At 42.7% G+C, this 72089-nt stretch overlaps 1 protein-coding gene across 3 annotated transcripts; it reads right to left on the bottom strand.

The window, feature by feature from the left end:
* Positions 1-10813: 10813 nt before the first annotated feature.
* Positions 10814-52169, bottom strand: ODAM (odontogenic, ameloblast associated). 3 transcript variants are annotated; one of them, XM_085635308.1, is made up of 12 exons: positions 52074-52169; positions 41612-41684; positions 41461-41502; positions 37759-37812; positions 32323-32562; positions 29497-29541; positions 28093-28188; positions 24775-24825; positions 20741-20827; positions 18961-19113; positions 16152-16218; positions 10814-11216 (listed from the first exon to the last, which is right to left on the bottom strand). In XM_085635308.1, the coding sequence occupies exons 2-11, from the start codon at positions 41663-41665 to the stop codon at positions 16189-16191; spliced, it is 852 nt and encodes a 283-aa protein (XP_085491434.1). In that variant the 5' UTR covers positions 41666-41684; positions 52074-52169; the 3' UTR covers positions 10814-11216; positions 16152-16188. The 3 variants fall into 3 exon arrangements, with proteins under 3 accessions (XP_085491434.1, XP_085491442.1, XP_085491450.1); XM_085635316.1 differs by lacking the exon at positions 28093-28188; XM_085635324.1 differs by lacking the exons at positions 24775-24825; positions 28093-28188.
* Positions 52170-72089: the final 19920 nt, after the last annotated feature.

A 72089-nucleotide genomic window follows, 5' to 3' on the forward strand; every position in this document is an offset into this window, starting at 1 on the left:
CGCTGGGTAAGTCCATCAGACCTTGCTGGTCTGCACCATCTTCAATCTTCACTCCACACGAGACTTGCAGTTGCCAAGGCTTGTTGGCTCTAATCTGGTTGCCAACACCGTCATCAGCTGCAGACGTCGTGGGACCTCCCGAATCCAGCTGCTGGTCATCATCGATCTCTCCTGGACCTCGTGAGTGAAGAGACAAATCACCATCGACGGCCTGAAGCGACGCGACATCAGTGGTCATCCATCCTGCTGGCCACCGGTCACTGGCAAGTGACTTTGAACTCTGTCACCTCAATTTTCAGGTCCTCTTCAACTTCAATCCATCGTCGGATTCCAGCGGACACCTCTCCAGTCGTCACAAGCAGCAAGTCTTCAGTGTTCCCCATTGAAAACAGCATCGCGACCTGACACCAAAAGACACCTATGCACCCGGCTTCTGTGGGTGAGGTAACTCGTGCATTCCGGTGCCCAAGTGTGTGTTGGCCCTCGAAATACTTACCCTGTAAGTGGCTTGCTTGTTGACTTTTCCGAAGTGCCCAAAAACTTTAAATTACAAACCGCGACTTGTGCCATTGAAACCTATAGGAAACCCCCGGCTGTGTTTAGACACTGCACGCGTCTCCCGTGGGCTGATTACTTACCTGCTAACACTGCAGAAGTGAAGCCCCAGCGATTCCCAAGGCCCTAGGCCTTTTCATTTTGCAAGTCGAGTTTGTTAAACCATTTTTTTAGTATATGGTCTGGTACGCCCCTAGGGCTACAGCCATATTTGTGCTTAATTTATTGAGAAGTGTTGACATTTGAATTTGTATCTGGGTTCTAATCTCATAAAGAGATTAGTAGAGTGTATCTTAGAATAAATACATATATATTTGATATATATACCTGTGTGGTGTCCTTTTCATTTGGTAATTCAAGAGATTATAAGGTAAAACAAGCTGCTTTACATTCCTCAGAGACTTAGCCTGAAGGCTGCTCTCCACAGCTACCACTAGGATAGTTTTCTTTAAAAGGTTGTCTTAAACCTATCTACCAAGAGTCGAATTGGACTGGTGCAAGGTGGCCACTATAACTAGTGACCAGCATATGCCAGGCCAACTTCTCACACCAGGTCAGCAGAGCTGCTCTAGAGCCAGAGAACCATGTCAGCAAAACTGCTTTAGAGCCATAGAACCGGGTCAGCAGAGCTGCTTTAGAGCCAGAGAACCAGGTCAGCAGAGCTCCTCTGTAGCCTAAGAACTAGGTCAGCAGAGCTGCTCTAGAGCCAGAGACCCAGGTCAGCAGACCTGCTGTAGAGCCAGAGAAACCAGGTCAGCAGAGCTGCTTTAGAGGGAGAGAACCAGGTCAGCAGAGCTGCTTTAGAGCCAGAGAACCAGGTCAGCAGACATTGACTGACTGACACTGACTGATTGACACTGACTGACGCTGATTGACTGACACTGACACTGACACTGACTGACACTGACTGACACTGATTGACTGAAACTGACTGACTGACAATGACTGACACTGATTGACTGACACCGACTGACTGACACTGACTGACTGACTGACTGACACTGATTGACTGACACTGACTGACTGACACTGACTGACACTGACTGACACTGATTGACTGACACTGACTGACACTGATTGACTGACACTGACTGACTGACTGACACTGACTGAGTGACACTGACTGACACTGACTGACTACTCTCTACTACTCACTCTCTACTATGCTCTACTACTCTCTCTCTACTACTCACTCTACTACTCAATCTCTACTGCTCTCTACTACTCACTCTCTACTACTCTTCTACCGACTCTCTACTACTCTCTCTCTACTACTCTACTACTCTCTACTACTCACTCTACTACTTACTCTCTATTACTCTCTATTACTCTCTATTACTCACTACTACTCTCTCTCTGCTACTTACTCTCTACTACTCACCCTCTACTACTCACCCTCTACTACTCTCTACTACTCACTCTCTACTACTCACTCTCTACTACTCTCCACTACTCACTCTCTACTACTCACTCTACTATTCACTCTCTACTACTCTCTACTACTCACTCTCTACTACTCACTCTACTACTCACTCTCTATTACTCTCTACTACTCTCTACTACTCACTCTCTATTACCCACTCTCTACTACTCTCTACTACTCACTCTCTACTACTCACTCTCTACTACTCACTCCACTACTCTCTACTACTCACTCTCTGCTACTCTCTCTACTACTCTCTACTAGTCACTCTCTACTCTCTATTACTCATCCTCTACTCTCTACCTCTCTACCTCTCTCTCTACTACTCTCTACCTCTCTACCTCTACCTCTACCTCTCTACCTCTACACCTCTCTCTACCTCTCTCTACATGCACACATATGCACATATATATATGAATATATATGCATATGCATTTATATATATGTATGTGTGTGTGTGTATATATATATATTCACTTAAAAAACCATAAGTTTCACACACGTTATAGTTAGGAATTAGCATTTAAAAAATCTTGCAAATTCACTTAAAAAAACCATAGGTTTCACACATGTTATAGTTAGCTGGACATTTCACTCGTAAAAAACCATTGAAATTTCCCCGTTATAGTTAGTTCAGATAACTATAACTCGCGCGCCCGCAATCCACTACTGATGACGTCACATATTACATCACTCATGACATGGTCAGTGACATCACTCATGACATCACTGATGACATCATCCTTGTGATAGAGTGGCGGTCGCGTGAGTTATAGTTATCTGAACTAACTATAACGGGGAATTTCAATGGTTTTTTACGAGTGAAATGTCCAGCTAACTATAACATGTGTGAAACCTATGGTTTTTTAAGTGAATTTGCAAGGTTTTTTAAATGCTAATTCCTAACTGTAACGTGTGTGAAACCTATGGTTTTTTAAGTGAATTTGTAAGGTTTTTTAAATGCTAATTTATGTATGTATTATTATATTTTTTATATATTTCTTTTACAATAAACTACCTATGTATATAGTTATAGATTGAATGTATCCTGTAAAATGGAATGGCTCGTTTAAAATGTTTTGTTTTTTTTAAGGATTTTTCACCGTGCGCGCACCCCGCGATTTTTTGAAAAAAAAAAAAATGTTTTTTTCACCCTTCGGGGTCCTTCAGGGACCCCCCTGACAAAGGCTAGGGGTCAGGAACTCTCTACCCTGCCCCCTTTTCACGTTCTCCACCTTTCTTTTTCACTGTCACACACAAAATGGCGGCCGACACTTCCTGATTTTGACCGATTCGAATGTTGACTGACATGTAACCACGAATCAGAATTACGCTTGCGCACGTTATGGTGTGCGCTTATCGATATTTATGTACTTTTAACTGCAATTTTCTCAGGAACTACTGAACAGATTGACACCATATATGCAAAAGGCACATTCCTAACCTGAGGACTACCTCTTTGCCAAATTTCAAGTAATTCTGTTCAGCCGTTCGGACTGTACCTTCGACTAAAGGTCCTATGGGAAAATGCATTGGGAAAACGCGTTTTGGGACCCCCCTTTTTTCTCAGCCCCCGCTTGACGAATCACCCTGAGACTTTCAGAGTAGGAGCTGAGCGGAACGCCCAATTAGTTTTGAAAATTTCGCGAGGATTCGTCAACCGGCGCCATAGTTATTCAAAATAGAATTTTCAGATTTCCTATGGGAACTCGGTCCTAACTATAACTATCTACTGGCGACCGCCAGTAGATAATGTACATACATATATAAACATATATATAATCTGCATATCTATATAAATACAAATATAAATGCATGCATACATATACATATACATATATGCATGCATATGCATGTTATGTACATAAAAGTTTGAAAAACACTAATAAAAGCAAAGCTAAAAAGCCACCTAATTACAAACAGAATTGCTTTAACTTAAACGAGGGCGAGACCTATTGCATTTTCAATGCTTGTTTACTTTGGTTCCATCAAGAAGGCATTCAGGTGTGTCACACATTTGCCATAAATTCTGAATGGTAGCACTCTAGTTGCTCATTAGATCACTGTAGTAAAGCTATTGTTCACCAGGGAAGTCTGCTGCTGGTATTCAAAGTGCATGTTTCAATCTGCATGCCAGAATTTTTTAATGAAATAGAAGAGGATTTGAGAAGTCAAAATGTGCCCTAATTCTTCTTTCTGCAGCACTAATCATAATTTCTATGGCAAAATGACCCCCCTCATTTTGTTCCTTTGCAAATTAAATGTTTTAAGTGTTACCACTTTATTACAATCAAGATGGCTTCAGGTGTGCCATACTTTTGTCATAAGTAAGACTGTTAGCACTCTAGTTGTTCTTTAGAACACTCTGGGACATTCTGTCATTGGGCTATACTTGGGCTACATCTGGGTGATATTTGTGCTACATTTGTGCTCTTTTGTCTCTGGTGGCCATCTTGGCAGACTTATTTGTTATGAAGTTTCCTAAGTTCCTCATTGGTAGCACTCTAGTTGCTCATTAGATCACTGTAGTAAAGCTACTGCTCACCAGAGAAGTCTGCTGCTGGTATTCAAAGTGCATGTTTCAGTCTGCATGTCAGAATTTTTCAGTGAAAAAGAAGAGGATTTGAGAAGTCTCTCAAAATGTGCCCTAATTTTTCTTTCTGCAGCACTAATCATACTTTCTATGGCAAAATGAACCCCCTCATTCTGTCCCTTTTTAAATTAAATGTTTTAAGGGTTACCACTTTATTCCAATCAAGATCGCTTCAGGTGTGCCATACGTTTGTCATAAGTAGGACTGTTAGCGCTCTAGTTGTTCTTTGGAACACCCTGGGAAGCTGCAGTAGAACACAAAGGAATCAACTGACAGTCTCTGCCCTTGTTGGATGTACATGTTTTACTGAGAATGTCAGACTTCATTCTCACATGACTGAGAAAGATAATGTGAATTTACAGAAAATATGCTCTAAGTTTAGCTTATAGATCACCTTCCAAACCTCCGTGCTAAAGGCATGAGAAAATATTTTTCTCTCAAACATGATTCATGATATCCCAGCAGAAGGCTTTTTCACATGGTAAAAGCCCCTTAGAACATACCACAATTCCTAAAGTGAGTATGGTACCATCAACAAATGATTTGTAATGTAACTAAAGTCTTAAAAACTTATATTAACTGCAATGCTGTTTAATGAGGTGCTATCATGTATGTTGGTCCCAAGATAACTGCCAACACTTCTTGGATGAAGTGCTGACAGCCAATCAGATATCACGATGAGATGTGTGGTTAGGCTCCGCCCAGATATATACGTGATTTTACTTTTGATTTTCTCAGGAACTACTGAACGGATTTACACCATTTAAACAAAAGGCACAACTCTGAACCAAGGTCTAACTTTCTGCCAAATTTGGTGTAATTCTGTTCAGCAGTTCGGGCTGTAGCTGCGACTAAATGTCCCTATAGAAAATTGCATGGGGAAAAAACGTTTTGGGACCCCCTTTTTTCTCGGCCCCTGATTGACGAATCACCCCGAGACTTTCAGGATAGAAGCGGACTGGAGCGGGCCACGAGTTTTGAAAATTTCGCAAAGATTCGTCAACCGGCGCCAAAGTTATTCTAAATAGAATGTTGCGGATTTCCTATGGAAAATCGGTCCTAACTATAACTACCTACTGGCGACTGCCAGTAGGTAATATGTGTATATATGGGTATGGGGCCACAGAGGTTTGAACATTCATGACCTTTAGGCGCAGCTGAGTTATGGAAAAAGAAAACTGGGGATTTCATTCCGAAACCCACTGTGGCATTTTATTTGTTTAAAAGAAAGGATACTGTTACCTAAACTGAACCCACATGGGGAACACTTTGCTTGGACTCAAAATTACAGGTACCATCATGCTGCAATCGTGACTCACATGAGAAGCCCACGTGGGCTGTATATATAATGCATGCAGTTAATGGCGCCTACCTTGCATTTCAGTTTGGCAGTATCATCCCCTGAAGAAAGAGCCTGGGGGCTCTGAAACGCGTCAGGAACTTGTAAATGTTTGGAGCTGAAAATGCCGGTTTTCAACAATAAAGGCTTTTGAAAAGCAACTCAGCTGGGAAGTTGCGTCCTTGCTTTTTTGTGGATATGGGTATACATATATACATATTTATATAAAATATGTTATTATTCAAACAAAAAAGCTTCTTTTGTCCACATTTAAATACTTTATACCAAAAGAATTAGTGAAAACAAGCATTTTTCATTCACATCTGCATATGTTAAATTACAAAACTAGATTAAAACATATTGCTTAAAAGAGTATTTGTGTGCCTCTTCACCCATGCCATAACAGTATTCGTGAGGCCTGGGCAGGAACAGCTACGGTGCTTTAGGGGAGGCATAGACAGAGGGGCAGGCGCCAACATACAGGTAACAGCTGTGTGTCTAAGCTTCCCTCTAAGATAGGGGAGGCACAAACCGACGGGAAAGCAGAAATAGTTAAAACACCAGCCAGAAGCAGCGTTAAAATAAAAGACTTCCTAGAATCACTTCAAGTGCCACGTGTCTGCAGTTCCAAATGTTATTTGTTAGATTTCTCTAGGTCCTATGCAAAAAAAAATCTCAATTGGACTGATTCCTTGCATCATGTTATGTTTTTCAGCTATTTGCTATCCATTTAATTTTTTGTACTCCCCTTTTCACATGGCAAGGGTAGTCTGCAAGCAACGTCAGGGTGCTAAATAGGGTTGTGTCCATAAAAAGGTCCTTTTTATGGACATATTAGGTGCGGGAGATTCATAATAAATCCCCCTACGCACAGAACTATTTTTAGACTATCTTGAATCCAGATTTATTAAAAAACTTTATCCGGCTGTACGAGCATTTTAACTATTCCCTTTTTTTTCTCACTGTATATACCCAACCATCACTGAACACTACTGCACTAACCAGTGGTACACCTTCCGGTGGAGGAAGCATAAAAACTAACCCAATGATGATGCTGTCACGTTTTTAAAGAGAAAGGCGGAGAACCAAGATATACCGCCACCGCTACCTCTGTACGTGAATGAGGGTTTTTTATCAGTATAGCATACGAAAATTTAAAAAAACCCTGGTTACTCAGGACAAGTGATCCATTCCCCACTTGATTTTTTGATATAGAATAAGGAAGCTGAATGGATCGCAGTTCCTTCTTTCTCCCCTCTTCTTGATTCGTTATATTATATTTAAAAAGTAAGACATGCTTTTTTACGTCTTACATCCCCTGGTAGTGAGAAACTCTTAAATTCGTTTTTCACTACTGAAGGGCCTATCTCTCTCATAGGAGATCATTGGGATTACCTTATTACATTTTATAAGTGTGATCTCTAATTAAGAAGGTATTGGACCCCCAGGTTTGGTGTCTCTGGAATCACAATTTAAAATCACAATGTATGGTGAAGTCAGATTTTAAATTGCAATTCTGAAAGTCTCACTTTTAGAAAGTTGGCATTTTATTACTTTAGCCTCTTGGTGCCTGCTGCCTGCCTCTGATCACTCGTCTAGAGTGGGTGACAGCTGGGCTTTGTGTATTCCCCCTTGAGAGCCACACACAATGGGAGCTTAGATGTGACGTGATGGGCCATCCTAGGAGGATCAGTGGGAGGAGCTGGAACCACTTATGCCTAAATAGGCTGTGTCCTTTGCCCTCACAAAGGGCTTCATATCACCCTGTAGTGACTCTGGAGCCAGGACAGGAAGGGCAGGGCCTCTGTGCACTTCAAGGATCTATTTGAAGACTCCCCACTTCAAAGACACCACTGGGTATAAGAACTGGACCTCAGACACCATCACTACAATACCATTCTGGACCTGTGGATACTCTGTCAAGAAGAAGGACAACTGTGCTGCTGAAAGGATTGCCATTCTGCAGGACTGCTACTCTGGAAGAGCTGATGCCTTGTTGTGCTGATATGCTGCACTCTTGCCTGGGGAAAGAAGAACTGTACCTGGAACCCATCTTGAAACCAGAACCCCAGAGTGACTCAAAGGGTTAGTCTGCTGGCTTCCTGATCTGAGCCTCAGGGACATAATAGGCTCCCCACAGCTCCTGGACCTGTCTTCAATGAGCTCCTGACCCCCAAGAGGTGCCCCTAAGGTCCCGGATCCTTGGAAGTTTTTTTTGGCTCCTTAAATCAAGCTTTTGGGTTCTTGACAAATGGGCCTGTTCACTCCGGGACCGTACTGCTCGCACAAAGAATCAGAGCGAGCTGCCACACATTCATCTCTTTGCACAGCAAGCATCTTTCGCCAGCGTGGATCGCCACTGTGAGGCACCAGCCCTAACATCTTCCATGCCCAGCCTGTTCATTGCACCACACTGACCACAGGCAACAACACTCTTCTTGCTCAGGGTGACCTGCTTCCCCGTGAATGGGACTCTTGCCACAAATCTTGGGAAGACAAACCTTAAGGGGCACTGATCTGGAACTGTATTTGACCTGCTCCATTGCAGTCGGCCTTAACTTTTGAATGTTACCCTGTCTAGCTCGACCAAATATCCCCGGTTAGTGCTTTCTGCTTTTAAGCACTATTTTACAATGTATTCTTCAAAAATTCATAACTCCGATTCTACTAATTGGAGTTGTGTTGTTTTGGTCTTGTTTTGTTCATTAAATCAAGCTCTATGTTTCTAACCTGGTGGAGGATCTTTTTGTGTGGTGTTTTAACTGTTTTAAGTGTTGCACAAATACTTCACATTGCCTGTGAATTAAGCCTGGCTGCTCTGTGTTAAGCTATCAGAGGGTGAGCACAGGTTAATTTCTGGTGTGTTTGTGGCTTACCCTGGCTAGAATTTTCATTAATAATTGATCAGGGCTTGTACCCCAGTCAACCAGGAACCCAATTTCTAACACATACATTTTAAGTTATCCTCTTACAACACACACTTCATCCTCTGACAACTTTTCATAACTCTCATCTTTAAGGGTACTTCTTAAATCTGCTTACTCAAAGCAGTCTTTTCTGCAAAGGGGAACAGCTCCCAGTTTCCATATTGTTGTGGCCCAAGATTTTGCCTCATTATCGACTTTTTATTCTATGACAAATGGCTCAACACACAAATAGCTTCCCAACTTTTTCCAAACCCTTTCTCTAACAAAAATCCAGTTCTATTGGCGTTGCCAATGTTTGTTTTGCATTGTTCTTACAAACACACTTTTCCTATCATAGGTATGTTTTTTCCAGATCTTTTATGTCATGAATAGTGATACTACTTTCATGAATGATAGAATATTAATTAATTTTGACTTTCGAACTGTAATTTTGTCTTTGCTCTTATGTTAGATTACTGCAACACTTTGAGTAAGGAAAAAAACAGAAACGCGTTGAGATACTCATATAATATTGTGGCAATCATATGAATTGCAATTTGAAAAATAAGCATTTAAATGAATCAAAACTATTTTTGTGAAAATAAAAAACATTGAGTTTATATCCTTAAAATGTGTGCTTTCCACAGCTTTTAATTTGCACAAAATATAATTGCCAGGGCTCAAGGTATTCCACCGAGGGTCACTAAACATCTAAATTAAACAAGTGTGACATTTTGGACTATTCCAGGTTACCTCAGGCTGTAGGGGTGGCATGAAAGTGCTAGTTTTAATATTTTCCTTTCAGTGTTTTGAAATGTTAAGCACTCTACTAAGATGCTGTGCTCCAAAATAAGAAAAGAGTGCCACCATGTGGCGTATTCTCATTAAAAGGTGGCAGTGTTTTGAAATCTTTGCCGGTGCTAGGCACCAACAAAAGCCAGCAAGCGTAACTTAAGCACTGACTATACATTGCTTGAAGTTTTTGTAAGGGCAGCACAAAAATAGCAGTAAACTGGAGTGGCTGACTGTATTTGTGACCAGCACCCTCAGATATTGGAAAATGGACGCTAGACTGAGGGGCTTATTTACAAGCCCTCTGTGACGCCGAAACATAACTTTTTGTGACATTCCGGTGGCGCACAAGGCTTAGCCATATCTACAAGGCCACGTAAAGCCATCCTACTTGGCTTTTAATGGCCTTGTAGAAATGAAGTGAGGCAATGTAGCACAAGTCCCTGCGTTTCCTCACACTATGATGGAGAGTTTTGCCATGGGCGTTACTGTTGGTGTTCCCATGTAACACCCATGTCATTTGACACATTCACAGATTTACAACAGGTTGTAAACCTGGCAATGCTTTAAAAGCCGACGCCTCCCCACGGGAAGTGTAGTGGAGGCCCAGCGAGAAGAAATACCATTATTTCTCCTAGTTATCTCCTCTTTCTATGTCTGCTGTATTCTGCGGCAGACATAGAAAGAGGAAATCGCCTCCATAGATTATTTTTACACTGAAACGTTGACCCTTCCTGCACAAAAACAATCATCTCTTCAATGCGGACACCCTTGCACCATGGTGCAAGGATGCCTGCTTTGGCGCATGGCAGCTAATTGAGCACCAGCGTAGAGAACAAGGACAGGAATGCTCTAAATCTTATAGATATGACACACTGCCGCTGTTTTCCTTTGCCGCAGGGCAGGCTTGCTGCGCTGCCCTATGTCAAACGTTTGTAAATGAGGCCCTTGGTGTGGAGGTGACTACGATTATTTATAATTATTCACAAACCCTACCATTGCCCTTTCTCATTCTCCTTGCACTGCTAACTTATGGCTACTTAATCAAAAATGGTGCAATGTATGTAAAAAAGGGCATTATAGTAGATAATTAGGAAGCCAATTATGAAGCCCTCTTATCTGAATCTTTATGCAGACACCTTTTGCAATAACAGACCATTTACTCTGCTTTCACAGCATGGAAAATAATCACATGAACACAATCATTATTTTTGTCACAAACATGTATTTAATCAGACATGGACAGGAACCAAAAAAATAAATCTGGCTCTTCAACAAAACTTATTTAAAGGGGTATCTCAATGCTGTCATGTTAAACGTAACAAGATTCACTATACAACGTGTGACAAACGTATATATTTATGTAGGTTAGTTCCACCAAGACAAACATTGATGAAGCTTTCTACATATAATTAGTCTTATAATATTAGTCCAATCAGCACAAACACTGCTGTTGAAATGTTTATAAAATAAACCGAGAAATGTAAATACACAGTGTAAATGAGATTGGTACTTAGCATGCCTGCTGAAGAAAAACATTAAGTTGTAAAAGAATAAATAGGTGATCAAATTGAAATAGGTGTCTTTGGCTTTTCAGCATAATTCTCCCTGTAGAAAAGATAAATAAAACATAATATCAAACACTGCTTTATATAGTATATGGAATATTGACATCATCGTCACTGTTTCACTAAATTATAAGCAATAACTAACATTAATTATACAAACGTCAGCTAAATCTGTAAATTTGTTAACTATTCACAAAAAAAGTTGTAAACTATAATGTGCATAGTTTAGCGTCCTCGTGTGCATAGTTTAAGAGGAGTTTATAGATATGTCCTTTTGATCTATGTATTTGTAATAATGTATGTCATAGAGTGAAAATGTAGCTTCATGAATTGACAATAGTGAATGGTTTGATTATGTTTTTCTAACCAAAGGTATTGGTGGTGTAAATACTTTTATACAATTCTTTTTTAAATTAAATAAAAATTCATTAAATTAGGTGTTAGTGTATATGACAACTTCTTAGACATGAAGCAAAGCCAGCAGAGAATAGGGCAATTTATTTAAACTTTCGCACAATTACAGCCTTTCAGCAGGTGTCATTTAGATGCTAAGGTAAGGGTAGTGAATACAATCAAGACATTTATGAATACTCGCCAAATTATTGCTTGTTGAGTATAAACTCATTTTGCGATGAACATCCCTAGCCACTCTCGTGAACTATTATCAGAACATCCATTTCTACAAATCCACGTGGAACGTACAAATATATAATTTACAAACACTGGGGCTTATTTATGAGAGTCTAGCATCACTTTTGCACCACATAAAGTGGTACATGCATGACTCAGGGCTCTCAAATTGATTCATGAAGCGACGCAAACCCACCCTGCATGGCTTTGAGTGGTCTCTTTGAGTGGTCTAATAAATCATGAGTAAGACGACACAGTGCAAATTGCTGTGCTGCCTTACTTTGTGCCCCGGAAGGTGTTCCATGGCATTGCGGTGAGATTTCCCATCCAACACCCATGGATTTTGACACTGCCCCAGATTTACAAAATCACGTAAGCCTGGGGAAGCGCCAAATGTGTACACCTCACGAGGTGAGGCGTAACAAGGACAAATATGTTTATTTCTCCTTGTTTCGTCCTCTTTCTGTGTGTGCAACATTCTGCATCACACATAGAAGGAGGAAAGTGCTTCAATGGATTCTTTTTGTGCAGGAAGGTGTCCCTTCCTGCACAAAAACAATCCTGCATGCAAAGGAGGCCCCTTTGTTGGCACTAGGCTGCCGAAATGGTTCCAGGGCAGAGAGAAAGGACAGGAATGCCATATTGCTTAAATACGGTGCTTGCCCGCCTTCTCACTTTGGCGTTGGGCAGCGCAGCAAGGCGCCTTGCTGCACTGCCCTACACCAAAATCCCATAAATAAGGCCCACTGTGCATAAGGTAAGTACACGTACATAACAACTTTACATGTACATTGTAGATTTAGGAATTTCAGACAGGTTTTACTGTTTCTGGACATGTCAGAATTGTAGAAACTGATTCCCCATATTCAAAATGTCCACATTTTTACCAGTCTTTTTTATAATTCTTCCACGTGCCTGTGATATAATAATTCGTCACAGCTGCTTCATTGACACAAAAACACACTCACTCCATGAACTGTTACTGTTTCAAAGATACAAATATTGCCTGAATTTAAATAAAGCTCGTCACACAATACTCTCAATAAACTCTGATTCAGATAGAAGGCACAAACCACAAGAAGGCGCCAAATGCGTTATTCAGAGCGAGGGTAGCAATTGTTTTACTCTCAAACTGACTCATTTTTAAAGGCAAAGTTCTGGGAGTACAATTTTTAAATCGGTGCATTAAGTCATGCATGTGACTTAGTAGTTTTAGTTTCTTACAACAATGTTGGTGGCAGGACCCTTTACGTGAATGAAGGCCTGGGCCCTACCTAGACATTACCTCAGATGCTACGTCTTTTCTTTCCAGAAATAAAATAACTAGTGTCTGCGTGGCCAGTAGCAACTAAGGAAGATCTCGTAAGTAACTGCAGCCATGAAAATTACACGTTGCACCAATAATTACATATTTTGTGAACACAGGATTTCTGGCTGTTACAAGGTGATGTTTAAACCATCGAGCTGAGCAAATTTAAATCTTCACCTATTACAGAGCGTCGCACTCACAATGCCCCGAGGTGGAAGAAAGAATGATCAAATCTAAGGAATAAAAGCTCACGGTGCACTGTATAAAAAACAAGTAGCTATATAATAGTGTATAATTGCAGTCCTAACACTTGAACAAATTATGAAAGATGATGTGCTTGTGATATTGGAGGCAATGAGATGTGCGACCAGCAAATATGGTCAAGGACAGGTCAAACGGGCGGAGAGCTCGAACATGCATCTTGACATGGAAGTAAGGCGCCCTTCCAGAGACAAGAGGACAAATGTCCCATCTTATCTCCAAGCTCAAGCATCTCTCCTTTCTACCAAGCTCTATATTTCTTTGGTACATCTCATGCAGGGACATTCTATGGTGGTATAGCTATAACAATGTCCCCGCAATACAGCGCCTCCCTAAACATTCAGGGCCTTATTTCTGTGGCCCCTTACGCCGCCTGAAGGTTACTTTTTGTGATGCTCCGGTGGCGCAGAAGTCTGCTCCATATTTACGAGGCAACATTAAGCCACGTTTTTTGGCTTAATGCTGCCTTGTAAATATCGTTCCCTTTAACGCAGTTTTCTGGGTGTTACTGGGGGTGTTACCAGCCACATCCATGGCTTTTTGACACTGACCCAGATTTACGAGTAATCGCTTTCTGCAGCACACATAGAAAGAGGAAAAAGCCTCTTGTGATTGTTTTTGTGCAGGAAGGTTTCCCTTCCTGCACAAAAATAATCATCTCCGCAATACCGGCACTCTTGTACCATGGTGCAAAGGTGCCTGTATTGGCGCGCAACAGTCCATTGTGCACCAGCACAGGGGACAAGGACAGAAGCGCCGTATCTGATATGGCACATTCCTCCCCTTTTCTTTTGCCATAGGGCAGCGCTGCAGGAAGGCCTGAGGTGCTTCCCTATGGCAAAACCTCATAAATAAGGCCTACAGTGTCACTTTATGTATGGAAAAAAGTGATGCAGTGGCGGCGCAAGGGGCTTGTAAATAAGCCCCTCATGTTTTCTGTCCACACTCATACCAAACACCATGGAGCACAAAAAAAAGAAGATGCAGTGAAATACTCCATTCTAAATTATGCACAGGTACCCTCTTGTGCTCCTACTCAAACTTCCTTCTGACTTCCTGCATATATGCGTTCTCATGACAACATTTCTTCAACCTTGAGTATTGCTTGAAAATCTTCCACGTGGGGGATGCTGTCCTGACTCCCAACCCTATCATCAAATTGCCTCATCAATTTTTTCATACAGTGCTTCACTTCAAAGGGTTCAGAAATCAATGGACACTTCGGGCCTAATTATGAGCGTGAGTGTTATTTAACGCACCTGATAAATAACGATGCCAGAGGGTATGTTATTTATCAGGTGTGATAAATAACACCTGTGGGGAACAACGTGTAGATTTTGGTGTTTAACACAACAAAATCCGCATGATACAGTAAAAACTGAATGCTTTCCCCTAGTTACATTTCGGCAGGTTTGACCTGACGAAATTTAACAGCGGTTGAGTTTTTTAACATATTGGATAATTATTTGATGTGTTAAATACCTTCAAACTCGTAATTCCGACCCATGCATAAACATGGGCTTACTCAGGAGTCAGAATTACCACTCGTCATCAGACACTCATGATAATACAACATTGAACCACTGGCCCACTCTGGTATCCAATTATCATGCTGTTGTAAGTCTACCATAATCTTCAGTTATGGTTGATCATTCCTGCACCATTTCATACTGCAAAATTTATACACTTCACACACACCTCTATTCATTTTTGAAATACATAAAAAAATCTCAGTCAACTCCGCCCTCTTCTGTGGACAGTCTCCAGTATTCACTGAGCATTCTTTTTTTGGATAATGTCACCTCTAGATCACTTGCATGTGAGATCATCTTAGTCTTTCCCCTCTCAGCATCTGGTGTGATTTGTCTCTTGTCTCTGAACAGATGTCCGTTTCATGTACAAATCCTTTCTCAAAGACCAAATCTTCATTTCCTCTTGGCCCAATTACGTCTTCGTTGATCACCCAGCTCCGCATAGTTGATAGTCTGCCCTACTTTTCATCTTTCTCCTTTCTCCTTTCCCTCATCCCATTTCTTTTTTATCTACAGTCATGCTACATACCTAAAGAACCTCCCTCATACTCATCCCTTTGACCTTTTGCATTATCCTCCATCTGCAATTGGTAGTCTCAATAGTGTGCTGTAAATTTCTAAGTCATTGCCAGTATCCCATATCAAGTACTTGAACCTGTAAGTCTTTAATGCATCTGAAGACACAAGTGCAAACAATGTGAAACTTAACAATGATAAAATTGGCATGATGTTGCGTGTAGGTTGGGTGGACCACTTTGTACTCCATTAAGCCTGGCCATCACTACCTGTGGCAGAACACACTACAACATAAAGCCACACACAACAGCCATGCAAACTCAACACGGGCAGACCTGCAATAGCCTGCTTTACGGTTACAAATTCTTCCTGTCCCTCCTGCAAGTTCAAAATACATATTACTGCCATCACTAGTAGCTTTAATCCCACTGTCATCACTGCAGAGGTCTATACAAAATGTTCAATAATGTCAACAAAGGGAAACTACAAAATCATCTGAGTTTTGCATCATTACAACACTCTTAGCTACCCAACCAATAGATTCCAGTTTAGAGCAACCATAATATTCCAGTCCCATGCAACTGCTGAAACACACTTCTCCTCACAGCTGTCACACAATCTACATTCACTAAGGTTGATTGCAAGGTAAGACAGGCAGAACACTGTTAAATTTCAGTTGCAAGTGCGAAAAAGATAATGGGGAATCATGTTGAGAAAACATACTTACATATGCATTACTGACACCATTCATCTATGTCAGTCACTTATGGCTCCATGAATGGATTAAAGCTGGCCTGGAAGGCAAATGTATTGGTGTCATTACCAGCCTTTTCGTACCTCACAAAGGAGTTGCTTTTAGTTTTCATTAAGCTTTTCATTAAACACAAATGTTATATATTAAGTTACACAAATTTTGTTGTTCGTGAACACCTATTTCCTGAATATCTATTCTTGAGATGATTCTTTTGCTCTACAATCGGCAATAATAATCAATTAAATATATGTAACAAATCCTTCTGTTAGAAGAAGCATTGGATAGAAAGAGGTATGTATACTAGATTAATCAAAGCGGACTGCCTGATGCGCACTTATGTCAGATGACATGGGGATGTCCTGTGCTCCAGGTGTTTTGGACCGCAGTTCACCTCCGACTGCATACCGCGCTGGGGCGCTGTCTTCCCTGAACGGTGTAAACTTGCCTGTTAGGCGGATTCTCCAATTCCAAAACCCGTTAAGTGGGCACTAGGTTACTAGATCTGGCCCTCACGTTGGCCACCGCAGAATAGCAATGGGATGGAAACCAAGTGCGGGACATATGCTTGAAACGTGGGTATGGGACTTCACAACCTGGGCTAGGGCTGAGGATAGGGCCCTTCATCGAGAGGAGGTCAGGGAAGTCAGGAGGTGCCCTATAGTAGAATTATGGACAGAAGTACTGGATATCTGGGAGCACCCGGGAAGGGATGTGGATCTTGAGTGGGATGCCTCAGATGACCATTAAAGTGGAGAGGAAGTAGGGGACCCAGGAGAGAGGAGTGCCGTAGGGTCTCTAGAGGGGGGAGTAGGTGAATAGATGAATGGGATAATACTCCTTCCTCCATGTACTTTGACTGTGTCAATGATATAACGTTACATGAGTTGTTCGCCTGACCACCTTCCCTGCCTACCGATTGGACCCTGTCTTCCTGACTGCCACAAAGCATGTGCAATTTGCTGTCCTATACCAGACAACCCCCCAAAAAAATATCCCTTATCACATGACACATGCAGTCCCAGAGCAATGTTTTTTGCAGTATGGCTATGCACATCCTACGATACGGGGTATTGTTATTATTTTATTTTTTATATTTTTCTCCCAGTCACCCCCTATATTTTGGAATTCCTATGGAGTCAAGTAGGACTTGTGCACACTACCCATTCACTGACCACCATGTAATTGGCCTCAGCCTCCCCAGACATACCGTAAATGGGATGTCATGGATTGATAGCATTCCCACACGCACTAATACTGGCCAGCACATAACGATGTGGAAGTGTATCTTGTTTAACTGTTTACTAAAATGCTTGGAGACAAGTGCCACATGATGGTACTCCATGTTTGTAATCTCAGCATGCTGATCTGGTAGATAAATTATCTGGTCTATGATGTGAAGTGTATGAGAGAATTCTTTAAATGGCAATAAAAATATGTCTACAAAATATACTGTGCTAATCAGCTTTGGGATAAATCCTCTATAATATCTTTTGGAATGTTACAACCCTTTTATTCACTATCCAGTACATTTCTTAAGAACCATGTGTTACTGCATATCTCCCTTTCTACTTTTTATCTAGGTTCTCACATTTATTTTCACTTAATCATATTGATACTTCACCAGCTTTCTTGTACAATTTGATTTGGAATGTTACTAGACGGAGAGCTGCCATTATTTGTAGATCAATCCATCTACCAGCAGTTATCATGACTAAATCGTCAATTGAACTCTTGTGGAAATATGACATTCGGCATATGTTTGAGTTAAAAAGTTGGAACAAAATTTGGCTGAAGATATTTAAAACTTCCATATCAGCCTGTATTACTCAATGACACGGAGGGCACGCACCACGTTAACACATAATACGCATATCTGCGGCCATAGTTCCTGGGAGATGAGATATTAGCGGGAGAGACTTACCACCGGTTGGGGGCTGTATCAAAGCAGTCCTCAGGTGTGGTGGACCACATACTTGGACATTTATATTAGTAGAATGCATGTTACGCAGATTTTTTGGCTTTTAGAGTGGGTCTGCCAAACCTTGTTTTGTGGCTCCATGCACATATTGGGGAAGTGAGTTTAGCTTATGAATTCTTGTAGAAAGTCTTAAGGGAAAACTAGAAGAGGAGAGCGATAGAGAGTCCTTATACTTTTGGTTTTAATTAAACTTATGACCAAAACTTCAGTTTAACTGAGACAAAAGTCTAGCTTTATTACTCGTAAATGCCCTTTGTGGATACCGAGAAGTCGTAAAGTTAGACTTTCGTCTCAGTTTACCTTTGTGAATCGGGCTCCTAAAGAGATAGGCAATAAGAGAGCTACTGGTGGAAGAAAGTGATAAATATGAGATTTTGAAAGAGACAAGATGTTGGTAGAGATGAAAATAAAGCAAACTAGACGAAGGGGGAGGGCGAGCAAGAAAGACAAAGAAACAAAGGAGATGGTTATTCATCCTGATCTGAAGCTGAATCTATGTTAGTGTTCTATTTACTGATCCATGGAAATCGATAATCTCAAATGCATGGCATATTTAATGCTGTAAGTGATGATCATACTGCACACTAAAGGATTTATGAGAAGAATTTATGAACCAACAACAATCAAACAGTAAAACCTACCATGCCACTACAACATCTAATTCTCTTGGTAAAAATCTTTTTGTACTCATGTGATCAAAAAGCTAGGTTATCATCTGCCTTAGCTCTGCAAATCAAATTTACCTATGCATTTATCCCAAAACAAATCACAAACACATCGCATTACAGACCCTGACAGTAGTACCTTGTCTTTCATGTAGTTGGCATCACCAGTTGGCTCTGGAGAGGAAGCCAAAGCATCAGCACCAGGGGTAGCTGTAGTGGTGGGGAGCATCAGACCTCCATTGGCAAAGTGCATCCTGTCTCCATGGAACTGTGGCATCACACCTCCAAAGGGCTGCAGTCACAATGAAAGACAGACAAGACAATTAAAGGAAGTGTATATCCTAGATACACTCCTGCCTCACTGAATGTGGTAACAGCCATTAAATGTGCTGTATTTACACTATCCGCAAGAGCATGAGCCCATGTTCCTCTGCAATTGCTTTTCACAGATCAGACCACATTGGTCTGCACACAATGTTAACCCACAGCCTTCTCCCTCTATGTGGTCACAACATTTACTTTCACTATATGAGGTACAATTGTAGGTGATTTATGCATCATTATATCTATAATATAAATATGTTAGTTTGTTTCTCAAGTAAGTGGGAAGTATATAAAATACAGTTTGTCTGTGAGTATTGAAAAATGTCTGTTTTATTATGAGGATATTGATTATTATTTTCGAATCACTTTGTTATATTAATCGTTTGCAGATGGGCATCACTGTTGCCATGCAACAACACTGTTTGCAATATATTTGCATCCTAATCGCCAGTATTTCCTTTTCTCTCCACATATATGAACATATTTTGTATGATAAGTCCTATGACAATCTATGGGTTGTAAAAGCTTCTCTAACATTAGGTATCAATACAGGAAGGTGAATATATCACTTTGAGGACAACCAGGGTGCTACAAACGCTGGATAAGTTCTATTTTAAGGTCTTTAAATGAATTATTCGTTTAGTCCTTTTGATGTACTTTTAGTTATTTTTTAATGACTTATTTCCAGAAACTCTGAAGCCATGATGGTTCCTACCTTAAGCTCTTTTCATGAACCCCTATTTATACAATTGTTTAAAGATTATTAATGCTTTTATTAGTAAAAAACGTATCCTTCTTTCATGTTCCACATTTCTAATTTCCATCTTGAATCCTCGTTTTTAAACTTAACAATACTATGTATTTGTCCTGTTACCTATCGTCGTTGTACTGTGGCTTTTTGTCACGGTTTCATTCTGATTCGTTCTTATTTTACATATAACACCTATTTTTTGTTCAATTAACTAGCTCCTGCTCAATAGCTATAGTATGGTTAGTTACGAATGAGTCACCATATTATTTGTTGAATTAACAAGTACGTATTGAATAGCTATTTTATGGTTGGCTAACAATGTCTCAAATGCAATTATTTTATAATTAATGTTAATCTCTCATGTCACCAATTTCAAAAACGTCAAATTTGTATATATAGCAGCAACCACTGCCTCTTTCATCTTGGTGGCTTGTGCACCAGTGTAGGAGAGCACAAACTTGCTGCACAAAAAAACCTGTGTAACTGAATTACTACACAAACAAAAAATAAAATAAATCAAGAAGGAATGTATGAAAAGAAAGCACAAATATTTTAAGCTTTGCAACCCTGTGTTGTGTTTTTGTTTTTGTACATCTATATTAATGCTGAAAACATTTCGTTATTTCTGTGTGAGATTTTTCTATGGTGCTATATTGCCATAACACGGAAGTCACATATGACCTACTAGACCACATGGCCTTCTGAAAATGTATCCCTACTGTGACTGTCTCCAGTTAGCTTAGCCAAGGGAGTGTCTTCTCTATTGGTGTAGGGGTATGGGTGGATCATTGGGTGGTACTGTCTCTGTGAGTCAATCGGTCATTCTTGAATGATAGGTTTTTACCATTATCTGGGTTGTAAGTGCGCCTCCTGCTGAAGGGTCATTGGGCATCTGCTGCTGCTGCTGTTGTTGCTGTGCACCTGGAACTACCTATGAGATTTTGAACAGAGTACATACTATGAAGGGACAAATATAGTTTGTATGAGAATACCTTTTCCAATCTGGAAAATCCCATGGCTTATTTTAAAATCTGATCCTAGTCTACAAAATTTACAGCAGGCCAAATATGTTCACATCATTTGATTTCGTAAAGTGCATTTTTCATATCAACTGGATTGAAAAACAAATTCAGTGAAAGCAATTTATATAAAATGGAAAAAAAGCCATAAAACTGAAAACAAGAGTTACAAAATAGTATTTACAACAACAATACAACAACAACAGTATTAATAATAACAATAATAATAATAATAATAATGCCATCATTGTAGAAGAGGGAAAGGTCTGGGTCTACAGGGAGAGAAAAATTGTAGGGGCAAGAATCCATGGAGTGTCTGTGAGGGAAAGTGAGGAAACACCCCTCCCCATGATGAATGCTGCAATATCACAAGGATGAGAACTGGTGTAGAGAGAGGAGAAAAGAAGGGTGAAAGGGGGAGAGTGAGAAAACCTGAGTTGGCTCCTGGGAGTGTTTCCTCATTTAAAATGTTTTATATGGGCTTTCAAAAGAAAGAATTCAACTTAACCAAATATAAATTTGAATGAAAGATTCAGACTATGAATGTAGATTATCTTCACCACCCTGACGGACAAAGTACTCTCCAGTTAAATCTAGATCAAGGCCTTAGTCTTACCTTTCCACAATTGCTTCAAAAGTTCGCTCTAATCAGTCCTGCAAACCCTCAGTGTCCTAGGACAGGCTGCCTCTAAGCACTAATTCACTCTCCAGCCAAGTCTCCTGTAGGGTCCAGCCATCTGTGGTCAGATAGGCCCTCATGGAGAGAGGAGTTCTTCATTTTTCTGCTATTGGCGCATGAACACAGGAGTTCCGGCCCCTGACCCTTGAAAATCAATTTCATTCCCTGAAGGTCAGCAGAAGTTAGGAGTTGGCTGACATCTTTCTTGCAGCAGGATTTAGAAGTCTCGGAGTACTTTTCTTGAAGTAAAGTCATGAGTCCTTGAGTAATTTTCTTACAGCTGGGTCTTCCTCTTTAGATAAAGTCTTTGTTGGTCCAGTAATGTTCTGAGGGGGTAGTGGTTAAGTGCCAGATGTGTCCAGTGCTCTAGAAAGTGATTATAGAAGTTCTGCCACCCAATCAAATGTAATTCCTTGTAGTTCTCACCTTCTTTTGCAGCACTTCATTTCTGTCTTAATGTAAAATTGCCCAGAAACCACTGCTTCAATAATGTCACAGGCAGGCCTGTGTTCAGCTCCTTAGTCACTCCCCTATTGTGAATAGTTCTTCTCCCACCTGACAGTTTCAAAACTGGTTTTCTCCCCCCAGAGAATTGAGTCTGTCTATCCAGGAGGATCCTAGGATTTGATTGGTAAGCCCACCTTGGTATCTTTAAGTCAAATGAGTAGTACCAATGCTGCCCTTTCTTCTTCTAGTTGTTGCTGTCCACTCCTGATATCTAATCTCCACTAAGTGTTCACTAGTTAAAATGACCATTTCCTTCTTCAGCTCAGAGGCAGGGCATTGTCTTCTATGCCAGGGTCTTTAACGCTCCCAGACAAGAATGTCCAGATGTGGGGGTGTGAGGAGTGACAAACGGTTTTGAGCTAGGTCTATCATTCTAAAGTACATTCTTATAAAGGTATTTTCAACTCAAATTATTATAAATCTGATTCCACCATTAAATCAGATTTTGAACATTAAGTAGACAACAACTTTGAAAGACTTTGCTAGCATTTGCTCAGGTGGGGCTATGGAATTAAATCATTTAAAACCACCTAGGCGTGTTTTATGGAAAATACAGACATGCCTACATAGTCAAATAGCAATTTAAGACTCTGTGATGACATACATTTTACATTTACAGTGTGGCACTTTTTTTTACATATGAGACAGCCTGGCTTGTGAGCTCATAAGGTACACATTAAGGGTGAATTATCAATATAAAAATATGTTTTGTACACAGTTGTGGCACCCTTCCTTAGGATGTGTAATTGCATTGCCTTTAAAATGAAGCCCAGCCAGGGCAGAGTCGTGCTCCTGGCAGCCCTATGTTTTATCATATGTGGGTGGTGTATATATATATATATGTGATCAACGCGGTCGAAACGCGTAATGCTGGGCACTTGCCATGAGATTTTGATTTGATTTTGCCATTTGTAGATGGAATAAAGCACATTATTATTTTTTCAACTGCACGTTGTGCTCCATACCTGATTTTTACCGAGGAGTTGGTATTAAAGGACTGTGGTGTCTATATATATATACTTTAACCCGTATATGAAATGTATCATCCATGCCATTGATGCATTTCCTGAACCATCTGCTATGCCCTTCCAAAAAAGTTAAATAGACAAATTGGGTGAAACGATTTTTAGCAATCCCATTTTGGGCCACAGCACACACACTATTGCACCTAATGGCAGTGTCACAATGAGCAAAGTTTTAATTCCACCAAGGACAGGGTCTAGAATTTTTTTTAAACATCTGCTGTGACCATGCAGAAAAGTCAAAATAGCTTCAATTTTCCTCAGGAAATTCACTAAACATGAAATATAATGGAAATCGAAAAAAGGACGTTTTTTAAAATGTGTTGTTCCTCTTGTAATCTCAGAATTAGAGAATGTGCCTGCCTCTCTTCCTTGAATGTATGTGCTTAGTAAAAAGATTTACCTTTTACCCTATCAAAAATAAATCAGAATTATTTATTTAGAAAGTTTATAGAGCCCACCTTAATAATTTACTGTGTGGACTAAGAAAATGGTTAAGATAAAACTGGTATATAGCCTGATTCTGAGATTGTGGCAAAAAAGGGAAACAGCCATTACAACAAGGCTGTAACCCACATGCACTGTTACCACACATAGCCATTAAAATGCATTATTTTACAACGCATATGCCTATCACGAATGCCTTTACAACGAGCTAACGTTGTAAAGGTATGAATGGTACAGGCATATACTTTGCACTGGTGGTACGGGCATATGCTGGTAAGGGTGGTAAAGGCACCAGTGTGGTCAAGGCTATCAGTGTCTTTAGAGGAGATGGAGAGACCCTTCCGCATCCTGTTGACGACCTGTACTGCGAAATTCGTAGTAAATGCATGCGTGGTAAAGGCATATTCCTTATAAAGAAATTTGTGGTAAAGGTTATGGGTGGTAAAGGCATTCGCAATGTAACGCATGCGTGGTTAAGGCATGCGTGGCAACGGAATGCGCTGTACCATCATACATTCAGGAAAAACAACAATCCTTCAACTGTGAGATTTCACAGTGTGTCCCAAAGGTGAAATTAGTGAGTGAGTCTGAATTTTGAAGCTTGACTTTGGAAATAACGTGGCAAATTGATGTTTTTGCATTGACCCCTGAAACTACCAATTTTTTGCCTTTTTTCTCCAAGAACATTTTGGCAGGTCTTATTTTCCAAAATATGTGTGGGAAAAAAGAGCAGTCCGTTTTAAATGGACAGTTTGCAATTCCCCCCTCATCAGTATTTCGATAATGAGTAATTAAAGATTATTTTGCAGAGAAATAATTAAATAGTACTTCACCTGCAAAAAATGGTTCTTCTTTCATTTACAATTTGAAAAGATATTACATATACTTCATTTTGAGATTTTGTATCCCAAAATTGACATATGGACATATGGACTTCAGCTTCACTTCAGACACTGAAACTTTCTAACCAGTTGGCATTTTGTCACATAGGCCATCTCAGGATCATTGCACAGACATCACCTGTGTGCAAGTTACGCCGCTGACAGGATGAAGGGACATATTTCCCTTGTTATAAGCAGGCAGTTATTGGACAAGGACTTGTTGATGTAAGATCCTAGCTGGCAGCCAGAATACCTTTATAAAATGTTTCTTTCGCATCTTGATCAAGTATGGGTACACAACCTCTGTAAAAACATCCACTTACTGGTGCTGCTTGCTGAGGAACAAATCCACGCTGATTGATAAATGGGGTGTTCTGTCAAAAAAATGTTAATTATGTGTTAGTTGTCATTTTGTAGAGTGCATCACCTGAACATATGTGTAGTCCTCGATAAAAAAAATAACACGACTTTAAAGGCCCTTGTTTTCTCGCAAGCACAGTACAATCAGCATCATTAATGTGTATCAGGGTTTCCTTAAATGCTTGCATTTCCTATCTTTTCAGTGATGAGAGTTGATTGACATTAATGACAGTCATGGGCAGCGGAAACTAGAGTTGTTAATTTTCTTTTTAATTGGCTAAATTCCGGTTATTGAAAGGTTAGATGTTTTCATAAAGTTTTAATCGTCAATCTTTCCACACTTAACTATAAATGATTTTCTAATGTAAATAGGCGACTGTGGCAAATTCTATGTGAGACAAATGCTCCCATACATGGAAAATGATATCAACAAAGAGCAGTTTTTAACAAACAATTTCAACTTATTTTACTTATTTAATTGCAATGAAGATTTTACATATTTACTTATTTTACTTATTTGATTGCACCAACTTTTTGTATAACTTGTGTAACTTTGTACACCTTCTAGCAAATGATGCCATCCATTTAAAACGTTGTTAACATAATTCTAGTTTTTTTTTTTTATTTAACTTTGTTGAATAAAATGTTATGAAATGTGTTGATGAGTTATTTTTAACAACGCTTATGCTAATAATCACTTTACAGTAAAAGAAAACTAAATAACATCGAGAAAACTGATTGTAAATACGTATTTTGCAAGACTTTTTGAATAAACTACAAGGAACCAAAACGCTTTAGAAAACTAAAAGTTTTGGCGTTTCCAAGTTTTTAGGCACCTCTAGGACGCACCACTATGCAAGGATGATTTCAATCACAGTGTACACTAGGGGAAATGCATCGGAGCTCCCATGGTCCTAAACAAAGATCTGGAAGAGCCAAGGGAACAAATAGCTCCAGTTAACAGGTGTGTGAAGTAATTTGCTGAAGTAAGGGCGATACCCCCTCTGACTGCGGAGCCTGACACTAAAGCGAAACTGGGGATGCCAATTAGTGATGTCGCAAAACCTGACACCGGTGCTGAGTTACCAAGTTCCTCCAAAGAATGTCAAACTCTGCCTTAGCTGACATGGGAAGAAACAATAACAAATGGGCCCTTAGAAACCTGTGTCCCTCTGGATTCAGGTGAAATAAGACATGCAAACTTAATAACGTGTGCTTCCCTCCCTGTAGTAGGAGGGTTGAATGCTGTTGAGATGGGCAGGCTGGCAAAAGATGATTTGGTCACCGTATAGGGAGGAGGCAGTCCACATTCCTGAGACGCGAATGCTCAAGTGGCATCTCAGGGTGGAGAGGTATGCCCTAACATCTTGAGAAGTATCAGTGCCCCAGGGAATAAATCACAGGGGGATGCTACATTAATTCCACACAAAGAATATACGTCACTCGCTGACCTGAAGACATCCTTAACTAAAGAAAAATCTGAAAATTATTCTCTGCACTCCCTGGAATGAATAGGATTGAATCAAAATTGATTGAGTACATCGCCTTTGTTCTTGGCTCCCTGATAATCCAAGAGAAGCTACGAAAGTAAAGTTCAGTCACCGAGAAGTTGCAAGAAAGTTTGAGGCACATGCAAATGTGCTGTCACAATGAAGTATTTTATTTAGTAAACCGTTTCCCACAAAATATCATTGGATCCTGGCCAAACCTGTTCTAGCTCACCTGATAAGGGTTTGGTTTTTCGCTGCTCAAAAGGTCCAGAAAATATAAGGGTTGAGTCAGAGCCACTATGGGTTACAAAGGATTTCCCTAACAATACTGAATGCTGGATGACAAACAACCCTAACTGAATGTCTTCTGGTAATCATAGAAATCTGATCGCTAACATATCTCCGTCTACACACTTAACAGCACTGCAGTACTTTTCCAGGAACATTTGTGGCTTAAGAACCTTGTCCACTTTACTGCAACAATGCAACAATGTCATTTCCGTTTTTTAAGTTTTGTATTATCTGGTTTTTAGCTGAAGTATATTAATTTGAGGAGTTTGATAACAAACTCATGTTTGAAGAAGTGTTTCTTAAGTTTTTATTTCTGAATCTGGTGTGTACTTTTAATATTATTATGGTTTTAATTAACTAAACAATAAAAATGTATGGTAAACCTTACTCCATTAGTTGGATGTAAGTTGAACATATCCTTTCCTTTAGAAGCGTTCCTCAAAATAGCCATCATTAGGGCAGATTTAACAGGCAGCAAATGGCAATTTAATCCCTTCAAGTGTGGAGCAACATTTGTGCAGTTTTTCTCTGCAGTTTGTGTTTACTGTTTTATCAGGTTATTGTTAATGGCAAGATCTGTAACTTAATTCGCACAGAAAGCCTGGAATGGCATTCAATAAGAATTCCATATTGTACAACAGGAAAGAAAAAATTGTTGTAGCTTCCCAGGAATACCCACCTGAGTAAATATTTAGACATGCAACAAGCAAACATTTCTGTATGGCAAGGTGTTGCACGTTAGCATAAATACACTGAATAACTTTTGATTTTATTTTAAACAAACTGCTTCCCGTTTAGAAGTCCATTTCCCTACATCTCACCGATTTTGGTGATGTTCTTTCCCCTTTTGTACAATGAAAACTGATCCATTCCAGCCCGTGACTGGATTAAACCTCCATCTGTTTTCAGCTGGCAAATTAACTTTAAAACTCTGTTTGTTCATTGCTTTTTGTAGGTTCATTGCTTTTTGTAGGTGTCCACCAGATCCTGGTATGCCCACAAGTCACTCCTGGGAGAAGATTTACTCAACTTAAAATTATTCTATACCGGTGTCATTTTAAAGATCTCTCCCAAAAAAGAATTCAAGACATTGTAAATTAGAAACATGAATTTGCACTTAAATAAATATTTGTACTGACTTGCCAAAATTAAATGTAGGTACACAGATAATTTTCTGATTAAGGTTCTTAAAGATTGTTACCCATTTGTTTTGTCTGTTTTAGGATGGAAAAGTGGATTATCACAATCATTTCTCGTTTCCATTTCTTAAAGCTAAATTAGAATCAGTAGACCATGTACAGATTGGTCTCAGGCCTAAAAATTTGGTGAGTAAAGTGACAGTTTTAATGCATTGCTTAAGAAGGATGCATTCTCACAGCTTTAAACAACCACTGTTATCAAAACCATTTTTGGTAGGCTAATTTTCTCAATTTCTCTTATACTTTGTCATTTAACCAATAAGCCTGAAGATTTACACCCCGAAATATGAATGTTTAGTACCTGATCAGTGGGCTGTTGCTGTCCTGGTTGCTGTGGAGCCTGTTGTGGAGGCTGTTGTTGTTGTGGGTACATGTAGAATGGGTAATATTGCATCATCTGTTTGGGGGAAGATAATGAAGGAGTGCAATTTCAAATATAATTGAGGAGGAATTTTTAGGGAGGATTGCGTGGCCATCATCGTAGTAAAGGATGATGGAACCTAGAGGGCTCTACTAAGTACGGCATCTTTGTGTAAATTCACATTTTCACACTTTGAGGGCAGAAGTTGTGTGCATCTAGGGACCTTTGTCTTAAACATACAGCTAGCATCTTCAGTATAATTCACAAACAAACTGAACTTGCTATTAATAAGAAAAGAGCTCAATTCACCATTAAGTGAACTTAGTTTTTCGCCAAACAATGTGGCCCAAAATAACAATTTTCCATGGCACTGTTTTGCATTTTGGGTTTGATGAGTCCACTGAGTTTATATTTCTGTGGGTTCCATTAAATGAAGAAAAATTGTGAGTAGAACCTGATTAAGTTCTCAAAATCAAGGTTATTGCGTCTGCCCTCCAAGTTCAATATTATGAACCACATGTGAATTTACACACAAGCTTGATGAGCGTTGAGGAGCCCAAAAGGTGTTATAGAAATGTGCCTTTCCCAATCTACTAAGGATCAGGTGTATCCTCATTCCTTTATTCAGAGGAGATTGTTGGCGTGAAGAAGGTGCCCTTAGGATCCAGTGCCAGAGGATTCCATTTATTGTTAAAGAACTTCGGTTGCATTTCCGTTTGGCTAGTGTTCTCAAAATCATTGTTTTTTGGCTGTCAAATGTTAGTATGGTTCATGCTGAATCTTGATGGCAAACTGTTCTTTGTTACGCATTTGAGATTAGAAGATATTTGACGGACATTTGTATGACAAGTAGCATTGTTGGTCCACCAAAAATGTGACGATTTCAAAAGCACATTTTTGTCTGCAAATCAAATTTCACCTCCTTTGATACAGGATCACTTCCATGATCAAAGTAGACACAAGATTGTCCATGAGTATGGCCTAAATTGCATTGCCATGCAATTTCTGCTGAAAATGTGAACATCTACACAATCCAAAATATGCAATGGCTTTCAAACATACATATAAGGAGATTTTAAAAAGTTGGATTGATAAGGAGAGCTTAGACTAAAGCGACAGGGATGCATAGGGAAGCAAGAGGACCTTAGGAAAAAAAGAAACCCTGGGGAATGAGGCAAATTGATGAAAGGAGAGACATATGTGTATGGAAAAATGGTGAGAAGAAGTAGAACTTGGCAATGTTTCCCACACACAGTGAGAGCCTGGTTGTGTGAACATGCCAAAAATTCAAGCAACCAAAAATGTATTCGTGAAAATATGACTACAACATTTTAAACAGTTTACCTGTCCCTGCCCCTGTCCTTGTGGGAAGACCATATATGGCATCACCTAGTGGAAAAAAACACAGTAACATGAAGCAAGTAAAAATACATTGAGAATATGCACAGTTAATTGGAAGGCTTTTCATTAGTGGGATACCTGAAAACAACATTACTTTCATTAATGCAATAACCGTTGATTCAAAAAATAAACATGATACTTAACAGGAAATATAGAAGTGAATTATTAAGTTAGAATAGTAACAAAAATAAATGTTTGTAATTTCTTTAGTTGGGAGAGGGGTTTGTTGAGTCTGACTCCATTCGCACAAGACCTTTCTACATCAATGAATATGAGGATACATTAGAAATATGGGTCATGAAAATAATTAGTTTAGGTATGGCTATTTGATATTTGGAAAATATCTGACTGACAGTGATAAGAATTGGGTGTCCCTGGAATATTGAGGTATAAATCTTGATGGCACCAAATATCATGGAAATAATATTGAAGGACAAAATATCAAAAGGTAAGTTAGTTTATTTTTTCTATACCTAACTCTGTATATATGTGCCTTGACAATATCTATATATTCAAGGTACGTAGATGTGGAGTTAAGAATAGTAAATCTATACTTCCTCTGTTTGCACTTACATTTCGATATTCTGTCCCACAATATTCTGTCTACAATATCAGTGTGCCATGTTATTCCTAATCTCGATATTCCGTATAATGGACATAAGAATGGTTTACACAACAGGAAAGGGAAGACTGTGAGGAACATGTTTTATTATTAGCCCAGCTCAGGTAAAGGATGAGGGCAAGAATGACAGGGTTAGAATTGCCGAGATGATGGTGGACTGTTGTTTAACACATGACATCAAACACACAAAAGACTCCAAGGTCTAGTATTTGTGGATCATTAGGTTTTCACTAAACCTGAAGAAAGCACATGAGGTGCAACTGGATAAGCAAGCATAACAGTATACGTTTACATAACATTCAAGTATACATACTCGTATAACAGGTCAAACATGCACTGTGAACAAAATAAATAGAAACAATAAGAAAGAATGTTTAATTAGTTAACAGAAAATAACATGCTCATTTCCTAAATTGACTGAGAAGGTAATATAGTGTTAGGCTGATGAGCTGCCAAACTGCTGGGGTGGTGGAAGCTCGACCTTTGTAAGCCCATGTCCACCAGCCTGGCAAATTTAGATTTGTTATTGATAGTGCTGTCACTGGCATGGCAGGAAATCTTTCTGTGAAATTGTGTTGTTGTTGGGGCAGTAAACGCACCCCTACGCTACACACATGGCTGCGCAGCATGACCTATTGCAACACAAACAGTGACACATATGCACAGCTACAGCCACCAGCGGCTATGCCCCTTGATATATGGCAACCATTACATTCCTATCTGCTGTCAACACAGGACACGGGTGGTACTCCACCACTACCACAACACATTTCTGCAGGATGGAGAGGGGAACACCTGGGATTACTGTAACACCGCAGAGGTTGTAGTGAATATTAATGAGTGTGCTTCCTGCCTGTCTTGCAGAACAGGATTACTGTACTCAGTGTTAACCTGGTTTAGTCATGCCAGCACGTTGACATGTACCCAACGTTTCTTAATTTGTGATGCATCATAATGCACTGTAACTCTGTGCAATAAGATCTTGTGAAAATCAATTTTTAAAAAATGGTGTTGCTGGTGGGCCGTCATTTCATGGTGGGCCAATACGATTTTGCTTTACTTGGCAGAAAGCTGACCTTCATAAAAAGCAATATTTAAGACAAAATGGGCATCTTCTCCATGTATGATAGATGCATTGATCTTATTCTCGTGCAAGAAATTCCAGCCCTTGGTTTGTATACGGTGACGGAAATTAAAATTAGCATCAGAACCCAGACCCTAAATATAGCTGGATTTCTGATGCCATGGTGAGGGTGGTTCTCCTGCAGGTGCCACTGAGGCTCGAACTTTCAAAGCCAAGCAGTTCCCCGACCTCTAAATAACACCAGAGTGACATGGTCAGGAATAAGCTGATTTTTGGCAGGCTTCCTATGATGGTCCCATTAAAATATGAGGCTCTTATTTAAATCCCAGCGATTGACAGATATTGATCAAAGTTTTCCTGCTACCACCCTGACAAGTTCACAGCACACATGTCATGTAGGCCATAGCTCCATATGCCAGGGGTGTGAGCCACATTCCCATATAGATAAAACTTAACGAGACAATTAAAAACATAAGGTGAACTGATCAAATAACAATGGAAAATATTGAGATATAGTGGAAAAGAAAAATAAGTGTAGCCACCCGTTTCATGGTTAGGAAGTTTAGAGAGTGGATTGGTGGACCTATGTTTCACCACATGAGCGGGCCACATTAGTGCTACATCATGAGAGTAAGATGTTCTACAATCCAGTGTCTTTGCACGCTTTATTTTTATTCACTACACATCTCTTTATCCCCTTTTCTATCTCTGCATTTTACTCTTCTAACCTCTGTGTATATGCTGATAGAAGGTGTGCACTTCTGTCTGAGTACTATAGGCTGTCACTTAGTTATGTAGTGAGAACGAAACTGAAACAGTTCACACACATTCAAAGCCATAGTACAAACAATGAACCTTGCCTCATTCCTGTACTTGATTAACAACAGCTCCTCCCTTGCATTGTCACAAAGAAACACAATGCTGTATTATGGAATACAAAACAAAGAAAAGGATAAAAGTAATCCTGCACATCATGCATGCATTTTCATCACTAAAAGAGCATCTTAGTGAGTGTCTATGGGGCTTGGACTGCAGGGCGGAGGGGAAAAGAGAGTGCACTTACTTGGTTAGGCTGTCCGTTCTGCTGAGGCATTTGTGGGTTGTTAGGGTCTTGTTGCTGGGCTTGCTGGGTTTGCTGGGCACCTTGACCAGGAGCCTGGGGTTGCAGACCTTGCCCAGGGAAGGCAATCTGATTTGGTAACTGCCCTATAAATGGTCCTCTTTGTCCAAATCCCACCTGGGCCAGGCCAGGTATCTGTGGCTGCTGAAGAATTCCAGGAAATAATCGACCCACTGTTGCACCCTGCATGAGCAAAATAACAATGCTTTTTATAAATATAATTTCAAGTTCTGTAGCAAATATATACATATATATATATATATATATATTTTCTACCTACTGCCGGCCAACAGTTGGTAGTTATAGTTAGCACCATGTTTCCATAGTAAAAACATTTATTGACTTGCCTACATCTTTGGCGCTGTTTGACAAATCTTCATGACATTTTCCAAAGAAAGTGCCCTGGTGATTCTAGCTGTCCATGGAAAGTTTCAGGGGGATTCATCAAGTGAGGGCGGAGAAAAGGGGGGGTGGCAAAAAAAAGTGCCTTTTCGCATATTAACTCCCATAGAGTCTTTAGGGATGCCTGCAGCCCGAAGTGCTGGATGGCATTACTCAAAATTTGGTAGAAAGGGAGATTTTGTTCCGTAGATCACAGTTTTTATTCTTTGGTGTAAGTCCGTTCAGTAGTTTGGAGATATTAAAGGAAAACCACATTTGTATATCAGGGCGGAGCCTACGCACAGATCTCATGGTGGTAACTAATTGGCCGCCAACACTTCAACTAGGAAGTGTTGGCAGCCATATTGAGACCAATATACATGATAGCACCACATTGAAATGCATTTTAGGGATTGGCAGGTTTTGAGAGTAGGATAAAGGAAACCGTATAATGGTGATAACAGATTTTAGTTACAATATAAATCATTTGTTGATGGTATCATACTAATTTTAGGAATTGTGATGTCTTCTAAGGTGGTTTTACCCTGTGGAAAAGCTTCCTGCTGTTTTCTCGTGATTTTCCCATGGAGGTTATGGAAGGTGCTCCAGAAACTAACATGAGAGCATAGTTTCTATAAATTCCCACTATCTTTTCCAGCCATGTGAAAAGGAAGCCTGACATTCTCAGTAAATCATGCACTTCCAATAGGAGCAGCCTGTCAGTTGATTCCCTTGTATTCAACTGCAGCCTCCCAGAGTGTTCTAAAGAATAACTACAGTGCTACCTGTGTTTCTCATGACAAACGTATGGCATACCTGAAGCCATGTTGATTGAATCAAACTGGTAAAATTGAAAATATTTCATTTAAAAAGGAACAAAATGAGGGGGTTCAGTTTGACATAGAAATTATGGTTAGTGCTGTAGAAAGAAAAATAAGTACACAATTTAAGTGAGTTCTCAAATATCTTCCTCTCCTATTTCATTTAAACATTCTGACATGCAGACTGAAACATGGACTTTCAACACTGGCAGCAGATTGCCAGTTAACTCCCTGGTGATCAGCAGCTTTACTGCACTTTTCTAATGAGCAACTAGGGTGCTACCACTCTGAATTTATGACAATAGTATGGCATATCTGAATGCCATCTTGAGGAAATCAAAGTAGAAAATTGAAAGCTTTTTCTATTGAGGATACTGCAGAAAATGAGGAAATTAAAGAGCTTTATAACAAATAAGTCTCCAAGATGGCCACCAGAGAAAAGAGGGCCCAAATATAGCACAAATATCACCCAACTGCATCCAAGTACAGCCCAATGACAGATGTGTGCAAAACACTTTTTGCAGTTTTATATTGCACAGACTTGACCCATGGTTATAGGAGTGTTTTACAAGAGCATCAGTTACATTACACAAGGGTACATTCATTTTGCTTTTAGACTCAGGGAGATTAAGTTATTTGCCCAGAATCACAGGATGTCGAGCTGACGTCGAAAATCAAACCTGGTTCCCTAGTTGCAAAGTCTGTGGCTCTGGCCATAACGTCACATCCTCTCTCTTAAGTGTAGCATATAATTAAGTGATCAACTGGATAAAAAAAACATGAAGCAAATTATTTAAAAGTGTTTTGTGGCTTTTTGAAAACTCAGGTAAAAATGTTCTCATGTTTTTTGTTTAGAGGACTAACCATTATTTATATGGTAATGAGACCCTTTCACACAGGAAGGTGCAGAGGAAACAAGTTGACCACGCTGTGCAGGCAGACACTAGCAGCACAACGGGCCATGGAGGGCAGGGGAAGGGGGGCAGGGCCAACAAACTGACCATGCAGCACAGGCAAGAGAAGCTGCGGAAATATAAAAGACCTTTGAGGCAGAAGGAAGAGGCAGTGGCAGTAAAACTAAACATGCCAACAGACCCGATTCAGGCAGGAGACTCCCGATGTTTTTAAGCTCAAAAGGGCTTTATTTTATCTGTCTCCTGCCAAAAATCTCCTCTTTTTCAGTGTAAGCCATTGGGGAAAATTAATTCCCAGGTTTTATTTTCAAAATCTCCCTCTTACCAAGTTCAAAATGTGTACAAGTAACGTACATAGGATCTCGGCGGGTGTAGGAGGACTTGAGTAGGGACGTCGACTTAGATAAGATAGGGCAGGAGGGAGATGGGCAGGGGGACCAAACTGACCTTACAGGGAAGGTGTCAGGGGTTGCAGCAGCACAATACACCACGCCAGGCAAGCGGGACGGAAGTGCAGCACAACGGAAAAGGGAAAGCAATAGGGAGGGGACAGGGCCATGTACATGTACAACATAGAGCAGAGTGGAAAGAGGCAAGGGCAGCAAGCTGATCATACTGGATAGAGAGGAAGGATGGTTGCAGCATAACAGACCATGAAGGCAGGAGGTAGGGGGCAGGGGCATGACAGCAGACCAGACAAGGTAAGAGGGTGGGGATAGGGATCTACACATGGCAAACGGGGGGGAACGGGGCAGGGCAGTAGCTGCACGCTGACCATGGAGGACAGGTAGGATGGGCACTAGAATCACAGCACACCGTGGAGGACAACAGTGAGACTACAATGGCATTCACACAGACAATGGAAAGAATGTGGGAGGGGGCCAGGGACAGCAAGATAACCACACAGGGCAGGTGCGAGGGGCTGTGGCAGCACAGAAGACCATGCATGGCTAGCAGGAGGGTTAGTGGCAGCACAATCGCTATTGTGGGTGAGAGGGGGGACAGGGGCATTCCCAAAGGACCAAGAGGACAGAAGGAAGAATTAGGGGCTGGACACAGACAAAAAATGGCAGGGGGAGCAGTTACACCACAACAGAGCAAGGAGGGCAGAAGGGAATGGAAGCAAAATGGACCATGGAGGACAGGAGGGAGTGGATAGGGGCATAGAACTTGGACAGGCAGAGTGGATGTGGCAGGGACAGGCAGCAGCTATCCGAGCATGCTAGGCAAGTGGGAGGGGCTGGGGCAGTGGCAGCTCAACAGAACACTCAGAGTAGATAGTATGGTGGCAGGTTCATGGAATATGATTGGCAAAAAGGAGGGAGCAGGGCATGCACACAGACATCTTAGGGCAGGGGGAAGGAGAATAGTGGCATCGAGCTAAGAACAAAGGCTAATCAGGAGGGCAGTGATGGGGCACAGACTTGGGCAATGGAGGGCAGGAGGAGTGGGCTGGAACATCAATCTAAATGGAGGGCAGTGGCAGCACATCGAACCGTCCAGGGCAGGAGGGAGGGGGCTGGTGTATATACTTGGACAACAGAGAGTTGGAAGGAGGTGGGCAGCAAGCTAACTGGTTTGGGCAGGCAGGAAGGGCAGTGGCAGACCAACATCCACACATGGCTGTAATGAGAAAGCAGGGTCAAGACTTGGTCAATGGGTGGCTAGGAGGAGGGGGACATGAGCAGCAAGGTTGGTTGAGGACAACACAATGACAGGCCCTCCGTTCAATCTCCCCCACTATGCATTGTGATGGGCATCTTATCTAACATTAAATAAAAGCTTAGTAATTCATTGGGGAAAATAACAATGGTTACAGAGATGTTATACTTAGGAAATAAAATATAAAAAACCTAAGAAATTCACGGAAAAAACATAGGTTACAGGTAATTTGGTTCAGATTTCACTCACAAAAACAGTGAAATTCAGTAGTAACAGTTAGCTGAGCTAACTATAACTTACGCCCCCACAATGCACAGCTTATGATCTCAAGTATTACATCACTCATGACATGGTCAGCTGCATCACTAATGACATCACTGATGACATCTCAAATGATATCACTGATGACATCATCCTGTGATCTTTACTGTTTTCTAAACATTTTTGAGCGATAAACATATATACTAACCTATTACAAAAGTTAGATCAGTACACTAGATGTACTACTAATGAATTATACTCTTTCTAACTTATGTGATCTGAGTGGCTATCTGTATGAGTATGTTTCAGTTGTCTGAGTGGCTGTATAGGTGTGTGAGAGTATGCATGAGCTGCTGTATGGGTAAGTGAGTGGGTCTCTGACTAGCTCTGTCAGTGTGTGAGTGGTTGTGTGCATGGTTGTATGGGTGTGTTAGTGGGTCTCTGAGTGGTCCTATTGGTGTGTAAGTGGATGTGTATGTGGGTGAACGAGGGTGGGTGAGTGGGTGTGTGAGTGGCTGTATGGGTGTGTGAGTGCTTATGCCAGTTGCTGTATGGTGGAGTAGTGGATGTGTGAGTTGCTGTATGAGTGAGTGAGCAGGTATGTAAGTGACTCTATGGGTGAGTGAGTGGGTGTTTGAATGGCTGTACGAGTCAGTGACTGGGTATGTAAGTGGGTGTACTGGAGAGTGAGTGTCAATGAATGGCTGTATGGGTGAGTGAGCAGACATGAGAGTGCCTGTATGAATCTGTGAATGGGTATGTAAGTGGTTTGGTGTGTGTGTGAGTGAATGTGTGTGTGCGTGTATGGTTTAGTGGGTGGCTGTGTTGAGAGGCTATATGGGTGAGTGATTGGGTGTGTGTGTGCATGACTGTATAGGTGAATAAGTCTCTGTGTAAGTAGCTGTAAGGGTGACTGTGTGGCTGTGTGAGTGGAAACCTGAAACTTCTCAAAGGTTGTAATGTTTTACTCTTTTCCACTTATATGTTTAATTTGGAACTTTTTCTACAATTTAGGTCACAGATAGGTCACAGATATCCCTATTTCACATTAATTAAGTGATTCTGCGATAGATGTCCCTTTCTTGGTCTTGTAGTTTAACATATCATTCACTCTTGTACATTCTTCCTCTCAAACCCACCCATCCTAGCATTTTCCTCTATATTTTCTGTAGTTCTGGTGCCTAGTATTTATCATTTCGCACAGGAGTATTGCTTCCAACAGTTTTTTAAAATTCGAGAACTGCCTTAAGATGATACGAGAGTGCTAATGATGGCTACTCAAAGACAGTAATGATGCCCACACAGTGCAGTGTTATCCCATGGCTTGGGGTTTACTGTACCTGCAGCTGTGGTGGAAGAAGGCCAGCGTTGCTGAGGCTCAGAGCCAGGAGTAACTATGAGACAAAAAAAAAGATGATTACAAAGATAAAACAATGAAAGGCTGTTCGCAGACAGACAATTTATTTGATTCTGTAAATCATTGTGATTTTAAATTTGGCTGAATTAAAACTACTAAAATTACTTTTATTTCAGCAATTAGTGCTGCCACTGATAAATATTGTATACTTCTAATGACTTTTCTGTGGGATACTCATGCCTGACCCGGGGCAAGGAAAATTAGAGGGACTTAGATGTTTTAGATCAATGCCAGTTTGTTTTTGATAGTGTTTTCAAAATGCATTTTGAGACGTTCATAGAGTACTTTACTGATGTTTTGCCATGGTTTCTTCTGCATAATTTAGCCCATTTAAATCACAAAATAATGGGAATCAAACATATGGAATGGAGGGCTGGAAGGAGGATTGAGAAGAGGGGAGAAAAGCATTTTAATTAGTAGACAACCCTAACCAAATGTTTGTGTTGTTGAAAACATGATTAAAACCTAGCGAAGGATGAAAGGTTGCAAGTGCTAAAGTTCCCCAAAGGTGTATATAGCAGATTAGGATGAGATAAAGACAAGATGGACATGTCTGCTGATCATAACTAATGCTTTACTGGGGGATTTCCTGATGAGCTGCTACATTGTGGCCTGGCTTTCCTGTAACTAAGGAGTATGTATCCTAGGTCCTTATTTTTGTTTAAAATGTGTTCCAGTCAAGAGCTACAACCTCCAAACTGATATTAGATATTTCCATGTGTACTGCAGAGATAAGAGTTGCACTACACTTACTTTGTCGGTCTAGCAGTAGGACATTTTAACCCCTTCAGCGCGGCGCGGATTACCGCGCTGTGCTGAAGGTTTGTTGCGCGGGCGGGGCCGTGACGGAGTGGTTCCGTCATGCGCACAGCGCGACCGACGCGCATGACGGAACCGCTCCGACACACGCATCGAAAGGGTTAAAAGCATGCTTTTGGGCTCAAGTCCAGCCCAGAGCGGATTCAAGTACGTGTAGCTTGGGTGTCAGATCATGTGGCCGTATGTTGCCTACCTGTTCTTCTCACGCCAGAAACAAGCCACTTGGTTTAGGCATGAAAGGCAGTAACCAAGCTAAATTGTCCGTTCTGCAGTGTTGTGACACTCAGCACACTTTACTGTTTGGCACTTTACAATGAGGGCCCTGGGACATCTCAAAATACCAGTGGCGATGCAAGATTTCAAAAATCATACTACAAGACACATTTACAGATTGAAGACACAAAAAAGCTGAAAGTGCACCTTGCACACGTTAGATGCAGTAACTCAGGAAACTGAGACAAGTGTAGTAGAAGTACCATAAAGCATGCTTTAAAATGCAAGATGAAGAAAATATATATAAATAAAACAATACTAATACATATAAACGAGTTGTATTCATGAGATTACTTATGAAAATGTTGTTTATCAGCATTTACCGAACAAATAATGTGCCAAGTGGCCTAGACTTTTTATTGCTGTCAATTATAATGCATCATGTAGAAATGTTGGTGCAAAACTGTGAAAATACTAGATATAAATTGATAATACTAGTAGTTCTTATTAAAACCATTTTTGTTACATGAACCGAAAAAATTATATGCTCGTGAAAGTTGAGAAGAATTGTGGTAGTAGGCTATTTTTAGCATTAGTTATTTTCATGCGATAATACTTGGTGAAAGTTCTACTTTATTTCCTATATAAAATGATTTTATTGTATCATATTAAATATTGAATTAGAGTTTATTTAATTTAAATATTATATGCAAACGTAAGGCCTTTTCAAACATGTTTATTCTCAAATGCTGACTTATTCTTTCGCTTAATACAATGGTTCTTTTGCAGCTGTAAAATGTTGCTTTATTTGTTCCGTACATCTGAAACATTTGACATTCCTAAAAGATTCTTTATGTGCATAGTAAAATCTTCCCGTGTGAACCAAGATTTTAGTTGCCGTCATACACGGAGACAATGTAATATTTCCAATGTTGTTAGTCTTTGAGGACTTTAAATTTCTGGTTTCCCATGACTACCATTGGAAACCATCTCACAATTGCTAGTGTCCTAGGTGGCATTATGTAAATCTAAGCACATGGCAATCGCACAACAGTGGTGCGATGCAGCATCACTGGGACCTTAGCAGAGACTTTATAAAAGAAGAAAGCCCAAAGGAGGGACAACACCATACTTTCTCTTTTTCACAATCAAGAGGATCGTTTGCCTTTTGATGATTTTCGAGATCCATCTTTTTTGCACTTGGACTGCCTTTGCTGAATGCTACAGGTAGTAGCTGATGGACTGAGACCTTCCTATGCCAAACCAATTTTATTTTCTTATTTTTACTTTTTGTCTTATGCTAATGGACTCACTTTTAATGGACTTTAAATCTGAACCCTTTCCCCTTTTTTTATGATTTTGAGCTGTTAGAAAGACGAACTACCCTTCTGCTCTAATTGGTAATAGGACTCCCTAACACTGCAAATTGATTTATTCGATAACTATCCTTTGAAGCATGACCTAAATGTATGAAATTCTACTGCAAGCTGTGATATTCTTACCCGGATTACTCAAAAGACTGCTTATTGTCATGAATTTTGAATTTTTAATACAATACCCATATTAATGTAATATATGTCTGATCCTCTTATTGAGTCTTGCTGATTCTTTCAATGAAACTGTGCTATTTTTCTAATGATTTAAATGAGTTGTATGGAAAATCAGAGATTTTTTACTGAACATCAAGTTCTGCTTCTTTCATTCTGTGTGGCCATAGCAGAACTTTTGGTCTGCATAATTCTAGTCTGACTTAAATTCTTCAGGTGATTGGGCCTTCCTGTTGCAATTCTTTATTTCTATGGCATGGTGTTAAGAGTGGTGTACTTAAACTTGATTTTAAATTTGTGAGTTAGCTGTCAATTTATGGTCCTCATTGGACTGCTAAGGCGATTTTTTGGTCACCCTAATTTCCATCACTCCTTTCGGCTGGGAAAGATTCATCAGAGGATCAGTTCCTCTGTGGTAAATGAAAATGCTGCAGATTGCCTAATCGTAAAGGGCCCAGTACAGTTAGAGTAGTCAGGAGAGTAAGATTTTTTTTGCCACACTTGTGCTGCAACACCACATTATTCACCTTGGACTGTTTTTATCAAGCTATGAAATTCTGGCACAAATTCCTAGGGGAGGTTTAAGCCTCCAAAATGCGTAGCATATGTCACAAATTTGAACTTTGCATTCATTCATAAACATTTTTATGGCCATTTCCCTTTTTGGAACCATATGTAACTTTAATTCTAGGAACGTTATATTAAGTTTGTTTAGAAGGGTGGGCAAAACGCCACGATATTTTAAGGGTGTGTAAGAGAACGGGGTTTCGCCAATTCGAAATTTTCTTTTTTTTTTAGGTGACGAAAAAAATAATATAAAGTTGCATGCACTAATGCATATCTTTAGAATGTGTCTCTGTCTGTGGACAGATGGCAGAAACAGATGCTGGGTGAGGGAGTATGGCTGGAAATGTTTTCATACATTTCCAACATACTCCTAAGCAATTTAGTGAACCCCCTAAAAGTCAGATATTTTGGGAATCATATCAAAAGATCTATGTGAATCTGACAATAAAACATTTTGTTTTCAAATGTTGTCTACAAACCTCATTGCTGGCACTTGCAGAAAATATGCGTCGAGGTAAAATCTGGAAATGCAGTTAAATGAAAATTAGCTGGAGAAACTGCAATATATTTTAGAAATATATGTTTAAATCAAAGTTAAGGAAAAAACTCAATATATTCTAATTCACTTACCGGAATGGAACATGAGGTGCCGATAAGGCAGAAGAGCAAAGCTGCAATCTTCATTTTTTAATAGAGAAATTTCCTGAAAAATACAGAAAGAATCTTGCTTTAGAATAACTTTACTTTTAATTTGCTAATCTGGCACATGTGAAGGACGCACAGGCCCTGAAGCAATTGGTGTTTATCCTACTTATCACGAATAAATAGAGCCTTTACTGATGACTTGTTGCTGATTGCAGAGTCGGCGAATTAGTCAACCAAACTATCTCACTAGCAGGATTCCTTTATCCGACACACCCAGGTGTCTGTCCTCCTTAAAGTGAAAATGTAAAGCCCACATGACCATTCTGCTCAAGGAAGTCCCATGGAGAGGGTGACCAGACGTCCTAGTTTTCGGTGGACTGTCCCGGTGTCCTGTCACATTTCTTCATTTTGAATAAATGTCCCGGTTTTTGAGACAAGGGTTAGGTACCTGCAATTTTAACCCCTTCTGTGCCACGCCCTTTCCCCCTCCTGTGCCGGGCGTTACATTAGTGGGTGGGGTTCATGACGAGATAGTCTCGTCATGGGCACAGCGCAACCGTGCTCCATGACTAGACTATCTCGTCATGGGCACTGAAGAGGTTAAGGAGAATTTAAAGGCATGATCTCCTTACATAGGCACTTCAGAAGAATTAAGCAATTTATTCAGTTTTCGTCAGGCAGCACAGGAGGAGTTTGACTGCATGCTCCCAGCAGAGGAGAGACAGGGTCGGGAGAAGGTCAGGGGGCATAGGGTGGATATATGTATATATATATATATATATACATACATACACACACACACACACACACACACACACACCCACAGTCACATATATTGTGTGCACACACGTTTAAAAGGCTACAGTATATATGTATATATAGGTAGATATTTTCAAGGCCGGGACAGACCACATATAGAAGTAAGACTAAAGGCATTAGACCTATTTTTATTTATGGCATGTCCCGGTTTTTGGTTCTCAAAATCTGGTCAACCTACTCGTAGAGATCTGACTGATTGTAACTTTCACTTAGCATTCGGCAAGGTTTTGCTAACGTGCAATCCCATAAACCCCGTTAAATAGTTCTAATATGTCTGTAAATGTTTCCTATTCCTTTACAAAACACCGGTTTCTAACTTTGCTCACAATAGCCGGCGGATGACATTTGAATTTTTTGTGATGGATTTAGACGGGCCTGCCCATAAAAGTTACAATTCCTACTATACATTGCCTCCGACGCTTGCAGATTTTTTCAGATTTTTTGAGTATTCACAGGTATCATCAAAAATGCCCTTGGAATGAAGACAATTTAAGGGATGGGCAAAGTGAGCACTGGTTCAGCAGTGGCAGCTCCGCCGCTAAGGCGGTGGAGCATCGCCTCTCTGCTGGAAAATAAAAATACAATGATAATAACGTATTGTTATTATCATTTTATTTTCCTTATTGCTGTCAGTGGTGGGGCGGGGCTGGTAAGAGAAAGGGAGGAGTGCTGTGCACTTCCTAAGTGCACATGAACTGTTAGGCCACCCTCTTGGGCATGTTCGTTCCAGGCTGCATTGCACTGACTGGTCAGGAACATGCACAGGCTCCCTGTTCCAGTCTGAGCGACGAACTGCATTGCTGAGCTGTCATTGGCTCAGGGGAGCCTGCCTCCCCGGTGCTTCCTGCTGGTGCCGGGACAGGAAGAGAGAGTGAACGAGGACGGAGGAGAGGTGGTGGCCTGCCATTAAAGGCAAGTCCCATTTTTTATTTTCATTTCCCCCGCCCTACCACCCTTGTTGGCTCTGGACCACATCATTGGGGGTGGGGGGTAGGGGGGTTGATAGAGCCAGCTCTGTCTGATGACCCTGAATGATTCTTAAACAAACATTGTTTAAATACAGTTTTCCTTTAATTTATTTTAACTATGGCTAATGTGTGGGAGTTTATTAGACATTTTGCAAAGAAATAACGGATCTCATTTACGAGGCCCTAGAGGCCTATTTGCACCGCTGGAGTGACGCGTTTTTGTTCCTAAAGTGGCGCAAGGAGCTGCAGCATATTTGCAAAGCCACGCAAAGACACTTTACGTGGCTTTTTATGGCATTGGAAATGTGTGCCCCTTTCACGCAGAACCCTGCATGAAAGGGGCCTTCCATTGGTATTACTGTGGGTGTTCCCACGCAACACCCATGGATTCTGAAACATTCCTAGATTTATGAGGAATCGTAAACCTGGGAATGCATCAATTTCTAAAGCAACTCCAGGGTTGGTGTTAGGGAGGAGCAACAAGGAAAAATACGCGTATTTCTCCTTGCTTTTCCTCTTTTTATGTCTGATGCATTCTGTAACACACATAGAAGGAGGAAATCACCTCCATAGATTGATTTTGTGCTGAAAGGTGTCCCTTCCTGCACAAAATCAATCATCCCTGCAATGCAGGCACCCTTGCAACAAGACGCAAGGGTGGCCGCATTGGCGCTAGGCTGCTTTATTAGCGCTGTTGCAGGGGTCAGTACAGGAATGCACCGTATTCTTGTAAATACTGCGCATACCAGCACTTTTACAATGACGCAGTGCGGTGCTCCAAAATTGCTTAAGGCCACGCACTGCACCATTCTATTGTAAATAAGGCCTGTTCTGTTTATGGTTCTCACCACCACTCGCCAAACATAAAACAATTCTTTTAGAAACAGGAGGTCACAGATGAGAAATGGGAGGCGGTCACAGCGATTATTTCCAATGACATTAGTGAGTTGCTGCTGAATCACACTATTGAAAAGACGCATTACAGTCCCTGAATATAATATGAAAACACATTCACAATTTGGACCAGTGTGTCTGACCACTGTCAGTATCCTGGCCAAAGAGGGCATCAACGAGGAGAGATTGGATCTTGAATGAAAAGCTATTCCGAAAAGGGACGCCCCAAAATACGCTTGACCCAGGGCCCCCAAAATCCTTAAAATCTCCCTGCCTTGGAAATAGACAAAAAATAGAGATTAAAGGGGTACTCCTACTGTTTTTTATGTACATTTTCCACTAGCTAGAAAATCAGCATGACTTAACGCCCAACCATGATTGCATTGGAGTTTTGATGCTGTAATTCAGCACAACCAGCTAATAATAAAAGAACCATCTGTAATTCTGCGATGGGATAATACATGTCCATTGCTAAGTGGACCCTGAGAAAAGAAGAATGATTGTAGAAATCAGTGTTGCTGCACCAATTTCAATGGGTTCGCACTGTTTCCCGCCCAGAGATTGGTTGTTTATCAGAGAAAAAAGATTGGAGATGCAATGTTTTCGCATTACGTTTAATCTCAATGAGTCCGGTAACTCAGTTTACCAGATGCACCGAGATTACCGGGTCGCTTGCATACAGGCAGTAAATCGGGTGAAAACGTGCACATTTAAATATTTCCTTTTTTATCTTTGCATGAAAAATACTTCTTCCTACTGAGAAACCCCCTACCCCCTTCCTTCCAATAGCGATAAGGAGTAGTTATCTTCTTTTTCCCCTTCTGGAAAGACAATTACTCCTGGCTTGGACTAGAGCAATTTTCCTGCATTTGCAGGTTGAGAAAGTAAGTTACAAAACGATTGTGAAAACCAGTACAATTATGGGTGTTGACTGCACTTTTAATTGTAAACTACCATCTGCACTGAAAGGTTTTCGAAGTTCTCAAAGGCATTTAGAGCTTTGAGAATTCTAAGAAATCTGATTTTGTTATTCATAATGTGGACTGCCAAAACATTGCTTTTTTACACACCTAAATTACTCTTATTATTGCACCTGTTTTTTCGGTATTTTTGAACTACAAACCACCACCTTCATTCAACGAAAGGTTGTACTCCACTAGGGCCCTATTACGAGTTGCGGTGTGCAGGGATGACAAGATTACTGGGGCTGTAGACACTTATTTGAGGCGGTCATTGCACAAGTGCCCCATGTCATTGTCATTGTTAGTTTCTGGAATGAGGAATTACCATGCAGATCTGTGTGTACTCTGTACTTGTCTGCAAGGTTATTCCTGATTCTAGGGACTTTTTTGCTACTACTTACCACATGCTTTAAGCAGTGCTTAACTTGAGCCGCGGGTTGCCAGGGAGGAGGGACACAACACTTATTTTTGAGGACCAGCACTTATTTTTCCATATTAGATATTGACAGAGTGCAAGAGAGGGATAACACACTGATCCGGAAGACAGAGGAAAAAAAAGATGGCAAACCCGTCACAAAAAGAAAGCAGAAACTTGCAAGTGTGATCAAAACGGACTGGGAGTGTCTGGTACTAGATTAAAGACAAAAACAACAGTTGATGGACAGAATGCAGAACAATGTCATACATTCACCCCAGTACAGAGATCTGGGCCTAAGTCCATATTTTTTTTGCTCACCATGCCGTTCCAGTTTGAACCCAGCCATATGCAAATCAGCCTTGACCCTGTGCCTCATGGGAACAGTCCAGCCTGAATTGCCAAGCCAGGTCCTCCCTGGACTGGAAACAAGCATCCTAGGACCGGTTTCGGGGCTTCACCCCTCTTCAGCCAGGATAGCTTGATTCCAGTGGCATGGAGAGCACGGGACCCACGTCTGGGCATACCCTTCCCACTCGGGGTGACAAATGCAAAAACAACAGTTGATGGACAGAATGCAGAACAATGTCATACATTCACCCCAGTACAGAGATCTGGGCCTAAATCCATCGTTTTTTTGCTCACCATGCCGTTCCAGTTTGAACCCAGCCACATGCAAATCAGTCTTGACCCTGTGCCTCATGGGAAGAGTTCAGCCCGAACTGCCAAGCCAGGTCCTCCCTGGACTGCAAACAAGCATCCTAGGACCGGTTTCGGGGTTTCACCCCTCTTCAGCCAGGATAGCTTGATTCCAGGGGGATGGAGAGCACCGGACCCACGTCTGGGCATACCCTTCCCACTCGAGATGACAAATGCAAATACAACAGTTGATAGACAGAATGCAGAACAATGTCATACATTCACCCCAGTACAGAGATCTGGGCCTAAATCCATCGTTTGATTGCTCACCATGCCGTTCCAGTTTGAACCCAGCCATATGCAAATCAGTCTTGACCCTGTGCCTCATGGAAACAGTCCAGCTGGAACTGCAAAGCCAAGTCCTCCCTGGACTGGAAACAAGCATCCTAGGACCGGTTTTGGGGTTTCACCCTTCTTCAGCCAGGATAGCTTGATTCCAGTGGCATGGAGAGCACAGGACCCACGTCTGGGCATACCCTTCCCATTCGGGGTGACAAATGCACAAACAACAGTTGATGGACAGAATGCAGAACAATGTCATACATTCACCCCAGTACAGAGATCTGGGCCTAAATCCATCGTTTTTTGCTCACCATGCCGTTCCAGTTTGAACCCAGCCATATGCAAATCAGTCTTGACCCTGTGCCTCATGGGAACAGTCCAGCCCGAACTGCCAAGCCAGGTCCTACCTGGACTGGAAACAAGCATCCTAGGACCGGTTTCGGGGTTTCACCCCTCTTCAGCCAGGATAGCTTGATTCCAGTGGCATGGAGAGCAGAGGACCCACGTCTGAGCAAACCCTTCCCATTCGGGGTGACAAATGCAAAAACAACAGTTGATGGACAGAATGCAGAACAATGTCATACATTCACCCCAGTACAGAGATCTGGGCCTAAATCCATCGTTTTTTGCTCACCATGCCGTTCCAGTTTGAACCCAGCCATATGCAAATCAGTCTTGACTCTGTGCCTTATGGGAACGGTCCAGCCCGAACTGCCAAGCCAGGTCCTCCCTGGACTGGAAACAAGCATCGTAGGACCGGTTTCGGGGTTTCACCCCTCTTCAGCCAGGATAGCTTGATTCCAGTGGCATTGAGAGCACGGGACCCACGTCTGGGCATACCCTTCCCACTCGGGGTGATGCAAAAACAACATTTGATGGACAGAATGCAGAACAATGTCATACATTCACGCCAGTACAGAGATCTGGGCCTAAATCCATCGTTTTTTTGCTCACCGTGCCGTTCCAGTTTGAACCCAGCCATATGCAAATCAGTCTTAACTCTGTGCCTCATGGGAACAGTCCAGCCTGAACTGCCAAGCCAGGTCCTCCCTGGACTGGAAACAAGCATCCTAGGACTGGTTTTGGGGTTTCACCCCTCTTCAGCCAGGATAGCTTGATTCCAGTGGCATGGAGAGCACGGGACCCACGTCTGGGCATACCCTTCCCACTCGGGGTGACAAATGCAAAAACAACAGTTGATGGACAGATGCAGAACAGGATGCTTGTTTCCGGTCCAGGGAAGACATGGCTTGGCAGTTCGGGCTGGACTGTTCCCATGAGGCACAGGGTCAGACTGATTTGCATATGGTCATGTCTGAACTGGGGTGGCGGAGTGAGCTAAAGAATGATGATGGATTAAACCCAGATCAGTTGACTGGGGGTGAGTGCTTGCAATGCTCAACACTCCGTCCATCATCCCCTTTGGTTTTGCTTTGTTCGCCCTAAGTTGGCAGGGTATGCCCAGACGTGGGTCCCTTGCTCACTTTGCCACTGGATTCAAGCTAGCCTGGCTGACGACGGCTGATTAGCCAGAAACCGGTCCCAGGATACTTGTTTCCGGTCCAGGGAAGATATGGCTTGGCAGTTCGAACTGGATTGTTCCCATGAGTCACAGGGTCAGACTGATTTGCATATGGCCATGTCTGAACTGGGGTGGCGGAGTGAGCTAAAGAATGATGATGGATTAAACCCAGATCAGTTGACTGGGGGTGAGTGCTTGCAATGTTCAACACTCCGTCCATCATCCCCTTTGGTTTTGCTTTGTTTGCCCTAAGTTGGCAGGGTATGCCCAGACGTGGGTCCCTTGCTCACTTTGCCACTGGATTCAAGCTAGCCTGGCTGATGATGGCTGATTAGCCAGAAACCAGTCCCAGGATTCTTGTTTTCGGTCTAGGAAAGACATGGCTTGGCAGTTCGGGCTGGACTATTCCCATGAGGCACAGGGCAGACTAATTTGCATATGGCCATGTCTGAACTGGGGTGGCGGAGTGACTGGGGGTGAGTGCTTGCAATGTTCAACACTCCGTCCATCATCCCCTTTGGTTTTACTAGATTAAAGACTACAGCCTTGGTATTTGGCGCTCTGAGGTTTAATTGCACCAGCCGCTTGCTTCAAAGCAGAGCTTTGGGCACTGCACTCTTTTTTTCCACAAATTAAGCAAGTGGTAGTTCGGCATGGGGTGTAGTGGCCAATGAAGACCACATGATAGAGCTGAGGGTGGAGTTAACACCCACTCCAGGGGCTGTGGAGGTAGAATTCCATGCCCCCCTGCGATGTAGGAGGGCTGCGCCAGGTTTCTGGGAACCAGCAATGTTGTGTCCATGGGAAAACTCTTCCATAAAACTTGCACCTTCACCTAGATTACAAGATAGGCAAATGCTGATAGCGATTGGTGGACGGAAGGCATATTATCTTGCCTCAAAGGCACACTACCTCCAGGCTGCCTACACTTCCTGTCATAGGCAAGACTCAGCACGTGTACTACAATGCCTTGATCTCATCCATGGTCCAATCTCCCTGTCTTTGGTAGGGAGCAATAGACTCCTTTCCCTGGGGTGCACTCTCTCCTTGGGAGACATGAACCTTGGGTTCCACTTAGACCTCTGCCAAATGTCCCTCTTGGAGCACACATGTTCCTCAAAGCGTGAATGACGTTGTACCTGCTCTTTAATTGGACACATGTCAGGCAGCCATCATTCATGTCTGAGGCATTGTTGCATCCGTTAGGACAGAAGGGACATAGGGAGCTCTGGAATCTCAAAATACACTTATTGAATACTAACCTGGACAAAGAAAGGCTTGCTTAGCTGCCCACTGCAAAAACAATATAGATTATTTACAGCAATGTGTTTTTACTGGAGCATTTGTAGGGTACAACAGGGAGTTTCAATTCCAGCGTTTAAGTCCACATTCAGTTGAGGATTGGATGCAACTAGAATCGGTGCGGTTTGTATTATATTTTTACACGCCGCTTCGAACTGGCTTCCAACACAAGTTTGTGCATTCCAAAACATTTAAATAAATACATTTATAAATAAATATGAGCTAGACAGGATAGGCCCCGCGAACTGTCTTTCTCTCGAGACTGTCTATGATGAGTTCCCTAAATGGACATGACACTGTTGACTTTATTCCGGTCCAGTCGTCATTGCATCACATGGTATTCCCGAGGACCAGTCACTCTCTTAGGGCCAGGCCCACAAACAATGCAGCAAACCTGCATATCGCAGAGTTCCTTCCACTACTTGTGAAAAAATGTGCTTCGAAAATCTCTGCAAGTCTTAAATGTTCAAGCAGGCCCCTAAGCTCATTCACTAACCTTTATGGACAGTCTACAGAACTGTGGTAGAAATCTACATTTGCACTTTTAACTTTTTTTTGTCTTTTTGTGCATAATTTTCCATAGAGGGTAAAGCCTTCCACTTTCCCTCTGAAAAACTGGAGGTTCGCATCACATTCACTCACTGCACCCTTTCCCAGTTTCAAAGCTAAGTGTGCAAATATGGTATGAGAGGTCACTGGGAACATTTGTGATTACTTTAAAGTTATGGCGGTTTTCCAACCTTTGTTATGGGTGCGACCTTTGGATCATCCATGTCATTACCATTTAAATACCCCAGAAAATGACATTAACATGAAATGTTTTCAGCACTTGTAAGGAGAGTTTGCAATTGAGAATTCCATGTCATTACCATTTAAATACCCCAGAAAATGACATTAACATGAAATGTTTTCAGCACTTGCAAGGAGAGTTTGCAATTGAGAATTCCATGTCATTACCATTTAAATACCCCAGAAAATGACATTACCATGAAATGTTTTCAGCACTTGTAAGGAGAGTTTGCAATTGAGAAGTTCTGCAAATCCTGATTCTGTGCATTCGGGAATTCTGACTCAAACACAACTTTTTGAGGTTTCCTAGTCCACTTACAAGTCCAAAGGTAGCTCTGGCTGTTACACACTGTGGAGATGGAAACGTTCGATGAAGAATAGGACATCAACAGTGAAGGAGGACAATAAAGTTTTCCAGTTTGTTTCTTAGTTGCCATAAATAACACTTACCCCAACACACTGTACGAGTTGATGTTGCGATATTCATCTTTGATGCAAAGAATGAGATTCGAGTTTTGTTATGATCCTACACACATAACCCCATTTTGTAGAAACAGCAGTTATTCCGATGTGGTAATTATCCACCTGGAATCACCAAGCACGTGGGCATCAGTGATCGCTGAATACCACAGAATGCCCAATTACCTTCACTGGACAAATGTGTGTTTTTGCTCCGATTTCGACAGCTCATTCCCCATTACCAGGCTGTTTCTGGAGACATATTTGGCCATTCTTGAGCAAACGAATATGCCCGGGGAACCATGAGGCAATTCTGCGTGAAGTCTTCTGCTTTGCTTGTAATGTCGATTTTGGCGGGAGTTCCTCTTCTGACCAAACCGATATTACAAATCAACCCATAATCCCGATGCCGCGTGCTCCTTCTGCATCACAGAGGCCAGGCAGGATACCAGGGCACCGCCTCAGACAGTGTGGTGCCAGCATGGATGGTTGTGCCACCAACATTAGTAATAACAGGCCTTTCTGCATTCGGCCTAAGTGCTGACCAAAAGATTGCGCCTGTCTAAAAAGCGAACATGCCATGCGCGTCGCTCACCTTACAGTGTTTCTGACCACCAGCTGGCATGGGTCAAGGGGCGGGGCTTCACAGAAGTGCAGTGAAAAGTTAGCTATATGCTTTTTAAAATATTTCTTTGTCGAAAACAAAGATTTAAAATAGTGTAATTTATCCATTAACCGGTAAATCATTGCAGCTGGCCTTATTAATATACTACTTATAACTAGATCCTAATCAAACACGTATACTGACTTTTATTACGGGACTTGTATACCAGTTCAACCAGTTTCATAGGATGACCATGTTTCATACCAAATACCAAAAACCCAATATTTTCTAAAGGTTACAATCACCGTTTTGCTGGACTCTGCATACAGTGCGCCATTATAACAGACTCCATGGTACTGCGTTTTTCAGTCTGGGGGAGATGAAAGACCGAGTCTGCCTGGTTGGACTCGAAGCTGCCAAGTGTAAGCCATCTAGAACTTGAAAAACGAACGTTTTGTGTTCAAATATTTCTGTCCATTAAAACTGATTCCGAATTTCCTAATCTTTCAACGATGAAAGGCTGAGATGGGTGAAATCAGCGACACTAAAGACATGTAACTTCCTTAGTAAATGCATGAAATAGCAGTGGCCTAGGAGACTCGTGAGACTCGAATTTCTTGATATCTTGCTATCTACACATAAAATAAAATTGCAAATTGAACCAGATAAAAGTGGGCAAAAATTGTACACTATAGGTAAACCTGCATTTAAAGCAGTATTTTAATGCCATACCTCAGGTAAGTCTTCACAGCAGCAGAAGCAGATGAAAAAAACGTCGTCAAGCGTTGGTTCCTTCTGACCTGCAGACTCATTCACTGTCATTTAAACCCTGACCCCAACAGCCGTCAGCCAATCACCGCTCAGAACCCTGTGACTCACTAAGTGTTAAATAATTATTAAGATAACGGCACCTTCCGTAATCACTGTGGTCTTAAGTGGAATCTCGCGCGTCAGCATTATTATTAAACTGTGGTGTCGACATTGCCTCTGTAATATGTACCTGTGCGTGTTTTGTAATGACTTTTCCCAGAGAGAATAGCTTCTCAGCTGCAGACTACAAATCCCTTCAGTCTCGCGCTCCTGTAATTCATTGTTTTCAGTCTGCAAGCTGAAGCCAAGACATATGAGAGCATTTAAAACTATAAATATAGACTGGAAGGCTTAGGACGGATTCGTGGCTGGAAGGCAAAAGGTGACATTTGCACCTCGTGTTGGCCTCCAAGTGTGTCCGAAAATGGTCACTCTTGGACCACTGAATTGTTTAGTTTAACATAACGAAATTTAAATAACCCCAATATTATTTAAGGGTATACCAACCAATCTGTTGTAAGGATCATGTCTTCTAGAGTAGACACCCCTTCATTTCAGTTTGAAGACATGTGCTATTCAACATGCAATAAGTGATGAATTACTATCTTAAGAAGATTGCTTTTTGCACATACGGAGCGAGAGAGAATTGCATTATCTTTAAAGATGGTCACCATCTCTCAATATGTCCCACTTTCTACAACCTTGGATATTGAGCCATTTCTTAGCTGGATGGAGAACTTGGAATTAAGATTTTACCTTACCCTTTTAAGATTATGTACAATTCTTTACCTAGTGGCTTTTCCTCAAGCAGGGTCTTGGTTTCAATCACTTTTGTGTTGCCCATGTGATGGCATTTCGACTCAATCTACCTTACACTTTATGCTTTTTATGCACACTGTATCGCACATTTAGAACCCATTAATTACAGGTTTTTTTTACAGGCCAGGAATTTTAGATCACTTAAGGAAGGGCTGCAGTATTTTCAGCGCCTAGACTCCCATGCTTTATGCCATGAGGTTTCACATTGTATTGTCTCTGCTTTAAAATTAAGGAAGATGTACGCTAATTGACTATGACTGAGTCTTGCTTTTTGTACCAATTAGTTTTATTACAATAATCACATTTCCTTTTTAAACGTATATCAATAGTTTACCCTACAATAGAGATTTTGGATTACGTAACCATGTTTCTCTGTATCTGTTCGCTGTGGCCTTTTTGGAGACTATAGTTTAGTATTGACTTTTCAATTGTGTATTGTTGATTAATTTTTTTAAGATGTATGTATAGTGTTTCTTTTTTTTTTCTTTTTTTAATAATCATTGAGTCCCCTGATGTTCCAAGTTAGGAGATGAACCGTGCTGCTCATGATCAGCGGGAGTGGCAGAGATGTTGTATGTCACAGCTCTCCCTACAATATGTTCGGCATTATTAGCCACAATATACTCATACGCACCTTCTTGTCCTCTGCAATTCCAGTGTATGTCTCGCCCCACCCTCGCCATCCCCCCACCCACGCTATGCAACCCCCAACCTTGAATAAAGTAAACCCCCTCGCGTCCCCCCCAGAACTCACCCTATTAACCAGTTAAAGCCCAGTAGACAAAACAAGAAAAGGGGGAAAATGAAAACCCTACTGTGGTTTACACTGCGGGACAGATGTCGCCCAGTTCCAACCCCCAAAAAACGGTGCCAACCGGCATTCTGTTAATATCATATCGTTCAGTCTATGATGCGTGTCCCTGTCGATGAAGACCAGCTATCTGCACACATCCTGCCAGTGCTCAGCAAGGTTTTTAGGCAGGAGGAGAGAGAAAAGCCCTCCCTCCCTACCGAGTAGGGGCCAAAAGCAAGCAGTGCAACCCAACCCATCCAAGGCAGGTATCTTCAGGTATCGCCCTCACACCCCATGGACCACGCTAGCCTAGGGCCGGAGAACGATCATCAACAATCCCTGGGCTGGCCCTTCAGTCCGGCCGCAACTGCCCCACTCAATGTCTGCCCCGGACCAGAGCAGATCCCCCCTGGACATCTAGGTTCCAATTTTAGAAGCTGAGCATGCTAATGAGTCTCGTCTTCACTACCAGCCTCAGAGACATTTTTGGAACCAACAATTTTCCTTCATTTGATGAATTACATTACTTGGGAGGGATCCATAAAATTCTGCGTTTCGTTTTGCCATCCGCCTTGACTCGTAACTTTGCCAGGTACAGCATGTTATACTCTAAGTTGAGTTCAGGCAAATTTCCTTTTAGCAGGTGCAAACAGTCTGCAGACCTCCTGGACCTGGGATACAAAATCCGGGTATAGAGATACTGCCATCCCCTCATAGCGCAACTATTGCAGTTCTCCGAAGTGCATTGTCACGGTCCCTATAGTTGAGTAGTCTCGCGATTATTGGGCGTGGCGGCGCCCCAGGGACTGGCCTAGGGGCTAACGAACTGTGTGCCTTCTCCGCCACGAACATTGCAGAAAAGCAGTCCAGCCCAGCAGTGTGGTAAGTAGGTGCTCCACGGACAGCTCCATATTAAGGATGTCAGTGCCTCCAAGTCCTCCGCCCGGGCCTGCACCACCTGCAGTTGTTTTTTCACGGCTGCCTGTAATCTGGTCGTTGAAATAATAGTCTTCCGCTTCAGATACACGTTGTTCAATGCTCTCCAGCCTGCCCGTATGCTTGTCCAGCCTTTCAGACATCCTGTCCATTCTAAAAGATAGGGCGTCTATCTTACGTCTATCTTATTTAGCTGTGTTGCATAATAGTCAGGAGCTGTTTGATGTCTGGATTCAAGACAGTGTCGCTAGCTTCAGAGCCCGATTCTGAGGGGTTCTTATCCTGTTCCTGCTGCTTTTGTGATTTCCGTGGTTCAAATGGTAGCCTTGAATGCAACTTGTCTGTCTTCCCAATATTTTATGTCACAGTGAGCACCCTTTGCTGCTGGCACCAATTTTGGGCAAGAGGAATACGCGGTGTGGCACTATTAGGACCCAGGAGCAGCAAAACCAGCACAGGCGCCCCACCAACACCGGCACCCAGGATATCATGTGGCCGAAGGCAGGCGAGTTGCAGAGCACCCTCCACTCCAGCACCGCCGTTGTCCTTGACGCAGCGCTGACCTCTGCTGTAGAGCATAGATGGATGTGTCCGTCTGGCCCAGATAGTCTGTTCAGGCACCTGGAATTTCACAGTCCTTCCATGCCAGCGTTCTCCTAGCCTCTATGTCTAAGACCAGGCTGCAGTGCACCAGAGGGGGTCCAAGCAGAAGAAGTGCGCCCTCTGCCCAGTGCAACCTTCTTTAATGGGGGGAACCGGGGCACTCGTTGCCTCTGCTTTGTATGCCAGTACAGCTCAGCTCTGTGTCCAAGCCCCCAACACGGGAGAGCCCAGTATCAGTGCTGCCCTGGCCTTCCCCCCCACAGTCAGCAAAGCCCCGCCGCAGGCAACCACAACAGTCACGTCAGAGTTTGCAGCACAACAGCGCGCTGGGTGCAGCCGTCCACCCGTCCACTAGGCCCCAGGCTGGCCCCGAGTCCGCTTGTCGCTCCGGGTGCAGATAGAGTCCACCAGGGGTGCAGTAGGAGCTTGCCCCGGCACCAGAGGCAGTGCAGGCAGCCGCCCCGGCACAAGCCACAACAAGGCAGCATCTGCCGACAATGCAGTACTGCAGCACCCAATTCAGGCAGCCGTCTTCTCTCCGACCTGCCCCAGGGCAAGTGGGCAGGGCCGTTAATGCTCACTTCGGCACTCCGGGAAGGGCTCTCGCACTCGAAAGCCGCTGCACTGGCGCTGCACGTTCTCAGAGGTGGAGGCAGGCCAGCTAGGCCGCACCCAGGCCCAAAAGCAGCACGGTAGCGTGTTTCAGTGCCCCAGGGCCCGCGACCACACCCATCGGATCCGCCTTGGTTCCAGAGCTGGGGACTGCGGATTCAGCGACAAGCTCACCAGCTATTTTGGAGGATTACGAAGGTTAATGCGCCAGTAGTGGCGGAGTTGAGCTAGTGCGCAGCCATCTTGGAGCCAGGCAAGCTCCGCCTCCCTGATGCACGTATATTTTATGTTTGCTTTTATGGTCATTAATTTGATCAAATAAAGAATTTTTGGTTTCTGGCATGTGCTTTTATTCACTAAATGTATAGTGAATATGTCTGCTAATTAAGATCAAACAAAAACACATTCAGTGAGAATTCATTGAATATTTAGCTTAGAAATTATTCCAGGAAGGTGATAAATCTTATGACTGTTTCCCTCCATAATTCTGTTATTTTAATCACTGGCTTTAAAGGTTATTAAGGACATACAGGGCAGGTTGCATTTTAGATATAGTCTCCATTTTAGCTAGTCTGTTCAGCTTCTTTAACTTTAGCCCCTAATCCATTCTAGGTACTAGAGGTCACCATCTCTGACCATAGAGGCTGCCATTTCCTCAAAATATGCAGAATAGTCAACATGTCTACGTTTGATGCAGATGTCTATAGTTATCTATCTAAGAACTGTGAAAGTGTCAAGTCGTTCAGATAAAGACATCAACAAAACCCCCAGAGCGACATCAGTCTGGGACAGATGCCTTTTTCAAGGTCATTTAACAACCATAAATCAAATAATGTAGTCTATTTTGACATATTTTTACTTTACTAGTACATCCACTGATCTATATGATTATGTCAAAACATTCATAAGGTGACATTGCAAATTCTATCTTAGATATGATACAATATATAAGGACTACCACTTAACCACTTAGGTGAGAAATTTCACCCAGGTCACAGGAACAGATCGCAGATCCAGATAAGCATGGCACCTGATTCCATCTTAACAAAAGAAGCCTCCAGCAAGACTCCGTGAGCCTCTGCGAAGCATTCCAATCTGCCTTCACGAACTGGTGCCAGTATTGTGTTCTCTCGTTGGTGCGATCTCCTAGCTCTTGGCTTGTGCTCAAAATAGCTGACAAGCTATTCCAGACAGACAACAAACCCGGTTTTCTAGGTATGTACACCACCTCTGAAGTTCAGGCTTCATATTTATTTAGCTGTTAGAACTAGCATAGCACTTAGAGATAGCACAGTGGTGGTGTAAGCTCTATAAATTGTGAGGTTATCATTTCCACATTTTCACTGTTATTAAAAAGTGTAGCTGCTTTTATTATCTTCTGTGATGTTACCAATATTAAGTGCACTAGATCTCAAAATATTAAAATACCTATTTTAAAATAAATATTTTCTGTTTTTAGTGATCTTGAGTGTGTAAATCATTAACAAACGATCGTGTGGATTACCACTGGTCCCTGTTAGTAACCCAAAATCACTGACACTAACTCATTTATATATTGAGTGGGTTTCTGCACGACTACAATAACCCGTCTTTCATATTCAGTGCTGGTGCATTGGACTAAGTTCACTCGATTCAGACTTCTACGTTATGATCTCATTGTACAGAGAGGAGGGCTAGTCTAATAAAAATTCACTTTCTCCCAGTACACAACTTGATGGTTATGACGAGGCTTAAAGAAATTATTTTGTTTATCACAAAACCACTATCATATATTATGGACTGATATTTGCTAGAAACCTCAACTTCAGGTCAGTGATCTAAATAGTTGGCATATTCTATCATGATATCTAAGTTGATATATTGACCTGCACTTATATTGACTGCCAACATAATGTAAATGTAGGTAGGTATCAGTTAAGAATAGTAAATAGATATTGTTGACCTCAGTTTTGAGACATACAACCACACTCCACCAGTCCAATATTGGCAGAGGTCATGGCATTCATGCTGCTCTTTCTGAAGAATCTTTCCTTTCCTTGTTTGCTTCTACATTCTGTACTGAACCTTGTCAAAGCAGCTGGCTCCACTGGCCCACTTTTAGGGTCAGTCATGCCTCTTTGATCAAAATACTACATGCAAAGTAATTAACAAATTTCAATTTGGTTAGCTGTGGATTTTGGGCCCTAGCTCAGCCAGCTAGAAGTGTTAGAAAAGGGATTCCTGGTTGGCTGACTTATGCCCCCAGACCAGGCAGGAACCAGTACTTTAGTAAGGGTAAGCTTGATACACACTTAGAGCCTTATTATGAGTTTGGCAGTCCATGGACTACCGTTCCAGCAGTGGCAGTCTAACGGCAGTGAGTCGTTCGCCATATTACGAGCTGTACAGATTATCTTTGCAAAGACCGCGGCAGGACCGCTGGCACTGCTGGCATGCTGCCGACTCCTGAGGTCGCATTAAGGGGAAGGCAGCTACCATTGGGCTGCATAGAGGCACAACACCATTGTCTGTATTACGAGTTGGCTTCCAACTAAGCTAACAAAAAGGTCAGAAAAAGAGGAGGAGGAAGGTAAAACGTTTGGGGTGATACGTCAGAGAGGGCTATTTACCAACAGGAAGTATACCAAACCTGCACATTTCCAAAAGCTAAACACCCAGGAGGTTCCAAGGTGGTGTGACTTGTGTGGCTTTCACCATAGATTTTTACCCGGAAGCCCTTGCAAATCTCATACTTTGGCTACCAGCAGATAAAAAACACACATTTTCCTCATATTTCTGTGATGGAAAGTTCTGGAATCTGTGGGGAGTCACATGTTTCCTACTACCTAGTGGTTCCCCAGGTCTTCCAATAACAATGGTACCTCATTTGTGTGGGTGAGCATGGGCCTCGTGACAGAGAGTGCCCAAATCGCCATATGGATATATCAACTTTTTGCACTGGAAACCAACCATTTTTTGCAACTTGATTAGCTGTGGATTTGGGCCGTAGCTCAGCTGGCACTTAACAAAACCTACCAAACCTGCACATTTCTGAAAACTAGACACCCAGGAGACTCCAGGGTTGGGTGGTTCGCAGCAGGTTATTTTAACCAGAAGCCCTTACAAACCTTATATTTCATTGATGGAACATTCTGGAATCTGCTGGTAGCCACACATTTCCTACCACTCACCATTCCCCCAAAACTCCCAATAAAAAGTATTCCTCAGTTTTGTGGGTGGACTTAGCCCCTCAACAGGAAAGGGTCTAAAATGCAACATGGACACATCAACTTTTTCCACAAAAACAACCCTTTTTACAATTCAGCTAGCTGTGGACTAAGTGTAACTCAGGTGGCACCTAGGGAAACCTACCAAACCTGCACATTTCTATAAACTAGACATGCCAGAAAGTCCAGTATGACATGAACTATATGGTATCCAGACACCCTTGCAAACCTCAAACTATGGCTAAAAACACATTTTCCTTACATTTATGTGATGGGAAGTTCTGAAATCTGTAGAAAGACACAAACTTCCTACCGTCCACAGTTCGTGCACATCTCCCAATAAGAAGGGAACCCCACTAGTGTGGGTGAACCAAAAAACCGCAGCACAAACGGCCTTAAAGCACTATATAGAGAGATCAGCAATAGGGGTAGATTCAGTATTTGGGGCCATGCTCCGCTGCCACCTATGGAAACCTACCAACCAAAGACATTTCTAAAAATCAGACACATGTCACAGAAATGGAAGCACAATTTGTGATTATAGGCAAAAAATGAGGTGTGGAGGACATTGTGAGAAAGAAACCATCATAGGCTCCACGCAAGGCACTTGACACTGTACTCCCCTTGGTGTCTGGTTTTCAGAAATGTTTGAGCTTGGTAGGTTTCGTTGGGTGGCCATCCATTCTGGGCCCAAATATCACCACTACCCCTATTTCTCCTTGTTTTGGGGCCTTTTGTATTGCGGGTGTTAGGGTTAGCCACACAAGTGGTGTACTATTATTATCATGACAAGTGGAGGAACGCTGGGTTGTCGGACATTTGTGATTTCCCACAGATTCTGGAACTCTCCTCCACAGAAATGTGTACAAAATGCAAAATTTTAGGCAAAGTTTGAGTTTTGCAAGGCATTGGGGGTAAGAAGACATTGTGGAATTCGTGCAAGGCACTCCAGCCTGGAGGCCCCTGGGTGTCTAGTATTCAACATGGCTTGGTTTAGTTGGTTTCCCGTAGTGCAAACTTTCACTATGGCAACTGGAAAGAAATTTGGATTTGCATATGTCAAAACTTTGGCCAAAAGATTTAAAGTTTCCTCTTATGTGTCATGGGAATGGGACTCTGTACCTGAGGTGGGGAGAAATACTTTTGGGGCTTTAGAGAGGGTGGATAGGCCCAACACCAGGGTGGTCCAACCACACACCATATTTTTTTCTACAACAATAAAATAGATCCCTGATGTCAAGTGGATTGTATGCCCTCCTTGGGGATATTCTCCTTTATTCTAGCCCGGGGGGGGGGGGGGGGGGTCATTGGGTGCCTTCTGGGATGGGTGCCTATACTCTTGACGTCTTATTTCTTTGGAACCATATTCTCCCTGGTGGTTGAGTGGGCTTTCTCACCTCACCACAGGAGGGCCAGGTTGGGACTGAACATGCTCATACACCCCATCTGCAGGGCAGAAAAACTAATGAGGTTTGGAGGACCTCAGGCTTATGCCCGGGGCGTCCGTTCCCATCAAACAAAATGCTACCAAGTAAAAATCTCTGGTGAACACACCCATCCTGTCATGACCATGACTCAAGCCTACCCTGGTTGCTTAATTTGGCCCAGCTTCTCTCTCCAGCCCCCCAGCCCCCCAATGTCTTGGTTGGACAACCTGTAGGGTTATCCTTGTGGTTCCCCCTTCCATGATCCCTGGTCAAACTCTCCTCACTTCTCTCGTTCATCTGGCGGGCCGCCTAACACTGCTCACCATTTAGGCCCCCTATGTGCCATCTGGGTTGCACATGTTACTTCCTGGGACATCTTGCTCCTCAAAACCCAGAGGGGATTCATGGAGCACATGCAATGGTGTCCATCTTAGGCACAAGGCTAAAAATACCGAGGACCTAGCCCATGGGCTTGCTTGACTTCGTTTCTTCCCAGTGGTGACTCCTCCTGGGAAGCTCTTGCTTGGAATCCACGTGCACAAAAAAGCTTAGCATCAAACAAGAACATTCCTGTCTTTGTACCAGCACCAACTCGATGACAAACCTGCAAAAGAAAAAAAGAAAAGTGAGCTCGAAACTTGGTTTATCTTAGTATATGTGGTGGCTCCACGTACTTTGCATTAACATTTGAGCCAGACTTAGTGTACACCAGTATTCCGGCACCTAAACAGAAAGAGTAAACGTCCTATTTGAATAGAAGAACTCCACCTATTGCATCTAACTATCTTCCAGCGAGTTTTCAAGGAGTCAACTGTGTTAACCTGTGCAAACTTGCAAATCCTCCTTTTGATGTATGAGATCTCTTTTAGAAGTGTATAAGCACTCTGTAAAGGGAGTCATTCTTGGCTATTCTGTAATTACTTATAGGCTCAAATGTTGATCAAAGTAAAGTCTCTTTTGATGACACCTTCTTTTCTTGAACATTTGATACTATAAGCAATAACAGAATGGCCAGTAACAACACCTTTTGCGGAGTGCTTTTACACTTGTAAAAGCGATCTTATCGCACTCATAAGATTTATGAACGAATCAAGTGTTTTGTAACTCATTCAATTGTTTACAGTAATTGTCAAAGTATTGAGTGAGATTAGTGTTGGGCTAAGTCTGTCATTCTCTTCACATAGGTTATTCCGCCTGCCTGTAGCTGTAACAGTTGACTCGAGATGGATCGCTTGGAGTAAGGTGATTTCAGTCCAATGAAGTTTGATCCATCAGCAATGTATTCTATTGTTCTCTCTCTTTTAAACCCCCTTCGCTTTCTTGGGCAGTTGTCAACTCATGTTGGGTTATGTCCGAGTTAAGAGTTGTTTCAAGGGGGAAAGGGAAGACCAGCACCGCTGCAGTGGAATTACCTGGAGTTCAAGTGAGTGGCTTCAACCTAACTTGACACATCCCACACCAGGGGAGACAGAAGGACTAATGGGGCCCGTGCACAGACTAATGCCATTGGGGGCACTCTACCCCAAATAATAAATAATGCAGTTGACCAATCTCTGGCATCTAGTGGCCTTCCTGCCCCCGGGGAGATAGAAAGACTAATGGAACCTGTGGCAGGGACTCAGGCCCATACCCTGAAGGGATGCTGACTCCAAAAAATGAAAAATATGTCCAATCCATGGTGACCAATGGGTTTTCTGCACCCCGGGGGAACGGTTAGGGGGTGAAAACTCTCTTCCACTCCCCGGGGTGTGGGGCAGAAATATTAATGTAGCCTGGTTTGGGGGGAGCACACTGATGCAGTGAAAATTAAATGAGCCGATTGGCTCGTTTCACTTTCAGTGAAAATTATGTCTCACTCACACTCATTTTCTCTTACATTGATTTGACCAGCGTGCTATCCAGTAAGTTGGCATCTCTCCCCCGCATTGCTTCGCTGCCTTAGGTTATCGTAGGGAGTAGTTTGGCTTGAGCTACCTTCAGGAGTGGGCTCAATGTTGGCCCGTCAATTTATTTGATAAATGTTTTATTGATATTGCTATTACCAACCCTCTCCTTCTTATTTCTTCTTTTTGGCTAGCCAAGGTCCCTTCTTTTTTTTATATATATTTCTTTATTGGCATTTTAGGAACTTACACAGTTCAATTTACATATATCAGACATCAGCATATATTCAGTACACCATCTTGTACAGTCTGCTTACATTTTTAAACATTGTTACATCAGGTTCATACTCATTCCAATACGCCAACTTGTTTCCTGAATCAAAGGATAACTATACAATTCCCCAATTGCCCCTATCCCTCCCCCTCTCATCCTCATATTAACCGCAACTCTTCAGCGTCACTTCCCTGTTTTTTTAATGTCCTTTATCCGTTTAGCGAAGGTCCCTTCTTTATCAATGATAACTCCTAGGTACTTGTATTCGGGCATTGGTTCCAGCTGTGTACCTCCCTAGTGCCATCTCCTCTGCTGGTTTCGTTTGTTATTTACCGTCATTGTCCGTGTCTTACTAAGGTTCATTTTTAAGTTATTCTCTGTGGCATAGTTCTGTATTTCCGTTAGTAGACGTTGGAGACCGACGTAGGTATGACTGAGCAGCACTACATCATCTGCCTACATAAGATTGGTCAATGTTTTGCCTCCTAGCCTAGGTGCATGTGAGTTAAAGGTGTTGAGAGCTTGCTGAGGATCAGCCATGAATAAGTTGAACAGGGTGGGTGCGAGCACGCTACCCTGCTTCAATCCTTTGGTTGCAGGGACTTTTGACGAGAGATGAGTCCCGCCGCCCAGTTTCAACTGAACCCAGGTATCTGTGTGAAGAAGTGACAAGATGTTTAGAATAGCCCGTGGGATTCACCAACGAGCCAGCTCCCTTACAGTCTGCCCCTTTCAACGTTATCAAATGTAGCGCTAAATTCGATGAAGCATAGGTGTACTGGAAGGTTGGCTGTCTTAGCTGCGCCGATGAGTCGGGAGATTGCGAGGAGGTTTGTTGTTGTGCCAGCCATTTTGCGGAAGCCTGTCTGGTTTAGCGGTATTATCTCATTTTCCTCTGCCCAGGCTGTGAGATCCTCTAAAACAGTGCCCGCAAAGTACTTTGCTTCATTGTCGATCAGTGCTACCAACCGGTAGTTGCTCGGCAGGCCCTTGTCCCCGTTTTTGTATATCGGAACAATTGTCTAGCCCTTCCATGATTCTGGAAGTCTGCTTAGTAGCCAAACCTCTAGGAAAAGAGGTTGTAGGATGTCTGCCCAGTCACCCGCCTTAGCTTTGAACAGTGCAGGTGGAATGGCGTTCGATCCCAGAGCGCCTTCATTTCTCCCTTTTGCGATCTTCTTTTTTATTAAGAGTGGCGGTGAGTTGCACGCCTCACAGGCTTGTATGATGTCTGTGTCTGACGTGTTCGGCGCAGGCGTTTCATTGTGGCCCATTCCCAAGGACTTTTCTGTTGGCCGTCTGTTAATGTCCTGTATGCGGCGCCTCTCGTTTGGTCGTTAAAATACTTGGTTAGGAATTCAACCCAGATTTCCTCTGAAATGTTTGACGAAATTCCCTCATGGTGAGGATGGATTATGTCGTTCACCATTTTCCAGAAGCGGGCGCTGTCATTATGATTTGATTTATGAAGAAGTTTTGACCAAGTTGTATGTTCTTGCTCTTTGTTAATTTCCCTTTTCAGCTTTTTGAGTGAAGTCCTTTGAGTCCTCAAAAGTGAGTGGGTGCTTGAGGCCCCTGGGTGTCTTCTCAGCATACTTAAGGTGCTGCTTATTTATTTTTTGAGGAGCTTGAGATGGTCTTTTTATGCTTTCGGGATCTGTTTGTCCGGCTTGAGGCCTGGGAGTGATAATTTCTGTTTATGGGAGCAGCCTGAGGTTCTACTAATGTGGCAGTAAAATGTTCCCATTGGGATACTTGTTCGTTTAAGCTTGTCACTTGTGGTTTAAAAAGTTCAATTGCAGCTTCAGACAGGGATTCTGCGTTGGGTGCTGCGCATTTGATCCTCCTTAGGTTTGAGGTGTAGATGGACCCCAGGGCTAGATCTTGCTGGGAGATCTTAGAGGTGACGTATATGTAAAAATAAGGTAGATTGACACTTTGGAATTTGCATATAATTTACTTTTAAAGACAGAGTCAAAGCAAGGCTGCCTTTAAAAATGGCAGCAGGTAGCACAGCAGTGCACACTCTAGTGCAGGAAATCTACTGGGCTTCTAAACCACCCTGCCCTAATATATACTAGAGACTTATAGGTAGTTTGAATCCACCTTGCCTTATTGTATACTTGGGACTCATAGGGGTCTGTCATTGCCAATTGTAATTATCCCTAATTACCATATACCTTTTAAATCGGAGCACTGGCCTTGGGCCTGGCTAGCAGATCCCAGGGCACAGTCAGAGTCAGTTACCACCAGTATCAGTCAGAAAATGGGGGTGCTCAGGGCAAAAGGGATGACTTTCTCACACACAACCATTTTCAAAGCTCACCAGCTGATAGTGACGTTGGAAGAGATTCTGAAGCCCTTCTCTAATTAGGAAGACTGCATGAAAGTAAAGAATTACACAGAAGATGTCAGAAAAAGTCAAATAATCAAAGCTAAACTGGTAAAATTTCTAGTTCCAAAGCAGTCTGAAGACGACGCATGCAACAATATTGATATAACATTTGTTACCTCTATAATCCTTTCAATGATGCCCTCGGTGCTGCTCCATATGGCTGAGGATGTGCAGCAGTTTGTCTTGCCAAAGAGGAGACCTGTGTGCTCCAGCATTAGGAGGCACTATCTTAACCTGAATTTGCTGTGGGAGCCATCTCTGTGTGCATTGTTACAGGCAACACTCTCATAGTGTGCGGTGGGAAAAATGTGGGCAGTTAGATGTAACTGAAGTAGCTGTTTGCCTATTAGACCAGACAACGGTGTAGCAGGGATGCTATGGGTCCTAATGCAAGCAAGGAAACTGGGTCCCTCACCTCCTGGATTGGTAGTTGTTAGAACCGGAAATCCATAGTTGGCTGAGGTAGGTACCGTAGGCCAAGTAGGGACCCTCGCTTCTGCGTCAGGAAAAGGAAGGACACCTTCTCAGATAGCCCCTGCTCACCCCCTCTGTAGCGTGGCACGAGCAGCCAGGCTTAGCTTCAAGGCAAATGTGTAAAGTATTTGCAACCGCGCACTCAGTGACCAAATGATGACACCACAAAATGACTTCACACGAGTTTCATAGAAAAACAAGTATATGTTTATATAAACAGATATACTAGGAGACCACATGATAATCATCCAACATATGCGTATCTGTAATATTCCTCCTGGCCGGTTATTAGGCCAGCCAGCCCTTGTAGGTTCTGGCGGTATTAATGAGCAATTCTAGATGATCCAATGCAGTCCTAATGCAATGCTATGCAGTTTGTAATGCAAGAATCAGGCACTTTGTAATGTAAAACTAATGCAGTTCATTAAGCAACAATCCAGCTGTTCGTAATGGCAAAATAATGCAGTGCGTAATGCAACAATCAGGTAGTTCGTTATGCAAACTAATGCAATGCGTAATGCAACAATCAGGCAGTTCGTTATGCAAACGAATGCAATGCATAATGCAACAATCAGGCAGTTCGTTATGCAGAAACATTGCAATACGTAATGCAACAATCAGGTAGTTTGTTATGCAAACTAATGCAATGCGTAATGAGACAATCAGGCAGTTCGTTATGCAAACACGATGCAATGCGCAAGGCAACAATCAGGCAGTTTGTAATGCAAAAACAATGCAGTTCGCAAGGCACTCTGCCACTCGTACTGACTCGCTGTCAGCCTGTGCCAACATATGCCCCCAACACGGGTATGGTGTAAACCAAGGTGCGGCTCCACTGTCCTGCCCGGTACGGCTACTCCTTGGCGAGTACGAGCCCCGATACGAGCTGGAACAGAGACTTGCGCTTCAAGAATGGGAGAGGCCGCACCCCGCCCCAGGTGGTGACACACTTTACCTGGGGGGGGGGGCGGGGGGGGGAGGTGCGACCTGGCTGTCCTCTCCCCTTCTCGCGACTCGAGCCTCCGATGCGACTTGGTTGATTCCGAGCCGATGGCGATAACGAAGATCTCAGGCTGCAACAGGGCACACGCACGCAGCATCACTGAGACTCGCTTGAGCTTCGGGTGTGCACGGTCACAGGGCAATTCTCACGAAGGTCTCTGGCTGCACGAAGCACACGCACACAGCGTCGCGGAGACTCACTCGAGCTCCGGGTACACACGATCACAGGGCAATCCTCACGAAGGTCTCAGGCTGTACGAAGCACACGCACACAGCGTTGCAGAGACTCACTTGGACTCCGGGTGCACACGGTCATAGGGCAATCTTCAGTAAGGTCTCAGGCTGCATGAAGCACACGCACACAGCATTGCTGAGACTCACTTGGACTCCTGGTGCACACGATCACAGGGCAATTCTTACAAGGGTCTCAGGCACCAAAAAGCACACGCACACAGCGTCGTTGAGACACACTTGAACTTCGGGTGTGCAAGGTCACAGGGCAATCCTCACGAAGGTCTCAGGCTGCACAAAGTACATGCACACAGTGTCACTGAGACTCACTTGAACTCCGGGTGCACACGATCACAGGACAATCCTTACAAAGGGCTCAGGCTGCAAAAAGCACTCTCACACAGCATCGCTGAGACTCGCTTGCACTCCAGGTGCCCACGATCACAGGGCAATACTTACGAAGGTCTCAGGCTGCACAAAGCACATGAACACAGCGTTGCTGAGACACTTCTGGAAACTTTTGTGTTCCTGAGTTTCCACAACAGGGAGCCATCTCTCCCTGGGCTTAAGTTATTTCAGGACACAGCACAGCAAAGTACTTTCAAGCAGGGGGGCACAGCACACGGCAAAGCCCCTTTAGCCTCTCCTTGGTTAAAGCAGCAAACTGCAGGCCAGCCCCAGAACACACAGCAAGGGTCAGTCCTTTCCTTCAGTCTCTTCAGCTGTTTCTTCCTTGGCAGTGGTTCCTCTTGACCACAAAGTAGTTTCAATCCTTTTCAGTCTTGATTAATCCAATTCCAATGTTAAAGGGTTTCAGCTCTCATAGTTATACCCCTAAATGTCTTTGAAGTCTTTGTGTTCAGGGGGGCACTTACCCCTGTCCAAACCAGTTCTGGGTGTCTCCCTGCCAGTGACACCTTATTCCTTTGATAGTGGGGGTCTGGATCCTTAATCACCCAGCAGGAGATGGAGCTATTGTTTTATGGCAGCAGCCCAGGCCTCTTCACCTCCAGTGGCTACTCCTCCCACCACACTCCAGATGCAGATTAGCCTGTTGCTGATCTGCACCTCATCCCCGGGGTGAAGACATTCCCCAGATCCTATCACTTTCAAATCCAAACAGTCAATCCACAACTAGGCAGAGACACACAGAAATGTTAGAGCAGAAAAACCCAGCCACTTCTAAAAGAGTGGTTTCTAAACACACAATGCAAAAACCATCTTCACAAAAAGATGTGTTATTAAATTGTGAGTTCAGGCACACTAAACTTCACCTCTACATCTTAAGCCTTTGGGAAGATAGGCTGGAGACATGTTACACAGCCTTTCCCATTCTGTCCTATGGGCAAGATGGCCTTTCAACAATGAAAACTGAAATGGAGAGTATTTCACTGTTAGGACATGGTATACACCTTAGTATATGTCCTGCCTTTCACATACACTGCATCCTGCCCGGGGGGTTAACTTAGGCCTACCATAGGGGTGTCTGATGTTCATAGAAAGAGTAAGGCCTGGCAAGTGGGTGCACTTGTCAGGACAACATGGCAGTTTAACAAACTGCGTGCAGGCACGGCAGTGGCAGGCCTGAGTTCTCTCTTTAGTGCTACTTGTGTGGGTGGTACAATTAGTGCTGCAGGCCCATTAGTAGCATTTGCATTACTAGCCCTGGCACACATAGTGCACTTTACTAGGGACTTTACTAGTAAGGCAAACATACCAATCAGAGACAACCAATTACCATTACACTTTTACACAGGGAGCACTTGCACTTTGACACAGTTCAGCAGTGGGAAAGTGCCCAAAGCATCTAAGTTGGCAACACCATGTCAGAAAAAAGGTCTAGGGGGAAAGCAAAAAGGTTAAGGAACTTTAGCCAAAAAAGGCCCAGTCCAACACAACCCCCTCCCAGCCGAAAGCCAGGGTAGACCGATCAACTACCTTGATGGACTTCCCTGCTTGGGGCGATAGAACACGGACACAGGCCCGCTACTGCAGGGACACCCTCCTGTTCTATGTCTTCCTGACCCCAGGTGGTTCTCTTGGTCACTACTCCGTGGAACAACTATGTCACTCAATGCATGCTTCCTGGCAGTTGAGGCCTCTCTAGGGGTGCTGGTCCCTTGCCAACCCCCACCTAGAGCGGTACCCCTGGAAGGCCCATCGGTCAGGATACTGTCCCCAGTCATCCTGCCCTCCAGGTTAGAAGTGGGTTTACCCTGGTCACTTCGATGGGATCTAGCCCTATTGGCTGGGCGCTGTCCCACGGGTTTTCCCATGGAGGGATGCCTCCCTCTCTTAACCTTCCATTTAGATTTCTGTGCCTACCATTTAGGAATGCCACCCACAAACTTCAGGACCGCAGGAGCTCTGGTTACAGATGCCCCACATCCTCCTGATGCTAGGTGTTCTTCCTCACACAGCTGGCAAGTAGGTACTAGGCTTCCCACCTGTTGCTCCTCTAAGGAACCCTTCAGTCTCGGGGTTGGGGTGGTGAACTACCGGGGATGCTGCTCACACTCCCTCCCTCTCCTTTGAGACAGGGCGCTAGCCCGCATGCCCCCTCCACTACTCTGGGACGTAACTATTCTACTTTGCTTCTCTTACGTCTCTAATGCCTCCTTAGACCCTTGGACCCATGACCGGGGGTCGGGCTCTTGTGCCAGCTCCCAGGAATCAAAGAGCTTGCACCCTAACACGGGTTGTCGTAATCCTGGATAGCAATTGCTGAGCCTAAGCTCCCTGGGGGCCAAATTAAGCAACCGCTTCAAATCATTTGCCATGCTAACCATCACCCAATCATCCAGTGCACGCTTGTACTCATCCACACTTGGCACTGGCTGTACGCTGCCACCATTCAAACTGAACTCCACCTGTTTAACCTTAATGTCCAGTTACCTCATGCTTAACTCATGAGCTAAGAGAATCTTTTTCTCTTCCAAGGCGAGAGCGTTCCGGCTGTCCTCTGCTCGCTTTTCACTTTCAATGAGCAGCTTCTTCTCTTCTGCTTGAGTTTTAAGTTTTAAAACCGCCAACTCATTATCTCTGACCCTTTGGTTTTCCTCCAGCTCCTCTGGGGAAAAACTCCTCCCTGAATGGTTACTAATAGCCCCTGAGGCTGGTCTCTCCACTGGCAAATCCTTTGGACCAAATCCATTCCCTGGGTCATCCTCATCCACCTCATCACCTGTCTCCTGAGCCCCTTTGGCTTCCCACCAGGCACTCAAGGCCATTTGCAGCTCCTCCTTCTTGGCGCTACCTTTCATGGGACATCCCAAAGCTCTGCAGAATTGCCTCAATTGATCAACTTTGTAGGTAAGCAATGCCTCAATGTCGAACTCCAATTCTGCAACCTCACTGGCTGCTTGACTCCTCTGAGACATGATGTGTGGCTTAAAGGTCGTTCAAAAATAGAATAAAAAAATCAAAACACAATATGTGGTTATATCGTGGTCTGCGCTATCCTAGTGGTGTACACCAATCACTGTGAGTGAATTTGGAAATACACGTTCAAATTCCAAACCCGCTGACCATCAACGGTAGGTCCCAACCACTGCCTCCAATGTTAGAACCGGGATTCCCTAGTTGTCTGACGTAGGTACCTTAGGCCAAGTAGGGACCCTCGCTTCTATGTCAGGGAAAGGAAGGACACCTTCTCAGATAGCCCCTGCTCACCCTCTCGGTAGCTTGGCATGAGCAGCCAGGCTTATCTTCAAGGCAATGTGTAAAGTATTTGCAACCATGCTCTCATTGACCCAATGATGACACCGCAAAAGGACTTCACACGAGTTTCATAGAAAAACAAGTATATGTTTATATAAAAAGATATACGAGGAGACCACATGATAAAAATCCAACATATGCGCATTTGTAATATTCCTCCTGGCCGGTTATTAGGCCAGCCAGCCCTTGTAGGTTCTGATGGTATTAATGAGCAATTCTAGATGATCCAATCCAGTCCTAATGCAATGCTATGCAGTTCGTAGTGCAAGAATCAGCCACTTTGTAATGTAAAAATAATGCAGTTCGTTATGCAACAATCCAGCAGTTCGTAATGCCAAAATAATACAATGCGTAATGCAACAATCAGGTAGTTTGTTATGCAAACTAATGCAATGCGTAATGCAACAATCAGGCAATTCTTTATGCAAACTAATGCAATGCGCAATGCAACAATCAGGCAGTTCGTTTTGCAGAAATAATGCAATGTGTAATGCAACAATCAGGTAGTTCATTATGCTAACTAGAGCAATGCGTAATGAAACAATCAGGCAGTTCGTTATGCAAACACAATGCAATGCGCAAGTCAACAATCAGACAGCTCATAATGCAGAAACAATGCAAAGCGCAAGGCACTTTGGCACCGATCACGATGCTTTAGACGGTCTCTCTGCCACTCGTACTGACTCGTTGTCAGCCTCCGCCAACATATGCCCCCAACACAGGTATGGTGTAAACCAAGGTGCGGCTCCACACTCCAGCCCCGGTACTACCACTCCTTGGCAAGTACAGGCCGCGATACGAGCTGGAACAGAGGCTCGCGCTGCAAGAATGGGAGAGGAGAGCGTCTCCCTCCGAGTCCGCACCCCAGACGGCGACACACATTACCTGGGGGGTGCGAACTCGCTCTCCTCTCCCCTTCTCGCGACTCGGGGCTCCGATGCGTCTTGTTTGATTCCAGCCTATGGAGATAACGAAGATCTCAGGCTGTAACAGGGCACACGCACACAGCGTTGCTGAGACATCCTTGAGCTTCGGGTGTGCACGGTCACAGGGCCATCCTCATGTAGGTCTCCGGCTGCATGAAGCACACGCACACAGCGTCACGGAGACTCACTTGAGTTCCGGGTGCACACGATCACAGGGCAATCCTCACGAAGGTCTCAGGCTGCACGAAGCACATGCACACAGCGTCGCGGAGACTCACTTGGACTCCGGGTGCACACGATCACAGGGCAATCCTCACAAAGGTCTCAGGCTGCACGAAGCACACACACACAGGGTCGCTGAGACTCACTTGGACTCCTGGTGCACACAATCACAGGACAATTCTTATGAGGGTCTCAGGCTGCAAAAAGCACTTGCACACAGCGTCGCTGAGACACACTTGAACTTCGGGTGTGCACTGTCACAGGGCAATACTCACGAAGTTCACAGGCTGCACAAAGTACACGCACATAGCGTCGCTGAGACTCACTTGAACTCTGGGTGTACACGATCACAGGACAATCCTCATGAAGGGCTTAGGCTGCAAAAAGCATACGCACACAGCGTAGCTGAGACTCG

Source organism: Triturus cristatus, chromosome 2_1 (assembly GCF_964204655.1).
Source record: "Triturus cristatus chromosome 2_1, aTriCri1.1, whole genome shotgun sequence".
NCBI classification, from domain to species: domain Eukaryota; kingdom Metazoa; phylum Chordata; class Amphibia; order Caudata; family Salamandridae; genus Triturus; species Triturus cristatus.

Bases quoted from the DNA above. Each gene is read 5' to 3' on its own strand.
- ODAM (XM_085635308.1), bottom strand. From the start codon at position 41,665: ATGAAGATTGCAGCTTTGCTCTTCTGCCTTATCGGCACCTCATGTTCC. The intron at 37,813-41,460 runs GTTTGTAGACAA...TTTGTCTCATAG, and splicing joins CTGCAAGTGCCAGCAATGAG to TTACTCCTGGCTCTGAGCCT. The intron at 20,828-24,774 runs GTAAGTGGATGT...AAAATCTCATAG, and splicing joins TTCCTCAGCAAGCAGCACCA to GTAGTTCCAGGTGCACAGCA.